Source organism: Leopardus geoffroyi, chromosome B1 (assembly GCF_018350155.1).
Source record: "Leopardus geoffroyi isolate Oge1 chromosome B1, O.geoffroyi_Oge1_pat1.0, whole genome shotgun sequence".
NCBI lineage: Eukaryota > Metazoa > Chordata > Mammalia > Carnivora > Felidae > Leopardus > Leopardus geoffroyi.
In genome coordinates, this window is record NC_059327.1 from 191,397,757 (window position 1) to 191,469,845 (window position 72,089).

Genomic DNA, 72,089 nt, shown 5'->3' on the forward strand with positions numbered 1-72,089 from the left:
CTACTCTAAATATTTAGCTCAGAAACTAATGTCTCATATGAGAACAGGAATAAAAAAACTAATAACAATATAAGTAATAATGATTTTACTTTTCCATCGTGCTTTCATACAAAAAGCTCCAAGTGTCTTATAAATTATATATACAGGGATCACTTAAACCTCATTCTAAAAGGCTGCTACTCTGAAGAGAAAATTCTCAGTAGTGTTGTTCAGCAGGAAAGAAGTCTGCTGTGTCCATGTGCAACTGTGGGAAGAGATTTAGAGAAGCAAAGTGTAATTCTCTACCCAGCGGCACTAAAAGCTTTGAACAATCCCTTTAAAAAATTGTCAAGGGAGCTTTTAATCACCAGAAGCAGTCAACTCTTTGTTTTGGGTCTTATCCAATCAACGTGGAAACCTCTGCCATAAAATAGCATGCCAAATCATCAGGGGTTATGAAGTCAGCTCGACTTCATTAGCAATAGTCTCCTTGCCAATGCCTATGTCAAGTAAGGAAAACAAAAAATCAGAAGGCAGGCAAAAAATGTTGCTCTTGAAGCTGATGACAACTAGACTGTGAAAGATGTACAACTAGCTGCATTTGTCTACTTTTGCTCCCTGCTTTCAGTTCTTCTGTCCAGAACCAAGATCTGAGAACTTACCCTCTACTGTAGCCACCTACCACAGAGGACAACAGCAAAGGATGGTCTTCTTACCCCTCTGTGAAATCTTATCAACTTTTGTAGACCATGACCTAGGTATTGCTGTCATCTCTGTGAAGCCTACTGATTGCACCTACCGCAGGATGATCATTCCTTTCTCTTAGCTGCTTCAGCTCATTTTTCATGCTGTTTATACAGCATGTGTAAGTCCCATAAGAGATGATTTTGAATTTTTCTCCTCTATAAAGGATTTGCTTTTTATGTACAGCAGTACCTTAGCATATTTCAATCTCAAGGAAAAGGCCTGAACAAAGTAGGTGCTGAATGTTTTATAAATGACTGAATAGTCCAGTCCACTATCAACTCCAGCGTAGGCAACTACAAGAACCTCCTAACTGACCTCCCTGTTACCATGCTCACCTTCCACTCCTGTTGTGAATGCAGCAGAAACAGCTTCAAAAACTGAACATTATTCCACCAGCACTTCCCCACATCTCTCTCTCCATCCACCTTCACCATCAGGCAGGACGTTGGTGCAAAGAAGTGTTAGGCATAGACTGTGCAAGTGTTTATATCTCACGCTAAATTGGAATTTATCTAATGAACAGGGAAATAACTAAAAACATGACCAGATCTGTGATTTAGAGAAACTGCTCTGATTAATCTGTGAGCAGAGCATATTCAAGGAAAGGAAAACTGGAATGGAAGGCACGGTTGACAGGCAGCCACAGTGGTCAAAGACAGACATGATGAGGATCTGAGCTAAGTCAAAGGCAAAAGAAGTAAAAAGAGAAGTATGGATTCAGGAATTATAAATAATGTGGGTTCTATAACACCAGGGGACTTTTTTGTAGGAGTCAGCCAGAAAAGCAGTTGTTTAAGAGAAGAATCTGGGTTTGCAGAAAAGATAATAATTTTGGCCTGGGACAAATTGAGTTTGAGGTGTTGGGAGATATCTAGGTTAAAAAAAAAAAACAACAAATAAGTGGATAATTGTGGATTCAGACCTGGAACTCACAAAAGAGAGATAGGCTGGAGATGAAGATGGGGAAGCTGCTGGTTGTTATAGGGTTCACCCAAAGATGACCTTGTTGATGGCCCTACATAAAATGAAGATACCTGGGATAATGATTTGGGAATTGATCAGAACATTCTCCAGAGCAGAGCAACCTAAAATAAATGGCATCCTAACAGTTAAGAAAAATAGTATATGTTCAATAAACAACAGACACTGACTTAATTTCATATGAATTACAAAAACAGAAAACAAAACCATAGTTCATTAAACCCTGCTCATTGTCCACAATTTCTAACACTGGGTCATCACCTGAAGGTGCCCAAAGGAAGGTTCTCTGACCCTAGAGAAACAAATATAAAATGCTGGGATTCACTGAAATATATTACACACTAAGTTGTGACTGTGTTCCAGATAGGTGTTTGGCACCTACCCACACTATAAGGGAGATGAATTAGCTTATATATTATATTCTTTTTGCTTAAATGCATCCTATCACAAGTTTCACAAAGCATGCTAATACATTCTTTGCATCCACCTAAGTCCAATAGTGAGGTTTAGCTGTTTATGATATATGGCAGCAGTGTGACTGAGTTTAACTATCTTACTGAAAGAAAATAGCACTGACGAGGAAACAAAGAGTGCACTACTGTGAAATTATAATAAGAACTTACTATGAATCAAGCACTATTCATTCACTCATTTGTCCCTTAAACAACCACAGGAGATATTAACATTATCCCCATTTTATACTCTCCCCCAAAAAACTAAAGCACAGAGAAGTTAGTAACTGTCAAGGTCACAGAGCCTATAACTGGTAAACTTGAGCTTGAAACACAAGCCATCTGGCTCTAGAACCTGCTCTTTAAATCACTCAGACTCCATACCTTCCACTCTCTAAAATTTCTCAAGGTCTTACTTTTGGGGAGACTGAAAAATTCAATCATTCCTCCCATCAACAGAAAGTAGGAGCTAAAAAATTAAATGCTGACTTCATGCATTAATAAATAATGAATAGATATTCTATTATATCATCTATCACTCCAAAATTCCACTGCACTGACATTTTTCTGCTTTCTACTCAACCAGACCATCAACCTTATTCTGACTTCTTTTTGGAGACCATTCTGTTCTAAACACAATGGTTCATCATTTCAACACTGCCCTTACTAGCACTGTAGAGTGTCATCCCTCAAAATTCAACTGGATTAATAAATCCAGATTTCATAGTCCCTGTGTTCCTGCAGGAGAAACACACACGGGAAGCCTTCATGGGTGGATGACATGTGCAGTTGCATAGGGGCCCATGCTTGTAGGGCCCCATGTTTGGTTTAATGCTCTGCTGTCACTGTCTTGAAATTCTCAATAATTTTTTGAACAAGGTGCCTCCATTTTCATTTTGCACTGGGCCCCACAAATTATACTCTCAGTGCTGAGGTCACATAAATTCATTCTAATTTCAAACCAGCCTTCTCTTGATTTATTTGAAAAATGGTTTATTTATTACAATTGGTAGCATATTATAAGGAAAAAGAGAACAGCTGTGGCAATGTGTAGTCAGAGGAGTTAGGGAAGCCATCTTAAGAAGGTAAGATTCCTGAGGCACCTGGGTGGCTCAGTCTGTTGAGTGTCTGACTTTGGCTTGGGTCATGATCTCACAGTTCATGAGTTCAAGCCCTGCATTGGGCTCCCTGCTGTCAGCACTGAGCCTGCTTCGGATCCTCTCCCCCCATCTCCCTCTGCCCTTCCCCAACTTGCGCTGTCTCAAAAATAAATAAAACATTAAAAAAAAAAAACAAGAAGGTCAAATTCCCTCTGAGTTCTGAAGGATGAGTGGATACTAAGGAGGCCTACCAACTGGGAGAAGCACATCCCAGGCAGAGCCCTAAGCGTGAAGCACCTGGTGGCCTACTGGGAGTAAACAAAGGTCATTTAACACAGTGCAGACCAGAACAAGGTCAGGCTGCAGAGGAAGGCAGGATCATGAAGGAACTGTGCACCATGTTAAGAATTTTGACCTTCATCACACAGAGCAATGGGATTCCACTGTACCATTTAAGTCAGGAGAGGGACAAGATCCGATTTTTATTTAACAAAGTCACAACAAGATCTCATGTCTTTAAACTTGAAGTTACCCCTCACCCTGCACTGATATTTACCAGATCTTCAATTCCTTTCTTCATAGTTCTCCAGCTCCAAATGCTCCCTTTTTACACTTTGCAGATGACTTCATCTACTGTCTCTAAGAAAGCTAAGGTTTCCTAGCTTCATTATATCTTCGTATCCTCTGCTCCTATCACCACACAATCCTCATAACTTTAACATGGCTTTGTGTTTACTCGGGCTTTCTTCCTCCTCCCCTGTCTTAGTACAAGGTATATCCTTCATGCCTTTCCAGGCTAATGCTTCAACTACAGTCTTAATCTCACCCTCTTTTATCCCCAACTGGCCTCACATCCCACCCAGTAGAATAGGGTAATCAGATTCTCTTCTTTTTCCAGCATCTTAGATCTCACACTAACAGCTCTGTCCCCTTAGCCTGTAGCTATAGCTCTATGTTTCCAGGAAAGGTGGGAAAGGCAGAAGAATATCCTTCTCTTCAGCTACCAGTCCCTCTTTTACTCTTCCCTTACTGACCAATTCCTTAAAATACTAAAGTTGCCATCTCTACTATAACTCTATGGATTGGATTTGTATCCTTCTTTTGCATACAGCCTTTAAGACTCTTCTCTCCAAATGTGTACTAATGTGAATGGTTTTTTGGAACCAAGTAAAGGCATCTTAAAATGCTATCATAGTTTGAACTCACTGCCTCAGGCAATCAAGATCTTTTGGGATCCTTAATCTGATGGCCCACGTGTTTTCTTTTCCCTACAGCTGTGAGTGATCTGTGACTTGACAATGCATGCCTTCTATGTGATCATGGCTTTATGAGTGAACAGGAATGGGTAAAGGGTACGTTTTATACTGATTTGGAATACACCTTATCTCATACATAGAAATATAATTGTAATTCTTTGCCTATTTTCAAATTCATTCTTTTGGACCGTTACATTTTGCACTGAATAAGCTACATTCAAATTTCTGCTTAATAAATGGATGGTTAAACTGCTACTATCATTTCTAGTGCCAGAAAAATTAGCAAAAATCTACTTAAATAAATTCTTAAAAAAAGAAATCCATGGATGTACATTTGAACAAGAAATATTTTTATGGCTAAAAATCTAACTAGAAACAAAAGCACAAGTGTCTTATGTCCTATCAGACAGTGCTCATTTTAGGCAACAATGGTTTTCCCAGCATGCCTCAGGGCATTATTACAGGTTCTTATGCTGCCTGGTCTCATCAAAGCTGTGAGTGTGACCAGGGTCGGCCAGTTTGTGTACAAAGGTTGCCCTAAGAGCCAAATGAGAGGGGGACTGAATGGGAGAGTATTGAGATTTCAATGCCTATTCAATCTTTTGCTTTTTGAAAATCCTACAGGCTTAAAACTAGGCGAAGAGAGGATCTAATAACCTTGCCTCATAATTAGGGTAATCTTTAACAGAGCATTGTATCTGATTTCAATAACTACATAGCAATTAGATGATTATTGGTGCCCGGTAAAAATATACTATTAAGCATTAAGGGAAAAAACACAGAGGAACAATAATCACACTGTATTTTACATGGAGCTGTAACCTGAAGCATAATAATTATCATGTGCTATAACCTCCAGAATATAAATAACAGTGTATAGACCATTTGAGAGAGGAAGAAAAATGAAAAAAAAAAAAAAAAAACAACTCAACCGGGACCAACTAAGAAGCATATGTCAGCTTTATGAAAGCATGGTCAACTGGGGAGAAGGAAACAATAAAAATTATAATGACCTACACAATGTGATTCCTACCACCCAAGTCCATGGACACTATGTCTTGGATCCATCCCTACTGCCACTGTCCTAGCTCAAGCCAGAAACATGTTTTGCTTAGACTGGTGCAGTACTCTTGTATTCTCCTAAGTAGTCTCCTTGCTTCCAACCTTCATCTGCTCCTGTGCACTCTCCACTCTGCCACAAGAATTTTCTTTCCAAAATATAACTCTGATCACATCACTTCCCAATGTAGAAATCCTCTATGGTTCCCCACTGTTGACAGAATAAAGACCAGATTCTTTAGCATAGCAATCAAAGCCCCTCAATAATAAACCATCACTAACCTTCCATTTCACCTCTAGGCAATCACCATCCTCACTCTTCTAGCTTCTACCCTCCCATATGCTACATTCCAGCCATGGTAGATGGTCCACCAGGTTCTCACAGCCCTACTTTTGATAGATTCTCTTTGGACACTGGAGCCTAAGTGCATGAATCCAACCTCAGTTGTACCTCTTCTTAGTTGTGTAACCTGAGAGAAATTATTGCTTTGTGCCCAGTCCTCTCATCTGTCAAATGGCAATATAATTAAAGTTCCTAGCACATAGCATTTCTTAAAAGGTATTATACACACAGTGCTTAGAACACTGCCTGGTATACAGTATGAAGCATTTGTTTCTATCGTTTTTACTGACTCTTGCCATCCCCTCATTAGTGACTCTAGTCAAATGGCATTTTCTTAAGGGTCAGCTCTCTTCCTCTATCACTGTTAGGTATCATAGACCCTTCATTTTCTCTTCTCCCATAGCACCACAAAACTTGGATCATATAATCAAATGACATGAACCCTGGTTTTATTAAACGCCTAATATGAGTTATGCAAATACTAACCACAGATAAATTACATAAATATAATTACCACCATTATACAGATAAGGAGACTGAGAATCACAGTTGTAAATGAACTTATTCAACCAGCAGGTAGAAGAATTAGAATTCAAATTCAGCCCAATATGACCCAAACCTATTATCTTTTATCCATACAATATGCCACCCAAATGCAAGACTCAAACTTTGCATGAAGGACAGGTGTTTATACAGCTGTTTCTTGCTCTGGACTATAATCTTCATCTCATTTATTTCTTTTCTATCACAGCAATTTGCCCAGTAGATTGCATGTGCTCAGTAAGTGTGTGTGTGACCTTTCAAAACTACACTCTAAGGGAGAAATGTTCAACAGAAATATAGTGTGAGCCACATGGGCAACTTTTAATTTTCTAGTAGCTATCTAAAAAAAGATAAAAAGAAACAGGCAGGGCACCTGGGTGGCTCAGTTAAGCATCCAACTCTCGGTATCAGATCAGGTCACGATCTCACTGTTTGTGGGATCCAGCCCAGTGTCAGGCTCCACACTGAAAGCATGGAGCCTGCTTAGGATTCTCTTTCCCCCCTCTCTCTCTGTCCTTCTCCATTCCCCAATTCATTCGTTCATTCTCTCTCTCTCTCTCTCAAAAGAGAAACAAGTAAATTTTTTTAATGTTTATTTATTTGTTTTCGAGAGAGAGAGAGAGAGAGAGAGAGGCAGAAAAACAGGGAGACAGAGAATCCTAAGCAGGCTGTGGGCTGTTAGTGCAGGGTCTGATGCAGGGCTTGAACTCACTCACAAACCATGAGATCATGACCTTAGCCGAGATCAAAAGTTGGGTGCCTAACCAACCAAGCCATCCAGGTGCCCCACAAGTAAATTTAATTTTAATGTTTTATTTAACTCAATGTACTTGCAATATAATCATTTTAACATGTTATTAAAAATGTTTAAAATGTTAATGAGATATTCTGACTTCTTTTTCAGACTAAGTCTTTAAAATCCAGTCTATCCTTTACACTTATGAGATACTCTAATTCAAAATGGCCACATTTCGAGTGCTCACTGGCCACCATGACTAGTGGCTACTGTATTGTACAGTGCAGGTTAAAGGAACATGGACTGTAAACAGAAACTAAAAGGTATATCACCCATTCTGCTTTGTGGAAGTCAACTTAAACAGTCCAAATAGACAATACCCACCCTCAATCTCAACCGAGTGCCTCCACTACATTCAGACAATGGCTCCACTCTCCATACTAGGCCATTGGGTCCTTCTGCAATCCTCTGAGATTCACGCTTCTTTTCGTTCTTCACTGCCTTAGACAAAGTCCACATGAGACTACTAAACAAAGCTCCTTTTTTTTGATCCAACGTAATCTTACTGGGTTAGCCTACATTATTAATGAGCTCCCATAGCCTTCCAGACACTTTGTGGATGGGGGAGGATTAAGAACACACCTACATCTGTTTAACCTTTCTTGAGGTATTTTTGAAGTTCTGTCTTTGTTTGAACCAACGACCTATAGAACATCTCTACATACAAGATTTTTAAGTTACAAAATGCCATGTGTTTGACTTGACACATGGCACAATACCCAATGGTATACCTTGACTCATTGCTTGGCACTCAGTAGAGAGTTATGTGATGAAGAGTCTCGTGGAATTACCATGATTTAGAGTACAGTCCACATGTGGGAGATATGACTGAGGGCAGCCTTGGTCATCAAAGTCTTCAAGGTTAAAATAGAAATGAACTATAAATAATCCCTTAACTAGAGAAAAGGATGAAGAAGAGCATTTCCAGCAGAATAACTAGGCCAAAACAAACAAACAAACAAAACCTCACAAGGAGGAAATAATTTAATATATATTTACATAGCACTTAGTATGATCAAGGCACTATTCGACAGACTTATCAAAGGTTAACTCACTTAAGCTTTATGCCAACTGACTAAAGTTGACCATTTTTGCAGATGAAGAAAAGTGGTTAAATGACCTGAAAGCTTACTCTGTTAGAAACCAGTAGCACTGAGATTTGAACACAGAGCCTCCACTTCCAGGGTCCATGTTCTTAACCACTATGTTGTGCTATCTCTTTGTGGCAATTATCTACTCTGATTATATCTTACGAATTATGTTTGATCTTAAATCATTTTGATTCTTGATGGGCTACTGAAGTGTTTGGACTATCCTAAGGTAAAAAAAGATGCAGGTTAATTCTGATGTGATACACTAGGATCACCTCTTGAGTATTCTACAGCCTGAGAAAGCAGCTTACATATTTGAACACTGTGTTTTCATAGTGATCCACTCACTTTACAAGAAATGTATAAGCAAGGTCTATCTATAAGTTCCCATCACAAGGAATATGTAGCTCTAGCTATAGGAACCATATAACAAGGAAATATATTTATTAAAATTTTGGGGACATTCTAGAGACAAACAGTAATACAGGCTTTTTCTTTTTTCTTTCACAAATGTTTTGAGTTGTTATGTGGGTACAACCAAAGTGTTTTGTTTTATTTCCTCTCAGTGACAACTTTGACAAAATCAAAAAACAGTAAGATAAAAATCACTATCCTCAAAAAACTTACATTTTGGTTCATTTCAATTCAATTTGACATATAATTATTTAGCATCTATTTACCAGGTTTTCAACAAATCTATTTTATAATTTTTAAATCCTCGACATTATAGAACTAAACTGAAATTGATTAACATTCCACTCTTATATGTCTTATCAACACACAGAAATAAAACTCATGAACTAAAAAACCCAAAACAAAACTAAAAACAGGGAAAAGCCTATCAAACTAAATATGGATCCCAGCCTTAACAGCTGAACAGAGATTTTTAAATTTTTGGTAAATGATAAAGTTGTATAGAAATCGAATATTTACAAATTATTTAAAACCTGGAATCAATGACCAGAAATTATACAGTTGGATCATGGGCAAACAGCAAGAAAGGGTCATGAGTAAATCTACAAGCAAGATAAATAAAGCACAATCCCTCCTTCAAGGAGCTTAAAATCTTCTAGATATGTAAACAAATGACTATTATATGCTAAGACAAATGCTGGACCAGAATTAGAAACAAATGTTATGCAAACACAAAAGAAGCCACAACTAATTCTAGTAGAGTGGAGGGAATGGGCATCTGTTGCTTTTCAATAATTTTTCAAAGAATTTTTAAGAAAACATTCAGCTAACTACAATAAAAGAAAGAATGAAATAAATGTATGAGTCCAACCGAGATAACTCTAAGGAAAAGGTGACTGATTTTGCCTGAGGAAGTAAGGAAAAGCTTCAATGAGGCATGATGTTTGAGCTGAGATTTAAGGAGTACACACTTTTTGTTTGTTTGTTTTTCTGTTTCTTTTTTTCTTTTTTTTTTAATTTTTTTTTCAACGTTTATTTATTTTTGGGACAGAGAGAGACAGAGCATGAACGGGGGAGGGGCAGAGAGAGAGGGAGACACAGAATCGGAAACAGGCTCCAGGCTCTGAGCCATCAGCCCACAGCCTGACGCGGGGCTCAAACTCACAGACTGCAAGATCGTGACCTGGCTGAAGTCAGATGCTTAACCGACTGCGCCACCCAGGCGCCCCTCTTTTTTTCTTCTTAAGTGACAGCATGGAGGGTCACTTAGAGTAGAGGAAGCATGCTCAAAAGATCAGAGATATAAAATATCAGAAAGGAATAACTGAGCTCTGCATCTAGAGAGCTCTTATTAAGTCTTTGCTGGCAATAGAATTTGAGGGCCAATCAATGTATTTAATTCCAAAACAATTTACTGAGAACTTCTTAGGCACCACTACCTTGCAAAGTAATTGCGTTACAATGATCTATAAGACAGGATTTCTCTTCCTGAAGAGTTCAAAGCTGGTAGGAGAAACAAACACATGAATAAATAGCTGTCCATCAGCAGAATGTCTGCTATAATAAAGGTCTAGTATAAGGTACAGGTGACACCATTCAATTCTACCTAGACATTAGGGAAGACTGGTTTAAAAGTATTATATTAGAACTGGGTCTTGAAGATGAATAAGGAAAAATGACAAAAAAAAAAAAAAAAGAAAAGTTTCTTTCAGGCAAAGGGAGCATGTGCAAAGGTATTAACTATATGAAACATGATTGCATATTTATGGAAAAGCAGGAATTAAGCATTGCTTCAAAGAAGGCAATGGGTGAACATAACACTGGAGAGGTGTGTAGGAGTCACACAGTGGAGAGTTTTATATGAAATGTATAAAGTGACTTCATTCAGTAGGCATTGGGGGCCACTCAGGCTTTTAAGTAGAAATGCAACATCATTAAATTTGGTCTCCAATCAAAACTGGATTGGAGGATGAATTAGAGAAGTTAGGATCGGAGGACCTGTTAGGAGGTAATGGCAATGATAAGATGAAGCCTGAAATACTTAAGTGGATTAGGAGGTAGCAAAAGGGACAGGATTGAGAATATTTCAGAGGTAGAACCAATGTGATTTAATGACTTGCTAAAGTAGGGAGGGTAAGGAAGTTGATAAAGATAATTTCTAGCTTCTGGATTGAGCCATAGATGAATAGTGAGGACATAACCAAGATAGAGCAGGTGCTGTCTTCAAGAGAACAATGATGACATGGAGAAGTGGAGGCTGATGTTGTAAAGCAAGAATACTACAAGGAGGAACAATCCATTCAGGCTTTTGAGGACACCAATCTATCAGACAAATCTGCCATCTGCACACATCTTCTATTTACTTTGTGTTTCTTCTAAAATAAAAGAGCAATCAATCTTCAAATTCATTCCACTTCCAGGGCTTGGCTATCCCTCCTACCTGGGATGTTCATTGCAAAAATGGGTCAGATTAAAACAAATCAATCAAGTTGTGTCTGCCAAGTTAACATCTCTGTAGGAAGTTAATTGACCCTGCTTCTGACACAAGCCTGTATGACAGATGAGAAGTGAGGGAAGATGGGACATAGCTGGCAGTTCATGATACAAACAATAAGGAGATGCCCTCCTCTATAAATGGATTATCTGAACAGTAGGATCCATGGAGCAAATGTGTGGGAAAAGTCAGAGAGTTAAAAGGGTGTCTGAGGTTGAGGGAAGCAGGTTTACAGCTATAGCTGTCATGGCAACTCTGGGGAAGCAATCAGACTCAGACAATGACAGGAAAAATGGGAGGGGACACCTTCTCTCTGCCTTAATGAGAAAGGGGTGCAGAGCAAGAAGGATGTGATTGCACTGGATTTGCAATCATAAGGTCTGGGTTTGTGTTTGACTTTGTGGAGACATCGCATAACTCATCTGAAATTAGTTAACTCATAATTAAAAAGAAGTTCATAATACCTAGCTTACCTCTTAGCAACTGGACAATTTGAGAAAGCATCTGTTTTCTCATCAGAAAAATGAGCTGACACCTGCCTTATTTTATTTTATAAGACTGTTTTAAAGAATAAAGGTAGTAACTTAAGAGAAGGTACTTGATAGAGTGAAAATTGTTGACCAAGTTTTGAGGTCAAGGAGATCTTGGATCAGTAATCAAAAGATAAAAATTCTCATCTTTACTGTGTCCTAAATTTGAGATCTATCACTTTATTTCTCTGGACCTCAAAATGGAGTTGAGACTAGATGGTCTTACATTCCCTTGTATCAAATATTTTATGCTCCAAGGATATTGGTTAGTCCACTTGGAGTTTGGGGTCACTAGAGAAGTTTCTGACAACTTAGAAAGAATGTAGGATTCTGTCATAAGATCTGAATTCAATTTCCTTTCCAGCTTCTTAGTAGGCATGTGACCTTGGGAAATTTACATAACTTCTCAGAGCCTCAGCTTTCTCTTCTGTAAAGTGGATCTTAAATATCCCACAAAAAAGGGGGTGCTTTACTAAGCATAAAGAAGTATATAAATTACTTACTGCCATCTGGCCTGAGTTGCAACTCAAATCAATCACCACAACCTAACAACCTTCCTGATGCTCTTCAAATCCAAATTAATAATAAACCAACTTCTGACAAAGCATAAACCAGATACATCTGCAGGGTGTTCCAACAAATCAAAAATACTGAATACACCCATGTTGTGAACTAAATGTTTGTGTCTCCTCAAAATTCATATGGTGAAACCCTAATACCCATGTGATACTATTTGAAGGTGAAGCCTTGGGAGGTAATTAGGATAAGACGGTAGGGACCCCATGATGAGGATACTGCCCTTATAAGAAAGGAAAAGACACCAGAGTGTCCTTTGTCCACTTTGTAAGGACACAGGGAGAAGGTGGTCATCTGCAAGCAAGAAAGCAGGACACCACCAAGAACTGACTCTGCCCGTACCTTAACCTTGGACTTCCCAGCCCCCAGAACTGTGGGGATCTAAATTTCTGTTGTTTAAGCCATCCAGTCTATTGTATTTTGTTACAGCAGCTGGAGCTAAGACATACGTTGTGACTCTTAGGTAAGGAGATTAATTTTCCTGTGGCTTTTGGAAATGTGTCTTTCGGAAATGTGTCTTTCACAAAATATGCTTATTACAAGGTACAGTATGACCTTAGCTAAGACAGCCACTGTGGCCACAGTCTGTCAGCTACAGAAATACTTTGTTTATAAGGAATTACAACTAATCTCTTATTTTTAAGCATCGATCTCCTCTTAATTCACCTTTATTTGGTAAAACTCATGCTTCCCTCTTAAAATCTTGCCCCCTCCAAATCCCTCATAAACTCCATCCTTTCTCAAAGCTTAATGGTGACCAGAAGGCTCACAATCCCTCTCTACCTTCTGTGGCTCTCTATTGCCTAATAGAGGGCATAAGAGATCCTTAACAACCTAGCTCCCTTCACACCCCCAGCATGGGAGAGCCACCATAAAGCAGCAATTGACAGCACAGGCTTCTAGATCAGAAGAACTATTATTTGACTTCTTGTCATTAGAGTTTGCTCATTTACAGAAGGTTATTCATATCTACTATGTAGTTGTTCTGACTAAATGGAATAGAGTATATAAAGTGTGGCATGTTAATATGTCCTGTTCATATTAAATGTTCAATATTAATGTTCAATGTTCAATAAATGTTCATAACATATTAAATGTTCAATAATTGGTAGTTAGTAATATTATCAAAGCATCTTATGCTCCAGCTAAGTTGAAAAGTTTGGCATTTCTCAGGCCTACACTGTCCTTTTAGTTCACAATTCCCACAACTCATGATGACCATCCTTCTTCGGCAATGCTGGGAAAGTATATCCATGCCTCTCCACTTATCACGTCTTACTTTACCTGAGAGCTGTGTGAGCATATGGCTTACTTCTTGGCTAAACTCTCAGCTCTGTGAAAATGAGGCACATGTCCAATTCATTTCTGTGTCACACTTGGTGTCTAACATAGTGCCTGGACCAAAGCTAGTGATCAAACTTTGTTCACATGCTTGAATGAATGGAGGAACGGATAAACATAAATGACATCTGCTGAAGGCTGGTGTCAATTTCAGCAACTGTCCTTTTTTCACAATTGAAACCATTCCTCTGTGTTTATTGTCTTAATTGTGGTGATGGTTTCATGGTTGCCTGCATATGTTCAAAGTACATACTTTATGTAATATTTTGTATATCAATACCTCAGTAAAGCTGTTTACAAAAAAAATAATAATAAATAAACCATACTTGTCAATAGTATGAAGGGGAATCAAAGGTCTCCTGGCCTCTGCTTAGTACATTTACCTTGGTCTATTCCTTGGTGTCTTGATCACAAGAGCACACTTCGTCTGTGACCTTTGACCAAGAAAAGACAAAGTTGGCTTTTCTCTGTTAGTACTTGATTCTGAAGGACTGTCCATAATCTTTTAGATACCCTCCCCAGTGACATCACAGAAAGGGATGGAAAGCTTATGATGAACACATTTTCTCCTTTGAGTGTAGCTGTCTACAATAAAGAAATCATTAGTGATGACCACAAACCTTTCATCCTATTCATTACCTTAGGACTTAATAATTGTTTTAATATTTATTTGTTTTTGAGAGAGAGCCAGAGTGCAACCAGGGGAGAGGCAGAGAGAGAGGAAGACACAGAATCTGAAGCAGGCTCCAGGCCCTGAGCTGTCAGCACAGAACCCGACGTGGCACTCAAACTCACCAACCGTTAAGTTCTCACTGAGCCAAGGCTGGATGCTTAACTGGCTGAGTCACCAAGGTGCCCCTAGGGCTTAATAATTCTTAATAATAATTCCCATTCCAGGACAATGCTGGATAAATCGAGTTCCTCTGTTCCTTAGTGTTCCCCGTCTATAAAATGGGTATAGCATAAAGATGTGAAGAAATGGATAAAAGATCATCACCCTGAAGTTAAACTACTTTTAACTTTACCTAGCTATTCCCTAAGGCTACAGGCTCCCCTCAGCTCAACCCTCCTACTGCTACGCCTCTGGGTGCTGGTGATAATAACATGTGTAGACATTTATTCATTTCCAGAGGAAGAAAGGAACTAATATTTACTGAACACCAAAATGGTATTAACAGATTACATCTCATTTGAGGTAGATACATACAAAATTTTCTGAGGGTAACACTTGTGTGCCCTACAAGACAAAGCCAGGATCCCAAAGTCTAGGTCTTTCTATCATCCGGAGACAAGAAAGCCTAGGGAATAAAACCAAGCATACTGGAGTCACATAGACCTAGGTTCGACACTGACTTCATTATTTCATCACAGTGAGGCTAGTTTCACCACTAGGACATCTGTTCAAAGACTGCAGAAACTGTTTCTGTCTTGCTTATCGCCCCATCCCAGCACCTGGAAGGATGCCTGGTACATAGGAAGGGATGATTAGTGCTTTTTAAATGAATATCTTGAAATCACTTGACAGTGTAATAAGTACACAATAAATGGGATTTAGGATTTATTCAGAATTCAGAATTTAGAAGTTGCATATAGTTGAAGTTTTCCAATGGTAGTGGTAGAAAGACTTTGGAGGCTGTGTCTCATTAAGCTAAAGAAACTGTAGCCCAGTGAATTACTTGCCTTGAGTCACCCAGCTAGGAATTGAACCTTCAATTCCTGATATATTTTTGGTTATCCCTTAGTTATTTTGTATATTAGCCCACAGAATCTTAGGCATCATTGTTTAATAATAAAACAATAAAAGCCAGCACAAAGTCTTTCACATGACATAAACATTATCTCTTGTGTGTTCAGTTGCTAGAGAGAACTAAAACCAAAATTCTGAGGATCCCTAAGTTGTTGAGAACTCCCTAGAAATAATACTGGAGTTGGACCCACAGGCCAGAGGCAAAAGGTCACCAGACACTACTGGATAATAATGAACTGCACACAGGCCCTTGGGTACTTCTTAGTGAGCTTAGAAACAAGCAACTCCAGCACTCACTGGGGGCTATGCTGTCCTCATGGTCTGACTTGTAAGGAGATAGAAACCCTAGGACTCTAAACAGAGAACATGTACATGGCATCTGTGTTTAACGCAAATTCAAAGAAAATGAAATGTCAGGTTAGAAATCAAAGTATTCTTTGCACAAAGAGAAGAATAAAAAGAAAAACACGGGCAGCTGAAAACCTAGGCCATGTGGTTCAAATTCCATTTCATTAGTATTTCTTTGGTGCCTTTGTTCTCAGGGTAAGGTGTAAGCTGTGGTTTAGTTAATGCAAATTGTGGCCATAGTTGTAAACCTTTGAGAGTGCTCATTAGGGTTCATTTGCATTACCTGCCCACAACTGAAACCCCAACCTAGGGAGGTTGTTAAGCTCATCACACCTAGCATATTTCCCAGAATAAATGGGTATCTGCTTTTCTTTTTCATAATACTTGTTAAGCATTAATAAACACACAAAGTCCTCACTCACAGATCTGTAAGAAACATTTCTTATTTAAACCATGTTTTTAAGTGACCCAGTAAATATGGTAGCTTTGCTTATTCTACTCTTGAAAGGGTTCCACCCTCACAAGGTCAGCACGAAGTAGAAGCTGATGGACTCAGAGCTTCAAGATCAGTTCCTGCCCGGCTAACTGATTACTGGGAGCAATGTCAAAGCTCAGCCTCCTGGAATGAGCCTGCCTCCTCTACTTAAGTTCCTGTACTCACCAAAGAACAACCCAAGTTAGCACTGTTCCCAGCCAGCTTGTTTGTTAATTAACTGGAAAGCTAAATCCTTTGCCTTTCCCCATCATCCAAATAACCCCCAAATCACTAAGTTTCTCTGCTTCCTTATTTGGGCTTCTTACTTCCAAGCAGCTCCATTGCAAAGTATACATGATTTCAAAAGAACACCTGAGCTCTGCTCCACAAAGTCTTTCAAATTGTACCAGGCCCTTGAATTCTCAGGAGGTTAACCCAGGCTTGTTCTCATGATAATAGCAGAAAGGCAAGAGAGAACAGAATTGTGGAAGGCCTCTTGAGATGTAGGCATAGACATAGAATGGCCACATTGTAACTTCTACCATATTGTTGTAGAAATAAATGAAGACCCCAAATGACAGCAAGAAAGGTTTTTTCAGAGATTGATATAGCAAGGCAGTCACTATCACTTGCATTTGGTAGAGACTGAAAGACAGGCAGAAGAGGAAGAAAGCATTATAGTGGGAAAAAATAGAAGATTTCAAGTATGTTCTGATTGGAGGCTGTTGGCATAGGAAAGATATAGGTGGGATAACTAGAAGGGGGCATCCCATGTGATTCGTTAGGGGTACCTATTTAGATTTCTCTGGTTGGTCCTAATTTGGAAATGGAAGCAAAAATTAGAAAATCTGTCAGTTATTAAGTCTTGTCATTTGGGGCCAATTGTTGTAGAGGTTATTGTTTGGGCTTCCAGGACTCTTTGTTCCAAAAAGAAGTTTGAATTTCTGATTACTATTTATAGTAGGTTGGCTTCTTGGGCTGGTTGCTGCCAGTTGTGGGTCAGAGTTCTGTTTTTATACGTAATCTGGCCATTGTCCATTTGTGTATTTGGTCGCTCATTTCTGTTGATAAAACAAGTCACAAAATTAGCCCATAGTCAAGGATGGGGAAATAGATTATATTTTCATGGGAGAAGCTGCAAGTCTATATTATAAAGGATGTGGATACAGGATCATCATTAACTGAGTTCAGTAAGGCAGTCAACTGATAACAAGCTTCCAGAATGTGTTAAGGCACTGAATGTAAAATATGAGAAAAGAGTCAAGAATGACTGCAAGTGCTTTTCCTCTAAGAAACTTTAAGAACAACATCATAAAATGTAGAGGACAAGAGGTAAAATTAACAATTCCATGTTGGATTTGATACCTTGCAAGCCTATTAGATATTAAACTAAAGCTAGCAATTGGATGTACAAATCAGTGGGGGGAGTTAGATTGGAAATAGTAATTTGAAAGTATGCGACTAAAAGGAGATGTCTTAGTCACCTCAGGCTGCTATAACAATGCACCATAGATTGGGTGGCCTATGAACAGAAATTTATCTCTCACAGTCCTGGAGACCAGTCCTGAGACCAAGGTGTCAAAACGGTTAGGTTCAGGTAAAAGCCCTTTTCCTGGTTTGTAGACTTCTCATTATATCCTCAAATGGTGGAAAGAAGATGAGAGAGTGCTCCAGGATCCCTTTTATTAGATCATTAATCCCATTCATGTGGGCTCCACCCTCATGACCTAATCACCTCCCAAAGGCTCCACCTCCTAATACCATCCCATTGGGAGTTAGGACTTCAATACATGAACTTGGAGGGTGGGACATAAACATTAAGTCCACTGCAGAAGAGAACATAATTTATAAGCCTTGAAGATTAGAAAGATGTAACAAAACAGATTAAGAAGTGACCAGTATATGACGGGGATCCAAGAGAGAATGGCATCCCAGAAACAAAGAGAAGAGGTGATTTAAGAAGGGCATGATCAGTATGATCAAATTGTATCAAATGTAGAGCAAAATGAGGACAGAAAATAGCCCACTGAATTTGGCAACATGGAAATCATTAGTGACCTTGACACGGTGACCTCCTAAGGTTGTTTCTAGACTGTCTTTTTCTTCATCTCTACTCCCACCGCTGGGAGGCTAACCCCACTTCTACCCTGGGAGATTGTAGTATACTTACAACTGGCCTCCTCACACCCACTTCCCACAGTGAAACATGTCTTATCCTTGCCACCAACATCACCACCCCACTTAAATCCCTACAATACCCTCACATTGTTCTCGGAACAAAGTCCAAACCCTTAATATGATCTATACACACATGGCCTGTGTCTCTCTTCAACAGCCCCCAACTCAACTCCCACCATGCTGACCTTCTCCCTGGAGTGCTACTCTCCCTCCCACCAAAAAGTCTTTTCATATGTAATCGCCTCTCTCTGAAACATTCTGCTTCCTGAAACCCACCACTTGAGCTGTGTGTGTGCATGCATGTACACATGCCTGTGCCTTGCTATGTCACAAGCATTCTTCCTCATTCTGCTTAAAAGGGAAACAGGGGACCTGGTTGGCTCAGTTGGTTAAGCGTCTGACTTCGGCTCAGGTCATGATCTCATGGTTCATGAGTTTAAGCCCCATGTCAGGCTCTGTGCTGACAGCTTAGAGCCTGGAGCCTGCTTTGGGTTCTATGTCTCCGTCTCTCTGCCCCTCACCTGCTCACACTCTGTCTCTCTCTCTCTCAAAAATAAATAAAAACATTAAAATTTAAAAAAATGTTTTTAATAAAATAAAAAAGGAAAGCAGTCCACGATGTCCAGCCTGAGTTAAGTCCCCTAAATACCCCACACTCTATACCCTACTCCTCCATTACCCCATATCTCACATATCCTGAATTTGATTTTGGTATAACTTTTCAAAGTTATTGCACAGTTTAATATCTGCCTCCCCTCTATGTCTGTTGGCTCCTTGAAGACCATCACATTCCAACTCCAAAAGAAGGCTTAATTAATATTTTTTAAATGTCATTAAATTTTTTTATGTTTTGTTTATTTTTGAGAGAGAGAGAGACAGAGACAGAGAGACAGAGAGAACAAGCGGGGGAAGGGAAGAGAGAGAGAGAGATACACAGAATCCAAAGCAGACTCCAGGCTCTGAGCTGTGCACCCACAGCCGATGCAGGGCTTGAACTCATGAACCGTGAGATCATGACCTGAACTGAGGTCAGATGCTTAACTGACTGAGCCACCCAGGTGCCCCTACTTAACTAATATTTTTTAAATAAATCAATGGATATAGATTGAACTCTACAAAATATTTATTATTGTCCCCATTTTACAGATAAGGAAACGAAGACTCAGCAAGATCAAAACCTTTTTCAGGGCTCTACCCAGCTTTGCCTAACTCCCAAACCCTAGCTGCTACCTGCTAATGTTTTGTTCGTGTGTGTGTGTTCACCACTAGCTGGAATTTTTTAAGGGCAAAGTCTGTATTTTATTCATCTCTGAGTTAGAGCTTATCTCTGGATTGTTGGTACTACAGTGTCCAGAAATATTGATTGAATTGAGTTGCAGAGAATCGAATTTCCTAGATTTGAGCTGAACTGAGCAAACATGCAAACCTTATAAAAATATGTTTAGATTTATCTTAGGAATTTTATATTTGGTTTATAATAGCAACTTCTGCCTCCCCCTCCTCCCTTCATTGCTATGGTTTCCTTCTTCAGGGAAATCTTATTTTGCATCCATACTTACAGCTAGTTGATTCTGGCAGAGGTTACCTCCTGCCCTTTCTTGCTTCAAGCACTATTTGTGTTTGTCTGATGGAGAGAGAATTCAGCCCATTATGAAGCAATAGAAATTGTGTGAATGCTTTCAGCACAAGAAACAGTGCACTTATGGGAAGTAGGGCTCTCAAGCTCCGCAGACTGCAGACCACTTTGGTGAAACAGAGGATGCCCACAAACCACCAACCATCCTCAGTCCCACTTGGGGCTGCCCCAAATGAAAACCACTCCCCAGGAAGTGAAAGGCTGTACTGCCTCTGATGAGCTGCAGACCAGACAGTGCCTGCTTTTATTAAATATCATAAACAAATGACTTAATAATACCAGAAACCAAGCCATGGATACAATAATAAAATAAATAAGCACTGATGCCACAGCCCACAGACCACCTGGTTCTCCAAATGTGGAATGTCAGGTGGTCCCCCAAAAGACTTAAAATATTCTAATTAAGGTGGTAATAATATTGATAAAAATAATAAATAACAATATTAACAATTAACTTTGAATACTGCAGTAAAGTTTATAAAGAAGTTCACATTTGCTCTCTCAGATCTATATAAGTCTAAAAGGAATATGGGACTGAGAATATAATGACAATTCCAGCACAGGTGAGGGCTCAAAGAGTTGAGTGACAGGCCAAATGCTTCATGGTCAGGGAGTGACAAAGCCAGGACTTCAACCTCTAACCACCACTAAAGGATAGACCACTTATACACACCTGCTTGGCCATCTTGCTGATTTGGGGATGTGGTAGACTGAATTGTTGTTCCAAATTTTTCACCTGCCCTCCATTATAGAATTATACATCTGAACACTCTGCCATATAACTTTATATAGTTCTTCCCACTATGAGAGGGTATAATTCCCTGCCTCCTTGATGTCTGGCTGACCATGTAACTTACTTTGGCCAATGAAAGTTAATGAAGATAATGTAAGCAATAGCTTTAAAATGTTTGCATGGCTTGAATGACTCTCTTGCGATCATTTACCATGTGAAGATGCCCAGGGCTCAGGAGTTTGAGAAGACATTTAGGGTAGACCTGCATCCAACCTGCATGCGGGAGCCAAATACAGATGAATCCATCCAAATCCAGTTGAGATCAAAGTCCAGGCAACTTGCAGATCCATGAGTGAAAAAACTAAATACTTGCTGCTATAAGCCAATGAGTTTTGAGGTCTTGAGGTTGTTTGTTATGCAGCAATATTCTGACAACAGCTGAATAGTACAGGGACTATGTCTGATTTGGGGAGAGGGACTGTAGCTGAAGGGTGATGGGACTGTCACAATGTGCAGATATGAGCACAGGTTTTGAAGTCACAACTCGAAGAACTAGGATTCAAATACCACTTCTGTTGTGCCTTAGCTGTAGGACTTTGAGAAAATTACCTGACAGTCTGAGCTTTATTTTATCTAAAAATAGGAATAAGAATACCTAGTTTATAGAACAGCTGTATAGATTAAGTGAGATCTTTCATGCCAACAACTAAGTAAAACCTCTACTTTTTTTTTCACAAAATATTTAGATTGTGGGCAACTTGAGGTTAGCAAAGTGTCTTTAGTTCTATGTGCCACTTTTTGAACACCAGGACTTAATCAGTATTTATTCAAGGGCAAAAACAGAAAAGAAGGAAAAGAATAAGGAAGGAAGGAGGAGAAGGAGGGAGGGAGGGAGAGAGGAAGGAAGGAAGGAAGGAAGGAAGGAAGGAAGGAAGGAAGGAAGGAAGGAAGGAGGAAGGAAGGAAGGAAGGAAGGAAGGAAGGAAGGAAGGAAGGAAGGAAGGAAGAAGGAAGGAAGGAAGGAAGGAGGAAGGAAGGAAGGAAGGAAGGAAGGAAGGAAGGAAGGAAGGAGAAAGGAAGGAAGGAAGGAAGAGGAATGACAGTTAAAATGCAACTAACTTCTAGAACTCACATGAGGAAAAGTGCTCCCACATGCCATTCTTCCCAATACATTCCTCGCAGCTCAGCTGCTAGGATATACAGACATCCTAGATGTGCATGCAGAAGGTTATAAAGTATGAGAAATAAAAATATGGAAATTAATGTGTTCCTTGTGATTAGGATCATGTTAATCACGGACTGACCAGAGCTGGAAGCACCTGGCCCCTGCTTGCTTGCACCTTCTGTGTGCACAGGAGTATGGCTAGAGCTCAGTAACTATGTGCTGACTGAGCAGAGGATGAGTGAGTGACTTAGTGAATGGGGGTTCAGACAAGCCACTTGAGAACCTTCTACAAAAGAAGAATATGTGGGGCTGTGCCAAGGGAGTAAATCAAGAAGTACCCACACCATGCCATAGGCCTTCTGGACCAGAGGGTCTCAGTTTCCCTACAGTTCTAGAATTCTACAATTATGGCAAGGAAGAAAAGCACAGCCATAAACACCACAAACAGGCAGTTAGTGAGCTGGTTGCCTGAAAAACACTTTTATTACATGATAACAGTAATGTTTTTGTTTCTGGCACAAATTACTACTTTTTTAATAATTAATATTATATAGGCACCACATTATAAGGTACTGACACATCTAAAGCCAGCAGAATTTGGTCACTGTCTTTTAACGTTTATTTATTTTTGAGACAGAGAGAGACAGAGCATGAACAGGGGAGGGGCAGAGAGAAAGGGAGACACAGAATCTGAAACAGGCTCCAGGCTCTGAGCTGTCAGCACAAAGCCCGACGCGGGGCTCGAACTCACGTACCGTGAGATCATGACATGAGCTGAAGTCGGACGCTTAACCGACCAAGCCACCCAGGCGCCCCGCCAATGTCTTTTTATTATTTATTTTTATTTTTTGGGGGGGGGTATTTTTTTTCAATATATGAAATTTATTGTCAAATTGGTTTCCATACAACACTCAGTGCTCATCCCAAAAGGTGCCCTCCTCAATACCCATCACCCACCCTCCCCTTCCTCCCACCCCTCATCAACCCTCAGTTTGTTCTCAGTTTTTAAGAGTCTCTTATGCTTTGGCTCTCTCCCACTCTAACCTCTTTTTTTTTTTTCCATCCCCTCCTCCATGGGTTTCTGTTAAGTTTCTCAGGATCCACATAAGAGTGAAAACATATGGTATCTGTCTTTCTCTGTATGGCTTATTTCACTTAGCATCACACTCTCCAGCTCCATCCACGTTGCTACAAAGGGCCATATTTCGTTCTTTCTCATTGCCATGTAGTACTCCATGGTGTATATAAACCACAATTGCTTTATCCATTCATCAGTTGATGGACATTTAGGCTCCTTCCATAATTTGGCTATTGTTGACAGTGCTGCTATAAACATTGGGGTACAAGTGCCCCTATGCATCAGTACTCCTGTATCCCTTGGATAAATTCCTAGCAGTGCTATTGCTGAGTCATAGGGTAGGTCTAGTTTTAATTTTCTGAGGAACCTCCACACTGCTTTCCAGAGTGGCTGCACCAATTTGCATTCCCACCAACAGTGCAAAAGGATTCCCGTTTCTCCACATCCTCTCCAGCATCTATAGTCTCCTGATTTGTTCATTTTGGCCACTCTGACTGGCGTGAGGTGATATCTGAGTGTGGTTTTGATTTGTATTTCCCTGATGAGGAGCGACGTTGAGCATCTTTTCATGTGCCTGTTGGCCATCCGGATGTCTTCTTTTTTTTTTTTTTCAACGTTTATTTATTTTTGGGACAGAGAGAGACAGAGCATGAACGGGGGAGGGGCAGAGAGAGAGGGAGACACAGAATCGGAAATAGGCTCCAGGCCATCAGCCCAGAGCCCGACGCGGGGCTCGAACTCACGGACCGCGAGATCGTGACCTGGCTGAAGTCGGACGCTTAACCGACTGTGCCACCCAGGCGCCCCCCGGATGTCTTCTTTAGAGAAGTGTCTATTCATGTTTTCTGCTCATTTCTTCACTGGGTTATTTGTTTTTCGGGTGTGGAGTTTGGTGAGCTCTTTATAGATTTTGGATACCAGCTCTTTGTCCGATATGTCATTTGCAAATATCTTTTCCCATTCCGTTGGTTGCCTTTTAGTTTTGTTGGTTGTTTCCTTTGCTGTGCAGAAGCTTTTTATCTTCATAAGGTCCCAGTAGTTCATTTTTGCTTTTAATTCCCTTGCCTTTGGGGATGTGTCGAGTAAGAGATTGCTACGGCTGAGGTCAGAGAGGTCTTTTCCCGCTTTCTCCTCTAGGGTTTTGATGGTTTCCTGTCTCACATTCAGGTCCTTTATCCATTTTGAGTTTGTTTTTGTGAATGGTGTGAGAAAGTGGTCTAGTTTCAACCTTCTGCATGTTGCTGTCCAGTTCTCCCAGCACCATTTGTTAAAGAGACTGTCTTTTTTCCATTGGATGTTCTTTCCTGCTTTGTCAAAGATTAGTTACCACCACTGTCTTTTTAATATCAACAGCTGATATTTTACTCTGGAAAATTCTTTTGATACCCAATCTCTCTCTAAAAAAATGTTGGTTTTCCTGGGCACCATCATTTGTTAGGCACTGAGGATACAGAGACGAAAACCAAGTCCATTTTATGTTGCCCACTCAATCAAGTTCTCCATGGGTTTGATTACTTTTTGACTTGTTATGAACAAGCAATTTCCCTAATGCTGACTCACAGCTACTATCAGTGGGAGTCCAAAAGCCCTTCCTTTCAGGAGTTTGATGAAACTCAAAATGTTTACAAATATTCCAAGAGTTTTTGACTCTCCATTTTTATCCCAATCCCTCCCCCAAGCTATCCATACATAATTTATATTACCAATTGTGGTGTTTTTACAGCTCACCATTTTTCTCCTTTCAACCATACCACCTGCCCCGTGGTCACAGCTAAGTGACTCCAAGAACCAAGCTGAATCAAATAGGTCCTCTTATTCAAGAAATTAAAACTTGAAAAAAAAAGAAATTAAAACTTGAGCCAAGACACATTGTTGTGTATTAATTAGCTACTGCTGTGTAATAAATACCCACAAAATTTTAAATGATGAACAACAACCTATCATTTCTCATTAGTCTATGGGTCAGGTAGACAGTTCTGCTGATCTATGCTAGATTTATTTATGCATCTCAGCTGCAAGTAGGATAGGCAGTTCTCAAATGAGCTTTTCTCATAGCTGGGGGCTCAGCTCAGATGGCTGGGATCACTCAGCTCTTCTCCATGTGCCATACTATCCAGTAGGCTAGCCCAGGCACATTCTCATGGCAAAGACAAACAAACAAAGAAGTGGAAATCTGCCTATTCAGGTTTCTGATTACATCACATTTGCTACTCTTTCAGGGCTAATTTTCAGAACCAGAATGAGAGAGGCCCATACAGTTACAGAGCAAATGGCATGGATGCAACAAGGTCTTTAATTAGGACTATTAATGCCACTAACCACAGGTTGGAAGTCAATAACACTATGGTAACACCCCAGAAAGAAGATATATGGAGGCTCAGTGCTGATGTCCCCAGAGATTCGCTGACTTATGTCTTCCCAAGATTTGACCAATTATATGTATATGTGCTAGCTTTCTACAATTATGTAAATTACCCCAGAATCCTGCCAATAAATCACCATTTCAGCTCAAGTCCACCAGCCAGTTTCCATTATCTGCCATCAAAAATCATCATCAACAACAACAACAACAACAAAAACAACAACTATAATGAGCTCTAAATAGTACAACACATTTTGTCATTTCTAGGTACAAACATTTCTCATATTCATCCCTTCCTTGCCACAGTTGGAGTTACTGTCTCAACTTGGACTTCCATCCTTCCCAGCCTGAACCACTACAAGAGGACTTCTGAACCAGAGTATTGAGTCACCAGACTGGGCCTCATGTCAAAATGTTTTTGAGTCTTTAGTATTCTTCAGTTAATATTATTTGGTTTACTTACTGTTTTTGGTAATTTCCAAGTATTAGGTGTCCCACAACTCTTAACAGAACAAGTTGGTGATTTTCTATGGAATTCAGTGAGAGTTGAGAAGCTGTTCTTTTCACCTTTTTCAAATATTTATGTTGCTGTTTGAAGAGAAATATCTTTTTATCATTTTTTACTTAGTATCCTGTTTTGGGGCCTCCCAGTCTATATTTAACATGCAAAAATTAATACGCAAATGATAAAGATTTTTTAAAGAAATGTGCTATTCATTCTATTTCAGTAGAGAAAATAACATTATAGTTTTACCTTAAATTTTACCTGGCCAGCTTTATGATATTAGAATTGTTCCAACAACATGATGATCTGTTTGTTTATAGAAATCTAAGAATTACATTAAAATTTAGTCAATGACAAGAGAAGAAACCAGTAACCAAATTGAGGTAGAGGGACTGTAACAGTTCATGGGTATTGCTCTGACCCAGTCTTTTGTGATTAACTGAGATGTTATACATAAAACACTAGTCACATATCTCTTTAAAGAAGAATTTCGTTGCCTTCCAGGACTGACATAGTTATGTAGCTGATACAGTTGTGAAGTGTATATGAAATGGCCTTTGCTCTCACTATATGAGGAAAACTGTATGTAAATTTTATGATGTCCCTTACAAAATGGTGTCATTGTCCAAATTCTACCTTCATTTAACTGTTTTCTCTTCTTTTCATTTAAAGATTTGTTGCCTTGGTTTTCATTCTAAGGCTTTCAAGGTTTGGCAAACGAGACTTGCAGATCAAATCTCACCCTCTCTCTTTTTGCAAATTAAGCTTTATTGTAACACAGCAGTGCTCATTTATGTTTACATACTCTCCATGGCTGACTTTGTACCACCTGAGCACAGTGAGTAGCAGCAACAGAGACCTTAGAGCCCACAAAACCTATTTACCAAAGTTGTTTTCCAAAAATGCATGCTGATCTTGGTCTAATGAAAGGGGAATTGCCTTGGAGTCAGCAGATATGGGTTAGAACCCAAACTCTACCAGTAGGAACAAATCATCTTCTCTGAACATGACTTTTCTCATTCTTAACTGGAAATAATAACCACAGCCTCATGGATATATTATGAGGATTAAATGAATGTGCAAAGAATTCAGAACAGAGTATACCTCACAGATATTAATGTTTCCATTCTTCCTCCCTTGCCCACTACACACAACTCATTCACTTTCTCTTGAGCAGTACAATTTCAATCTACAAAATACTTATTTCAAATAAATTCACTGGCATGTAAAGGATAAAACCAAGGCTTCTTATGATCCTCATATATGTGTAATTTATCATTCCCCCCCCCCTTCCTTTCTCCTGATGCACTTTCAAAGGAATGGAGCAATCTGCTCATCTACAAGTTTGGATAAGACATTGCTCTATAAGGTGAAAGCAAATCAGCATGTTAAAAATGTGGGTGTGGCACCAAGTTATTCAAAACCAATACAGTTTAAGGTCCAAAAAATGCCTTCCCTTCAGGTAACAACAGAATCTCATTACAGCTATGGCTCAGTATTCACAAATTTATATTAATGCTTGACAATCCAATTCTAAATTGTGCCACAGAAATTCTCTACAGAAGTGCAAATTTTTCTAGTCACATAGTTGTCCTAATCCTTTAACTCTCTTTGTCACCACTTTCAGAGACCTTTTTATGCTTCTGTGACAGTGAAACATATGTTTATGAAGATCACCACAATTTTCAAATTCAAGTTCTAACAGTCTGAAGCCACTACCCTCACCCACAAAAGCATGTTCTCTGTATCATAAACCCAGTTCCTATTTTTCTGTCCATGGTCTCTGATTCCACTTCCCAGGCAAACAGAAAAGCTAAGCTCTAGGTCCAGGATGGGGAAAAGAATCCCAAGATTCCAGGTTATCATTTGTCTACAGTCTGCTGTACAAAATGGAAGTGGGTTATTGAAGAAGAAATGTCCAGCTGGAGTGAAAAGAAGCTGAAGTCAGGTAGGTTGCTTAACCAAACCAATAGTCCAAAAAGAAGAAGTCAAGAGTGAGCATCAGATTTGAAAATTCCACAGGAGGAGTAATAAGAATGATAATTGCCTTTTTAAAAATACTCTCTTTGCACTGGGCAGTATGCTAAGTCCTTCAGTAGGGTGACTATGGTCATAAAGGTTGTTAGCCACACAGTACTGACCACATTTGAATGGTACTCCCTAGAGTCATGCAGTACCCGGTCTACATAGTCATTCATGGCAGGCCTGTATAAATATATCATAATTGCATTGTTGCACTGAGTATTTTCTATGCAATACACGTTCTATGTCATTTAATTCCAGCAACAAGCCTCTGAGGTAGATTTTGTTACCTTCTTCTATCCAGATCTGGAAGCTGACTAACAGTGAGGTTAAATAACTTATCCATGTCTACACAGTTACTAAGCAAAGGAGCCAAGATTCAAACACAGTTTTGCCTTGCTCCATGCTTTTTCCACCATTCCACTGTGCCTCTTCTTAGTTTATTGCTTGTTAGTGAATACCTTGTAGAGTAGAGGAAGTTGAGAAGCTTTTACAGTTTGTAGTATTCTACCAGAACTTATGCAATTTCCCTACAATGAGATAGGAACTCATAGAAGAAGACAGAGCTCTTGGAGGCCATGAGGGCACCATTTAATAAACTACTGGATGAACCTTTGAAATGAAAAAAGACAATTATAAATTCTGAGATGAAATCAAAGTGAACAGATCTTACATCCTCCCAGAGGGTTAGCTTCCTCACAAGAGAGGCATTCATACTGGGACAACCTGGTCAATTGTTAACTTAGTTGCTAATAAGAATTTATTTCCCACCTGCGTCAGAAATCATTACTTCCAGCTTTAATGATCAACTCACACTGGTTCAGGTTCTTCCTCTTATCATAAAGCTTTACTTGGATTTGAACAAAGAACCTAAATCAAAACCACCCAGTTATTTACTATGAGAAGCAAGTTTCCTCGTGAAGTGATTTAAAAGAGAAATTGTTAAGGTAGTGCTATAAGACAGAAAGAGAATGAACAGAGTCAAAGACCAGCCCAATTTAGTCAACTCTGGATGATATCACCACCTCATTCCTGAAAGCAGCTTGACCTAGAAAGGAAAACAGCCTTTGGAATCTAAAAGACCTAAGTTTCAATCTTGCTTCTCTTTAAATTGGAATGATGACATTGATCTCTATGGTGTAATGTAAGGATTTACAAGAAATTATTCACAGAGGGCCCAGCGCATGGTGCATGGTACACAGTGGATATTCTATAGAAGTCAGCTCACATCTTTCCATCCACAAGTGCCTGTGGTCTGTTAGCCTTGGAAACCTGACCTTAAAATCCTAATTCACATGAACCTGTCAATACTTGATTGCATGCAATTTGAGGGCAGTTCCTTTTGGTTACACCCAACACAAAGCACACATTCTACCTAATAGGCACTTAATAATCATTTGTTTAACTAATTAGTTAACTAGTTGACGGAATATATGGAATGGTTAGGGTCTCCCTAATGTTAAATGTAACTGAGATTTAAATCTTAATATTTAAGAGGTAAAATTATAATGTAGGATTTCAGAAGTCATCAGAAAAGAGAAGACATTCAGAAAAGACAACACAAAAGAACACTGGGGTTTTCATGATGTTCCACACTATTTGGAAAGATGATGTCTAATCCCTTTTCTGAGGAACTGTATTATTGGTCATTTAAACTAATAATAGAAAAGGCTAAAGTGATAAAGATTCCAATCAATTCCTCTTCTGTTCTCCCTAGAGACAGGACTACTTACTACTATCTAACATCATCTTTGCCCTGCCAATAATAGTTATTAATTGAACCATGGAAGGATACCAACCCAAGAAGAGAGAATCTGGGTTAGTAAGCTGTAGGCCCTGAAATTATAAGGTCAAATCGACTTAAGAATTAAGCCTCCCATTCTGAGATGGTCAATTTTAGGGTCGCATGTGCTAAAAAATAAACAGGGAAGGCTAGTTTGCAGGAAAAAAGAGAGAGAGAATGGATCCAATGTGCAAGGAAAGAGAGATGAGAGGTCATTTGTTTCTAAAGACAAAGAGAGCAATGGAATTGCTGCCTAGTTTTTGGAAGCCTTCCAGTTCTCAAAATCTATAGCTTATGATAGCTATGAAGATCCATATTTATGTACTTCATACTTTATGAAGTACAGTTACTGTACTTCAACTCTTGGATTCCATTAAAATCCTTTGATTCCTTATAATAAATTTCTATTTTAAATTCCCAATGAGCTGTACTGAGTAGGTTTCTATTTAATATAACCTAATTATCCCTAAGACAAATCTTAGTCTTACAAACTAAGTTATCAAATATAAACCAAATGTTTCTTAGTTCCCCAATGTATGCTCATATGTCAGAAATGTCCTCTCTGGCCCCCTTATGATTGGGTGGGTTATATGACTAGTGTCACTTCCAGGCTAAGCACTCAATTGTTGATAAGAGACAATAGGACTCATCTTTTTTTTTTTTTTTAATGTCACAACAACAGGTCATGTTCAAGATAGTAGCTGCTCTATTAGCTTGAGTCTCTGAGGAACTGTGACCAACAGTCTGCATATTAACTTACTAAGGACATTAAGCATGAATTAAAAATAAGCCTTTTCTATGAAAGTCACTAATATTTTGGTGTTGTTTGTTACAGCAGCGTAATGTAACTAAATTGACACAGAGATTATTTTAGGATGTTCCCCAGTGGTACAAAAGGTAGATGTTGCAGGCATGAAAGAAAAAGAGTAAGGGAGAATCAATGTCAGTACAAGATCAGTGTTAGATATTATAGAAGGGAGAAAGTAAGTATAGGGCTAAAGACGCTTGAATGAAGCCAGAGATCAAGTACTGAGAAACACCGGAAGAGATGGCAAAATGGAGTAAAAATGTCGTAGGGCTAAAAATGCTTGTCATTGCCATTATCAAAGTTCAGGGTACTAGATTCATCATACAGAAATGGATATCTAGTTAAATATGCAGCCCTATATGGTGGCCATCAGGTGAATGCAGAAAGGGATGAAAGATTGCCAACGTGAATGAAATATGAACAAAAGCATCTTATAGCACTATTCACAAGAGTATGAAGGTCAAAAAGTAAGGGAACAGCAACCCAGTGTGTTAATTTCTACAAAGTCCTTCACATTTGTTAAATATAATATCTATATTAGTCCCCTCAGCATAACCAGAATCTGGGTTACAAAAATTATGGTTCCTGGTTTCAAATCCAGGTTCTGCCACTTACTGATTCCCTGCTTTTGGGTAATTCTTTAAACTCTTTCAGCCTCAATATTCTCATCTGTAAAATGGGGATAATAATACAACTCATTGAGGATCATGTTGCCAATTAAATTAGATAATGTTGATAAAGTGTGCATATAAAAGATTGAGTATTTCAATTAAAAATGCATAGGAATTACAATCATTATTTTCAAATACACAAAACACTGACAAATAGTGGATAAATTAAGGTTGTTTTGTAAAATCCCAAGGGGCTTGACATAAAATCAATAGATAAGAGTTATGAGATGACACATTCTAGTTTAATGGAAATGGAAACATGAAAATTTTATAACTGTTAAAAAGATGAAATTGACAGCATCAAGAAGAATGAGCTCCCATTTGGGGGAAGCATTCAAGCAGAAGCAATCAGTACCTGGAGACCAGGAGAGTTGCTGTAGAAGCCGTAAGATGGGAACTTTTACAGTCTATTACAGTTCGGAGTATCTCTGTCTCTGCAAACTTGCCTCGTACATTCATTCATTCAACAAATGGGAACTCACAACCTTCTCTGTGCCAAACACCATAGGCCAGGGGCTGGGGAAACAAGGTGTACTAACTCTCAAGGAACTAAGAGGCCAGAAAGGAAAACACCCACAAAACAAAACAAAATAAAACCATGCAATGATTCATTCAGTCACTAGAAATGTGAAAAGTTCTAGGAAGGAAGATGGAGAGTTCTAGCACAGGGTGACAGATTGGGTAATCATAACTGTGAGGTCAGGACAGCTTCTCAAATAAATTAGGATTTAACTTGGTCCCAATGCACACACAGGAATTTAGGTAGGTGAAAGACAGCTGGTTGGGGAAAGAACATTCCAGCAGATGGAATGGGTGGTACAAAGAACTGAGGCATGGAGTAGCTTGATATTTAAGAAAGGAAGAAGAGGCTTGTTTGGTAAGAATGTTGGTGGAAAGAAGGAAAAAGAATGCAAAATGCAAAGAATGAAAAGCCCAGATTCCACATGGTTTTGGAGGCCAGGTTAATATTGATTTAAATGGCATGTTATAACTCCTCCCAAGAACAAGGTCAAAAAGTTTCAGATTCCTACCCTGGATGGGTGAATTTTGCAGAATAAAAATAAGAGTTTTATTCATACAGCCCATCAGGGTCATGTGTGAACACCCATTCTGTGCAATAATCAGGATTCATGTCCAAATACAGGAGTTGATTTCAATTTCACAGCCCCTCCATTACTCAGTCAGTATTATTTCTTGCTTAAAATTCTGCCATTAGCAAACAAAAGGTATTATGTCTTACAAGGTTCAGTAAAATACCATAATACCAGGAAAAGTGTTACAGGAATACAATACCAGTTAAAATACAAGAATACCAGATTATACTGTGAATGTACACACTCATATTGTCCCTACTTATTGAAGGAAATAAAGACTTTTTAAGGAAAAAAACCTGTTACTTCACAAATGTGCCCTACTTAATGATTCAAGTTTGAAGATACTCCAGAGCTTACAATTTCACAGGGGAGAGGAAGCAGAGTAAGAAACTGCAAAAAGCAACACTCAGAGTCAACCACCTCCAAGAAGATAACAGATTCCCATGGTTGTCAGGATTCAGAAGGGAGCTAACCCTTCCTTAAGTCAGAGTAAGAGAAACCAACAAGTAACAGTAGATTGTAAAATGATTGCTTGGTTGACACATCTCTGTGATAAATTGCATCAATAGTCCTAATTCCCTGTCTCTCCCTAATTCTATATCCTTTGCCATATATTTTTGTAGTGTCATCCACTGTTGATGAGGGTACCCCTACTTCCTAATTTGGGGCTCAAACATGTGATTTTCTTTGGCCCACAGAATAAGATGGCTTTGAAAAGTCTTGTATGCTTCCACTTGCTCTTTTGAACCTCTGCCATTGCCACTGTCAAGAACAAACTGGGGCTGGCTTGACGATCCTAGCAGGAGGATGGAGCACAGCCACCTGCAAGCCAAGCCCAGCCAAGATCAGTCAACCCTCTGTCAACTCACAGACTTTGAGAAATAATAAATAGGTGTTTGGGGATGAATTGCTACACACAATATCCAACTGATACAGGAGTATGGCCCTCTCCTCTCCCTATGATGGACTGTGCTCCTCCATTGATATCTGTATACTCCAAGAAGGAGGAGTCATCTGGAAATTAATGTTACTTTGTCTGCAGTGTTCAAGGCTCCCATTCGACCCAATACCATGAACTTTGTTCACACCAACTTGCATGAAAACAGCAAACAGCCATCTGGTGTCAGTGAATTAGCAGGTCATCAAACCAGTGCTTAGTCTTAGAGAGACTGGCAGAGCCATAACTCAAATTTCCAGAGTTCGAAGTGGTGGAACTCACCATTCTGTCCAGGGTGCTTTTGGAAATATGTGTCATAGGGGCCACATGTTTGCACCAACCAAAACCTGGTGCCTTTGGCACCACAGAATGAACACAACACAGAAGCAATATGCCATCACTCTGCCCTGGCTGCCTCAGCCTTACTAGTGCTGGTCATGTCTAAAAGTCTTCGTATTGAGGAAGTTCCTGAACTTTCTCTGGTGGTTGAAGGCTATAAAAAGACCAAGGAAGAATGATATCAAAAAGGTCTATGCCTCTCAGAGAATGAAAGCTGGCAAGGGCAAAATGAGCAACTGTCATTGTATCCAGCACAGGGGCCCCTGCATCATCTATAATGAAGAAACATTAAGGCCTTCAGAAACATCCATAGAATTACTTTACTTAATATAAGCACATAGAACATTTTGAAACTTACTCCTGGTGGGCATGTGGGGCCTTTCTGCATTTGGATTGAAATGCTTGCTTTCTGCAAGCTAGACACTCTGTATGGCACTAGGGGTAAGCATGCCTCCCTCAGGAGTGACTACAGTCTTCCCATGCACAAGATGCTTAATACAGACCTTAGCAGAATCTTAAAGAGCCCAGAGATCCCAAGAGCCCTCCAAGTACCACATAAGAAGATTCAGTGCAGAGTTCTGAAGAAGTATTCACTGAAAAACCTGAGAATCATATTGAAGCTACACCCATGTGAAAAGACCATGCACCAGAACACCATTCTTCACTGGGCCAAGAATCACAAATTCCAGATGGATAAGGCAGGAGCAGTATTAGAAGCCAAATCAGATAAAAGGGTTCCAGGCCAGAAGCTTGTGGTAGGGAAGAAAGGAAAGAAGGCTGTCAGTGTTAAGAAGCAGAAGAGGAGGAGTAGTTACAATGGCAGTGTAGTAGGGGGACCCTGGGCTTGCCTCATCCCTCAAACATAGCTAGATCAACATCAAATCATTTGGAACACCTAACAAATCGATCTGAGGATGAAGAGAACGATCCTCACAATTAGAGAAGAGAAGGTAGCAGGTGCAGAGATGTAAAATGGGGGAGAGAAAAGCTGTGGTGTTGCAGTGGAGAGGGAGCCCTTTTCACAGAGAGAAGACAGAGAAAAAGAGAGGGGGAGAGAGCAGTGCATGGGGTTCATGCAAGAAATACACTCCCCCCCAAACCACTGACTGGGGAATCAACAGGAACTGACTATTGCAAGTTTTTACAAACAATGGAACTCAAATTCTGACGTTTTAGAAGTCAGCACCATTTGCTGGAGTCAAGCCAGGTGGGCAGCAGTGCTCCTAGGGAAAAGGCAAACACTGGACAGAGTGGACAGAGGACAGTGTGGTGTAGAGATCCCCTGGGTCGCACTAGGAGAGAATGTTCCCTTTCCTGGAGTACATTTGGAAGAGGGTATACTGCCTCTCCAAGGACAAAGGACTGAGTGGGCACCAGTGAGCAGCCATTCATCTGCAAGGGACAGAAATGCACACGGAGGACAGATAACCTAATCACAGCTTTTTGCTGTGCTTCACCATAAACTCCAAGTGCCTACGCAGCTGTGCAACTGCTTCACTGGGAAAGAGCCAGCACCAGACACCAGACACAGCACAGACACTCCTCCTCTGCAGAAGGGAATCTGGTCTGTGCCTTGCTGATCCTTTACGATTTAGAGTGTTGAATCCCAGCCACAGGCCAGAGATAAAACACAGGAGAACTGTGGCACTGGGTATTCATTGGCCCCAGGCACAGACAGGTTGAGGGCAGGGATCTGATGGAAGCCTAGGACACAAAAAGGGAGGTTGTTCCCTTTTCTGTGAGGGCTTCCTGAACAGCAGTGGGCATGAGCTCCCCTAAACAGGGATAAGAGAGTGGGGTGACACCATCTTCCCCTGACAGCCAGCATGTTTGGAACACCTACATTCAATGAACAACATAGCACCCTTAGTGGAGGGTGGAGCTGCTTACACCAAACCTCGCCATGCTGGGCCCTGTAGGGACATCTTTTCTAAAGCAGGTCTGACTGTGAGCCAGCATGGCAGGTCTCTCCCCCAGAGAACGAGCACAGGCCCCCTGTATGCACCAAGTCTACTGATCATAGAGTGCTCCAAAGTGTCAGCTTTAGTTCTGGTGGAAATAGGACTAGGCTTTCTTTGTTTCTTTGTTGTTGTTTGTTGTTGTTGTTGTTGTTGTTGTTGTTGTTTTCTTTCTTTCTTTTTCTTTGGAATGAGGCTTATACTTTTTTGTTTATTTGCTTATCTGGGGATTTTTTTTTCCTTTTCCTTTTCTCTCTCTTTGGATCAGCACTTTTTTATATTTAATCAGGCTTATTTAAACAAATTAAAGCACACCTAGTTAAAGGTCCAAACACTCTCCACTACAAGCAAGGAGGTACTCTGCACATGACTTACCTGGGGCAAAGAGCAGCCAAATCATAACAATAGAGTGTACACAGCATACACCTTAACCATTTCCTGAAGCACCAGGCTTTGTAAAGTGTATAACCCTTTCTCACTATAGCATTACTCTCAGGACCAGGAAACATAAGAAGACTTCATAACACACAAAACACAGAAACCTAGACAAAATGACAAGATGAAATAATTCTCCCCAAAAGAAAGATCAAGAAGAAATCACAGCCAGGGATTTACTCAAAAAAGATATCAGGAATATATCTGAACAGGAATTTAGAGCAACAGTTATAAGAATACTAGCTGGGCTTGAAAGAAGCATAGGAGACACCAGAGAAACCCTTGCTGCAGAGATAAAAGACCTAAAAAATAGGTTGAAGTTAAAAAAAAAAATGCTATACCTGAGATACAAAACTGACTGATTGTAATCACAATGAGGATGGAAGAAGCTGAGGAATGAATAAGTGATATAAAAGATAAAGTCATGGAAAATATTGAAGCTGGAAAGAAGAGGGAAAGAAAACTATTAGATCAAGACTATAGACCCACGGAATTAAGTGATTCCATAAAGCACAATACTATCTGTATCATAGGAGTCCCAGAAGAAGAGTAGGGGAAGGTGCAGAGGGTTTATTTGAAAAATCATAGCTGAGAACTTCTATAATCTGAGAAAGGAAACAGGCATTCAAGTCCAAGAGGCACAGAGACCCCCCCCCCTCAAAATCAACCAAAACAGGTCAACACCAAGGCATATCATAGTAAAACTTGCAAAAAATCAAAGAAAAAGAGAATTTTGAAAGCAGCTAGGAACAAAAGGTCCTTAACCTTGTAAGGATAGACATATTAGGTTAGCAGCAGACCTGTCCAGGGAGTTGGCAGGTCAGAAGTGAGTGGCATGTTACATTCAATGAGATAAATGGAGAAAATACTCAGCTAAGAATAATTTTAATTTTTTTAATGTTTTTCTTTACTTTTTTTTTTTTTTTAATTTTTTTTTTCAATGTTTATTTATTTTTGGGACAGAGAGAGACATAGCATGAACGGGGGAGGGGCAGAGAGAGAGGGAGACACAGAATCGGAAACAGGCTCCAGGCTCTGAGCCATCAGCCCAGAGCCTGATGCGGGGCTCGAACTCACGGACCACGAGATCGTGACCTGGCGGAAGTCGGACGCTTAACCGACTGCGCCACCGAGGCGCCCCTTTTTTTTTTAATTTTTTTTTTCTGTTTTTCTTTACTTTTAAGAGAGAGAAAGAGAAAGTGTGAGCAGAGGAGGGGCAGAGAGAGGGAGACACAGAATCCTACACAGGCTCCAGGCTCTGAGCTGTCAGCACAGAGCCTGATGTGGGGCTCCAACTGAAGAACTGTGAGATCATGACCTGAGCCAAAGTCTGACACTTAACCAGTTGAACCACCCAGGTGCCCCACAGCCAAGAATAGTTTATCCAGCAAGGCTATCATTCAGAATAGAAGGAGAGATAGAGTTTCCAAGACAATCAAAAACTAAAGGAGTTTGTAAACACTAGATGAGCTCTGCAATAAATATTAAAGTGGACACTTTGATCAGGAAAGAGAGACCAAAACCAACAAAGACTAGAAAGGAATGGAGACAATCTACAAGCACAGCAACTTTATAGGTAATACGATGGCACCAAATTCATACTGATCAATAATTACTCTGAATGTAAATAGACCAAATACTCCAATCAAAAGACATAAGGTATCATAATGCATACAAAAACAAGATCCATTGATATGCTGCTTATAAAAGATTCACATGAGACCCAAAGACACTTCCAGATTGAATGTGAGGAGATGGAGAACAATTTGTCATGTCAATGGACATCACAAAAAACACAAAAAACAAAAAAAAACTGAGTAACCAACTTATATCAGACAAACTAAATTTTAAACCAAAGATTGTAATAAGAGATGAAGGGCACTATAACATAATAAAGGAGTCTATCCAGCAAGAAGATATAATAATTGTAAATATTTACGTGCCAAACTTGGAAGCACCCAAATATACAAACAAATTAACAAAGAAACTCATTGATAGTAATAGAATAATACTAGGGGACTTTAACACCCACTTACAACAATGGACAGATCATCTAAGCAGAAGATAAACAAGGAAACAATGGCTTTGAGTGATACACTGGACCAGATGGAGTTAACATATATTCAGAGCATTTAATCCTAAAGCAGCAGACTACACATTCTTTTAAAGTACACGTGGAACCTTCTCCAGAATAGATCATACACTGGGTCACAAATCAGGCCTTAACCAGGACAAAAAGATTGAGATAATATCATGCACATTTTCAGACTACAATGCTATGAAACTTAAAGTCAAACACAAAAACAAACAAACAAACAAACAAAACTGGACAGACCACAAATACATGGAGATTAAAGAACATCCTACTAACTGTGATGGGCTAACCAGTAAATTAAATAAGAAATTAAAATAATAAATGTAAGCAAATGAAAATGAAAACATGACAATCCAAAACCTTTGGGATGGAGCAAAGGAGGGCAAAAGAAGGAAGTATACAGTAAAAAGGCCTATATCAAGAAGGAAGAAAGGTCTCAAATACACACCCTAACCTTAAACCTAAAGGAGCTGGAAAAAGAACAGTAAATAAACCTAAAACCAGAAGAAAATGGGAAATAAAAATGAGAGCAGATACAAATGATATAGAAATTTTTAAAAATAGTAGATCAACAAAACTAGGAGCTTGTTCTTTATAAGAATTGACAAAATTGATAAGCCCCTAGTCAGAGTTATTAAAGAGAAAGGACTCAAATAAGTAAGATCATGAATGAAAGAGAAGAGATTATAACAAACACCATGGAAATACAATTATAGTAGAATATTATCAGCAATTATATACCAATAAATTGGGCAATCTAGAAGTGGATAAATTCCAAGAAAGATTAGAAACTACCAAAACTGAAAGAGGAAGAAACAGAAAATTTGAACAGACCCATAACCAGTAAAGAAATTGAATCAGTAATCAAAAATCTCCCAACAAATAACAGTCTAGGGCCAGATGGCTTCCCAGGGGAATTCTATCAGACATTTAAAGCAGAATTAATACCCATTCTTCTGAAATTGTTCCAACAAATAGAAATGGAAGGAAAGCTGCCAAATTCATCCTGTGAGGCCAGCCTTGATTCCAAAACCAAAGACTCCACTAAGAAGGAGAGGTATAGATGAATATCCCTGATGAATCTGGATGCAAAAAAATCTGCACAAGATACTAGCAAATCAAATCCAACAGTACTTAAAACAATTATTAACCATGATCAACTGGAATTTATTCCTGGGCTACAGGGTTGGTTCAATATTCACAAATCAATCACCATAATACACCACCTTAATAAAAGAAAGGATAAGAATCATATGATTCTTTCAATTGATACAGAAAAGGCATTTGACAAGATACAGCATCCACTCTTGATAAAAACCTTCAACAAAGTAGGAATAGATGGAACCATACCTCAGTATCATAAAGGCCACAAATAAAAGACCCACAGCTAATATCATCCTCAATAAGGAAATATTGAGAACCTTTCCCCCTAAGATCAGGAATATGACAATGGTGTCCACTCTCACCATTACTATTTAACATATTAATGGAAGTCGTAGCCTCAGCAATCAGACAACAAAAAGAAATAAAAAGCATCCAAATTGGCAAGAAGTAATTCAAACTTTCACTCTTTGTAGATAACATGATAATCTATGTGGAAAACCCAAAAGACTACACCAAAAAATTGCTAGAACTAACATACGAATTTATCAAGGTTCAGGATATGAAATCAATGTATGGAAACCTGTTGCATTTCTATACACCAATAATGAAACAGCAGAAAAGAAATCAGGGAATTGACCCCATTTACAATTGCACCAAAAACCATAAGATACCTAGGAATAAACACAACGAAAGAGGTAAAAGATCCGTGCTCTGAAAACTGCAGAACACTTATGAAAGAAATTAAAGAAGACACAAAGAAATGGAAAAATATTCCACGCTCATGGATTAGAAGAGCAAATATTGTTAAAATGTCTATACTACCCAAAGCAATCTACACATTCAATGCAATCTCTATCAAAATAACACCAGCATTCTTCACAGAGCCAGAACAAACAATCCCAAAATTTGTATGAAATTAGAAAAGACCCTAAAAGTGATTTTGAAAAAGATAAACAAAGAGGGAGGCATCACAATTCCAGACTTGAAACTGTATTGCAAACCTTTAATCACAGGACAGTATGGTACTGACACAAAAATAGACACTTAGATCAATGGAACAAAATAGAGACCCCAGAAATGAACCCACAACTATATGGTCAATTAATATTTGACAAAGCAGGAAAGAATATCCAATGGAAAAAAGATAGTATCTTCAACAAATGGTGCTGGGGAAACTGGACGGTGGCATGCAAAACAATGAAACTGGACAACTTTCTTACCTATACACAACAATAAATTCAAAATAGATGAAAGACCTAAATGTGAGACAGGAAACCATTACAATCCCCAAGGGAGAACACAGGCAGCAACCTCTCTGACCTCGGCTGCAGCATCTTCTTATTAGACATGTCACTGGAGGCAAGGGAAACAAAAGCAAAAATGAACTATTGGGACTTCATCAAGACAAAAACCTTCTGAACAGTGAAGGAAACAATCAACAAAACTAGAAGGCAGCCTACAGAATGGAATAAAATATTTGCAAATGATATACCAGATAAAGGGCTAGTACCCAAAATCTATAAATAACTTATCAAACTCAACACCCAAAAAATAAATAATCCAGTTAAGAAATGGGCACAAGACATGAACAGACATTTCTCCAAAGATGACATACAAAAGGCTACATGAAAAATGGCTAAATGAAAAACATACATGAAAAAAATTCTCAATGGCACTCATGATCTGGGAAACACAAATCAAAATCACAGTGAGGGGTCACCTGAGTGGCTCAGTCACTTGAATGTCCAACTATTGATTTTGGCTCAGGGCATGATCCCATGGCCACGGGATTCTCTCTCCCCTCTACCCTGCCTCTCCCCTCTGCTTGATCACTTGCTCTTGATCTCTCTCTCTCTCTAAAAAATAAAACAAACAAACAAAACAAAACAAAACCACAATGAGATACCATGTCATACCTGTCAGAATGGCTAAAATTAACAACTCAGGAAATAAGAGATGTTACCAACGATGCAGAGAAAAAGGAACCCTCTCATACTGTTGGTAGGAATGCAAACTGGTGCAGCCATTCTGGAAAACAATATGGAGGCTCTATAAAAGTTAAAAAGAGAACTACCATATGACCTAGGAATTGCACTACTAAGTATTAATTGAAAGGATACAAAAATACTGATTTCAATGGACACATGCACCCCAATGTTAATAGCAGCACTATCAACAATAGCCAAGTTATGGAAAGAACCCAAATGTTCTTTGACTGGTTAATGGATAAAGAAGATATGGCATGCACACACACACACACACACACACACACACACACACAAACACATGCACACACACACAATGGAATATTACTTGGTGATCAAAAAGAATGAAATCTTGTCATTTGCAAGAATGTGGATGGAACTAAAGTGTATTATGCTAAGTGAAATAAGTCAATCAGAGAAAGACAAATATCGTGATTTCACTCATATGTGGAATTTAAGAAACAAAACAGATGAATATAGGGGAAGGGAAGGAAAAATAAAAACAGAGAGGGAGACAAATAATAAGAAACTCTTAACTAGAGAGAACAAACTAAGGATTGCTGTAGGGAGGTGGGTACGGAATGGGCTAAATGGGTGATAGGCATTAAAAAGGGCACTTGTGGGATAAGCACTGGGTGTTATATGTGATTAATCACTAAATTCTACTCTTAAAACCAATACTACACTATAGGTTATAACTTGAATAAATTTTTGGAAAAAATTTAAAAAAAAAAGGAAAAAGAAACATTTGGCAGGAAAAAAGCCTGCAGCTACCAAGAAACCAGAAGCATAGAGGAAGCCTGCAGAAAAGAAACCCACCATGGGAGAGGGGCCAAGATTGCAGAATAGCATGGAAGTTTGTTTTGCATCTCTCATCCATGAAATACAGCCAGATCAACACTAAACCATCCTGCACACCTAGAAAACTGTTTGAGGATTAATACAACAATCTGCACAATCCGACCACAGAACTCAGCAGGTACATGGCATGGAGAGGTGAACTGGGGGAGACAGAAGCTGCGGAGGGAGGGCAGGGAGCTGTTTTTGCTTGTGGAGAGAGAACAGAGATGAGGGGAGAGTATGGGAAAAGCACCCAAAAGCAGCTGGAGAGAAAGTGGAAACAGCCACAAGGACTGAACAAAACAGGGAGAAAGGAGAAAGGAGAGGGTTTAAATTCCATTAAGACTCTATAAACAGGGGAGTGCAAAGTCTAAAACTCCACAGCTTGACACATGGTGGAGCTCTGGTGGGAAGGGTGAATCCCCAGAAGCAGAGAGTGAAGTCCTTGGGGTCCTTGGGCCACACAGGCAGAGGTGGTTCCCCTGCTGGAAGGACATTTGGTAGAGGCTGTGCGGCCATCCCACAGGCAAAGGTCACAGCAGACCCCAGAGAACAACCACATTTGCTGGTTCTGGAACAAAGACATTAAGGGTGAAGCCTGGCACCAGATGTATGTTGTGGTTTTCCATAATCCCTGAAAGGCTGCTGCTACACAATCGCATCACCTTTTTCTGGGGCAGGCTGGCACCCAGCCACAGTCTCTGAGAATTAGCAGCAGCACAGTCCTGCAAATGTTCCTGGGTGAGGCTGGCACCTGGCTATTGCTTGGTGAGACCCTCCCCCAAAGGTCTGAGTGGGTCAAAGTCGCAGTTTCTCAGAAGTGAGGGGTTGGGAAACACGTCTGCATCCAAGATAAAATTCAGGAGGGAGGTGCTGCCTGGCAATCTGATGGCTTGGTCATGGACAGGGTACAAGTAGGGAGTGGATGGAAGCCAGAAACAAAGGATGGGTGTATGATTGCTGATAGGGAAGAACAGAGTTCCCATACTAGAGACTGGGTAGCTGGGTGGTGCCATTTTCACCCCTCCCACACATGCGCATACGCACTTACAAGTACCACAACAATCCACCCCAGTAAATTAAGCAGCGCCATCTAGTGGATAATGGAGCCATTACACTAAGCCCCACCCAACTGGAACAACCTCGCTCTTTAGGGACACAAGTCTCTCTGCCTGCTTAGTTTATGGACTATAAAGTGCTTCATACTTTGACTGCTAGGGGAAAACAAGGTAATTTCAGTTGTATCTCAGTCTGTTCACTGGTCTATTTATTCAATTTTTTTCTTTTTTGTTTCTTTTCTTTTTCTTGAATACAGAAAGAGAAAAAAATATTTTTATTTTCAATTATTATTAGAAATATTTTTCTTTAATTTTTTCTAATATATTTTTAGTTCCTTGTAAATTTTTCAAATTATATTTTGCTTCCATCATTTAATTTTATTCTATTTCATTGCATACATTTTTTCAAATTTTCAAATGTTTTCCTTTTTTTTCCTTTTCTTCTTTTTTTCTTTTTCTTTTTTTTTGTCTCTTCTTATCTTCCTTTTTATTCTCTAACCTAGTAAGCCTCTTTCAACAACCAGACCAAAACACACCTAGGATCTAGCATCATTTGATTTTTATGTGTGTGTTGTTTTAAATTTTTTAATTTTAATTTTTTTACCTTATTAATTTCTTTCTTCCTTCAAAATGATGAAAGGAAGGAATTCACCCCAAAAGAAAGAGCAAGAAGAAATGACAGCCAGGGACTTCATCAACACAGATACAAGCAAGATGTCTGAACCAGAATTTAGAATCACAATAATAAGAATACTAACTAGCCTTGAAAACAGATTAGAATCCCTTTCTGTGGAGATAAAAGAAGTAAAAGTTAGTCAGGATGAAATTAAAAAAGTGCTATAACAGACCTGCAATCTTGAATGTTGCCATGGCGGGAAGGATGGATGAGGCAGAGCAGCAAAGCAGCGCTATAGAGGACAAACTTATGGAGAATAATGAAGCAGAAAAAAAGGGGGGCTAAGACAAAAGAGCCCAATTTAAGAATTGGAGAACCAAGTGACTCATTAAAAAGGAACAATATCAGAATCATAGGGATCCCAGAAGATGAAGAGAGAGAAAAAGGGGTACAAGGTTTATGAGAACAAATCATAGCAGAAAACTTTCTTAACCTGGGGAAACACATAGACATCAAAATCCAGGAAGCACAGAGGACTCCTATTAGATTCAACAAAAACCAACAAAATAATCAGGCAAGAAAAGAATCATGAAAGCAGCAAGGGAAGATAACGTCCTTAACATACAGGGGGGGACAGATCAGGTTTGCAGCAGACCTATACACAGAAATTTGGCAAGCCAAAATGGAGTGGCAGGATATATTCAATGTGCTGAATCAGAAAAATATGTACCCAAGAATTCCTTATCTAGCAAAGCTGGAGAGAGAAAAAGTTTCCCAGACAAACAAAAATTAAAGGAGTTCATGACTACTAAACCAGCCCTGCAAGAAATTGTAAGGGGGCTCTCTGGGGGGAGAAAAGGCAGAGAGAGAGAGAGAGAGAGAGAGAGAGAGAGAGGCAGACCAAAAGCAACAAAGACTAGAAAAGACCAGAGAACACCACCAGAAACTCCAACTCTACAGGCAACATAATGACAATAAATTTGTATCTTTCAGTACTCATTCTAAACGTCAATGAACTAAGGGCTCCAATAAAAAGACATAGGATAACAGAATGGATAAGAAAATAAGATCCATCTATATGCTGTTTACAAGAGATCCACTTTAGACCTAAACGACACCTTCAGACTGAAAGTAAAGGGATGGAGAACCATCTATCATGTCAATGGTCGACAAAAGAAAGCTGGAGTAGCCATACTTAAATCAGACAATCTAGACTTTAAAATAAAGACTGTAATAAGAGATGAAGAAGGGTATTATATCATAATTAAGGGGCTATCCACCAAGACCTAACAATTGTAAACATTTATGCACCAAATGTGAAAGAACCCAAATATATGAATCATTTAATCACAAACATAAAGAAACTCATTGATAATAATACCATAATAGTAGGGGATTTCAACACCCCACTTACAACAATAGATTATCTAAACAGAAAATCAACAGGGAAACAATGGCTTTGAATGACACACTGGACCAGATAGACTTAACAGATATATTCAGAACATTTCATCCTAAAGCAGCAGAACATACATTCTTCTCCAGTACATATGGAACATTCTTCACTATAGACGATATACTGGGACATAAATTAGCCCTAAGTAAATACAAAAAGATTGAGATCATACTGTGCATAATTTCAGACCACAACGCTATGAAACTCGAAATCAACCACTAGAAAAAATTTGGAAAGGTAACACATACTTGGAGACTGAAGAACATCCTACTAAAGAATGAATGGGCTAACCAAGAAGTTAAAGAGGAAATTAAAGTATATGGAAGTCAATGAAAATGATAATACCATAGCCCAAAACCTCTGGGGCACAGCAAAGGCAGTCATAAGAGGAAAGTATATAGCAATCCAGGCCTTCCTAAAGAAGGAAGAAAGATCTCAGATACACAACCTAACCTTATGCCTTATGGAGCTGGAAAAAGAACAGCAAATAAAACCCAAAACCAGCAGAAGACAGGAAATAACAAAGATTAGAGCAGAAATTAATGCTATAGAAACCAAAAAAAAAAAAAAAAAAAGTAGAACAGATCAATGAAACCAGGAGCTGGTTCTTTGAAAGATTTAACAAAATTGATAAACCACTAGCCAGTTTGATAAAAAAGAAAAAGGAAAGGCCCCAAATAAATAAAATCAAGAATGAAAGAGGAGAGATCACAACCAACAGCAGAAATGAAAATAATAATAAGAGAATATTATGAGCAATTATATGCCAATAAAATGGGCAATCTGGAAGAAATGGACAAATTCCTAGAAACATATACACTACCAAAACTGAAAAAGGAAGAAAGAGAAAATTTGAACAGACCCATAACAAGGAAGGAAATCAAATTAGCAATCAAAAATCTGCCAAAAACAAGAGTCCAGGGCCAGATGGCTTTCCAGGGGAATTCTACCAAATGTTTAAGGAAGAGTAAGCACCTATTCTCTTGAAGGTGTTCCAAAAACTAGAAATGGAAGGAAAACTTCCAAAATCTTTCTATGAAGCCAGCATTACCTTGATTCCAAAAACAGAGACCCCACAAAAAAGGAGAACTATAGACCAATTTCCCTGATGAACATGGATGCAAAAATCCTTAACAAGATATTAGCCAACCAGCTCCGACAATATATTAAAAAAGTTATTCACCATGAACAAGTGGGATTTACACTTCGAATGCAGGGCTGGTTCAATATCTGTGATTCATCACATCAATAAAAGAAAGGACAAAAACCATATGATCCTCTTAATAGGTGCAGAGAAAGCATTTTTTTTTCAATATATGAAATTTATTGTCAAATTGGTTTCCATACAACACTCAGTGCTCATCCCAAAAGGTGCCCTCCTCAATACCCATCAACTACCCTCCCCTTCCTCCCACCCCCCATCAACCCTCAGTTTGTTCTCAGTTTTTAAGAGTCTCTTATGCTTTGGCTCTCTCCCACTCTAACCTCTTTTTTTTCCTTCCCCTCCCCCATGGGATTCTGTTAAGTTTCTCAGGATCCACATAAGAGTGAAACCATATGGTATCTGTCTTTCTCTGTATGGCTTATTTCACTTAGCATCACACTCTCCAGCTCCATCCACGTTGCTACAAAGGGCCATATTTCGTTCTTTCTCATTGCCATGTAGTACTCCATGGTGTATATAAACCACAATTGCTTTATCCATTCATCAGTTGATGGACATTTAGGCTCCTTCCATAATTTGGCTATTGTTGACAGTGCTGCTATAAACATTGGGGTACAAGTGCCCCTATGCATCAGTACTCCTGTATCCCTTGGGTAAATTCCTAGCAGTGCTATTGCTGGGTCATAGGGTAGGTCTAGTTTTAATTTTCTGAGGAACCTCCACACTGCTTTCCAGAGTGGCTGCACCAATTTGCATTCCCACCAACAGTACAAAAGGGTTCCCGTTTCTCCACATCCTCTCCAGCATCTATAGTCTCCTGATTTGTTCATTTTGGCCACTCTGACTGGCGTGAGGTGATATCTGAGTGTGGTTTTGATTTGTATTTCCCTGATAAGGAGCGACGTTGAGCATCTTTTCATGTGCCTGTTGGCCATCCGGATGTCTTCTTTAGAGAAGTGTCTATTCATGTTTTCTGAGTAATTGTTTTATATACTTGCGGGCTCCGGTATTCGGTGCATAGACATTTATAATTGTTAGCTCTTCCTGGTGGATAGACCCTGTAATTATAATATAATGCCCTTCTTCGTCTCTTGTTACAGCCTTTAATTTAAAGTCTAGTTTGTGTGATATAAGTATGGCTACTCCAGCTTTCTTTTGGCTTCCAGTAGCATGATAAATACTTCTCCATCCCCTCACTCTCAATCTAAAGGTGTCCTCAGATCTAAAATGAGTCTCTTGTAGACAGCAAATAGATGGATCTTGTTTTTCTATCCATTCTGATACCTATGCCTTTTGGTTGGTGCATTTAATCCATTTACATTCAGTGTTATTATAGAAAGATACGGGTTTAGAGTCATTGTGATGTCTGTATGATTTATGCTTGTAGTGACGTCTCTGGTACTTTGTCTCACGGGATCCCCCTTAGGATCTCTTGTAGGGCTGGTTTAGTGGTGACAAATTCCTTCAGTTTTTGTTTGTTTGGGAAGACCTTTATCTCTCCTTCTATTCTAAATGACAGACTTGCTGGATAAAGGATTCTCGGCTGCATATTTTTTCTGTTCAGCACATTGAAGATCTCGTGCCAACCCTCTGGCCTGCCAAGTTTCAAAAGAGAGATCAGTCACGAGTCTTATAGATCTCCCTTTATATGTTAGGGCACGTTTATCCCTTGCTGCTTTCAGAATTTTCTCTTTATCCTTGTATTTTGCCAGTTTCACTATGATATGTGGTGCAGAAGTTCAATTCAAGTTACGTCTGAAGGGAGTTTGTGCCTCTTGGATTTCAATGCCTTTTTCCTTCCCCAGTTCAGGGAAGTTCTCAGCTATGATTTCTTCAAGTACACCTTCAGCACCTTTCCCTCTCTCTTCCTCCTCTGGGATACCAATTATGCGTATATTATTTCTTTTTAGTGTATCACTTAGTTCTCTAATTTTCCCCTCATACTCCTGGATTTTTTAATCTCTCTTTTTCTCAGCTTCCTCTTTTACAATAACTTTATCTTCTAGTTCAACTATTCTCTCCTCTGCCTCTTCAATCTGAGCTGCCGTCGTTTCCATTTTGTTTTGCATTTTGTTTAAAGCGTTTTTCAGCTCCTCCTGACTGTTCCTTAGTCCCTTGATCTCTGTAGCAAGAGATTCTCTGCTGTCCTCTATACTGTTTTCAAGCCCAGCGATTAATTTTATGACTATCATTCTAAATTCACTTTCTGTTACATTATTTAAATCCTTTTTGATCAGTTCATTAGCTGTTGTTATTTCCTGGATATTCTTCTGAGGGGAATTCTTCCGCTTGGTCATTTTGGATAGTCCCTGGAGTGGTGAGGACCTGCAGGGCACTTCCCCTGTGCTGTGGTGTATAACTGGAGTTGGTGGGTGGAGCCGCAGTCAGACCTGATGTCTGCCCCCAGCCCACTGCTGGGGCCACAGTCAGACTGGTGTGTGCCTTCTCTTCCCCTCTCCTAGGGGCGGGATTCACTGTGGGGTGGTGTGGCCCATCTGGGCTACTTGCACACTGCCAGGCTTGTGGTGCTGGGGATCTGGCGTATTAGCTGGGGTGGGTAGGCAAGGTGCATGGGGGCAGGAGGGGCAGGCTTAGCTCGCTTCTCCTTAGGTGATCCAGTTCAGGAGGGGCCCTGTGGCAGTGGGAGGGAGTCATACCCGCTGCCGGAGGTGTGGCTCCGCAGAAGCACAGCGTTGGGTGTTTGTGCAGAGTAAGCAAGTTCCCTGGCAGGAACTGGTTCCCTTTGGGATTTTGGCTGGGGGATGGGCGAGGGAGATGGCGCTGGCGAGCGCCTTTATTCCCTGCCAAACTGAGCTCTGTTGTCCTGGGGCTCAGCAACTCTCCCTCCCTTTGTCCTCCAGCCTTCCCGCTTTCCGAGCAGAGCTGTTAACTTATGACCTCCCAGATGCTAAGTCGCGCTTGCTGTCGGAACACACTCCGTCCCGCCCCTCCACTTTTGCCAGCCAGGCTCAGGGGCTCTGCTTGGCTGGCGGGCCTCCCCTCAGCCCTGGCTCCCTCTTGCCAGTCTGTGGAGCGCGCACTGCCTAGCCGCCCTTCCTACCCTTTTCCGTGGGCCTCTCCTCTGTGCTTGGCTCCAGAGACTACATTCTGCTAGTCTTCTGGTGGTTTTCTGGTTTAGTTAGGCAGGTGTAGGTGGAATCTAAGTGATCAGCAGGACGCACGGTGAACCCAGTGTCCTCCTATGCCGCCATCTTTCTATTCCCTCACAGAGAAAGCATTTGACAAAATACAACATCCTTTCTTGATAAAAACCCTCAAGAAAGTAGGGGTAGAAGGAGCATACCTCAAGATCACGAAAGCCATGTATGAAAAACCCAATGCTAATGGCATCCTCAATGGGGAAATACTGAGAGGTTTCCCTCTAAGGTCAGGAACAAGACAAGGATGTCCACTCTTGCCACTGTTATTCAACATAGTACTGGAAGTCAGTCTCAGCAATCAGACAAAACAAAGAAATAAATGTCATCCAAATTAGCCAGGAAGAGGTCAAACTTTCAGTCTTCGCAGATGACATGATACTCTATATGGAACACCAAAAAACTACTAGAACTGATCCATTAATTCAGCAAAGTCACAGGATATAAAGTCAATGCACAGAATATGGTTGCATTCCTATACACCAATAATGAAGCAACAGAAAGAGAAATCAAGGAATCAGTCCCATTTACAATTGTCCCCAAAACCATAAAATAGCTAGGAATAAATCTAACCAAAGAGGAAAAAAATCTATACACTGAAAACTATAGAAATCTCATGAAAGAATTTGAAGAAGACACACACACCAAAAAAATGGAAAAATATTCCATGCTCCTGGATAGGAAGAATAAATATTGTTAAAATGTCAATACTACCCAAAGCAATCTACATATTCAATACAATATCTATCAAAATAACACCAGCATTCTTCACAGAGCTAGAACAAATAATCCTAAAATTCGTATGGAACCAGTAAAGACCTCGAATAGCCTCAGCAATATTGAGAAAAACAAAAACAAAACAAAGCTGGAGATATCACAATCCCAGACTTCAAGCTGTACTACAAAGCTGTAATCATCAAGACAGTGTGGTACTGGCACAAAAACAGACACTCAGATCAATGGAATAGAATAGAGAACCCAGAAATGGACCCACAAACATATGGTCAACTAATCTTTGACAAAGCAGGAAAGAATATCCAATGGAATAAAGACTATCTCTTCAGCAAGTGGTTCTGGGAAAACCAGACAGCGACATGCAGAAGAATGAACCCAGACCACTTTCTTACACCATACACAAAAAGTCAAAACGGATGAAAGACCTAAATGTAAGACAGGAAACCATCAAAATCCTCAAGGAGAAAGCAGGCAAAAACCTCTTTGACCTCTGCCACAGCAACTTCTTATTCAACACATCTCCAGAGGCAAGGGAAACAAAAGCAAAAATGAACTACTGGGACCTCATCAGTATAAAAAGCTTCTGCACAGTGAAGGAACTACTGGGACCTCATCAGTATAAAAAGCTTCTGCGCAGTGAAGGAAACAATCAGCAAAACTAAAAGGCAACCAACGGAATGCGAGAAGATATTCACAAATGACATATCCAATAAAGGGTTAATATCCAAAATCTATAAAGAACTTATCAAACTCAACACCCAAAAAACAAATAATCCAGTGAAGAAATGGGCAAAAGACATGAATAGACACTTCTTCAACCGACACATGAAAAAATGTTCAACATCACTCATCATCAGGGAAATACAAATCAAAACCACAATGAGATACCACCTCACACCTGTCAGAATGGCTAACATTAACAACTCAGGCAACAACAGGTGATGGCGAGGATGCAGAGAAAGAGGATCTCTTTTGCCTTGTTGGTGGGAATGTAAACTGGTGCAGCCACTCTGGAAAACAATATGGAGGTTCCTCAAAAAATTAAAAATAGAACTACCCTAAGACCCAGCAATTGCACTACTAGGTATTTATCCAAGGGACACAGGTATGCTGTTTCGAAGGGGCATATGCACCCCCATGTTTATACCACCACTATCGACAATAGCCAAAGACATTTGGAAAGAGCCCAAATGTCCATCGATGGATGACTGGATAAAGAAGATGTGGTGTATATATATATGTATACACACACACACACACACACACACACACACACACACACACTGGAGTATTACTCGGCAATCAAAAAGTATGAAATCTTGCCATTTGCAACTATGTGGATAGAACTAGAGGGTATTATGCTAAGCGAAATTAGAGAAAGACAAATTATCATATGACTTCACTCATATGAGGACTTTAAGATACAAAACAGATGAAGATAAGGGAAGGGAAACAAAAATAATATAAAAACAGGGAGGGGGAAAAACATAAGAAACTCTTAAATATGGAGAACAAACAGAGGGTTGCTGGTGGGTTTGTGGGAGGGGGGCGCTAAATGGGTAAAGAGTATTAATGAATCTACTCCTGAAATCACTGTTGCACTATATGCTAACTAACTTGGATGTAAATTAAAAAAAAAAAGCTTCCAATATCAGTCAAGAAAAATGCTCTAACTTTACATGTCTCATTACAATCAGTGATACTTTATTATCTATTATTTCATTTGTAGGTGGAGACATTAAGGCTCAGATGAGTTGTGACATGGTCAAAGTTGCCTGGAAAAGAAACAGATTTAGCCATGAAAAAGAAAAGAAAAGAATAGAAGCCCACCACGGAACTAAAGAAGCCTGCTGCATAAAAACTTAAATTTGTGTATTCCATAAAAGTCCAATCATTTTGGACTGCTAATTTTGAATAAAGACCTGATCAAAGGTAATGGGGGGGAAAAGACAATGTCTGACTGAAATAGTCCCCCCTTCAAAGTATTTTGCTCATAATAAAATCAGAGGTACAATAAGACCCACCAATAGCACAAAATAAAACAGGAGCCAGGAAATTAAAGAGATGAGAGGAGAAAGATAGGGGGGAGGAGCAGACTTCTGAAGCTTTCTCAGGGGCCAAAAATCCTAGTCATTAAGATATAGAAAAGAAAAATGTAGAAAAGAGATCAGAACCCACAGATATTTACAATGGCCTGAAGAGCATTCACCTGAAGTGTGGGTGCAATGGAAAAACTACAGACCTTGAAATGAGAACTTGGGTTCTCAATTGCTATGTAAATGTTCTGAGCCCTTTATTCTCACTAGTCCAAATAAGAAAATAATGCTCTCTTTTTCAGAGAGTAGATATGAGCATTATACAATACTATAGTATTGTATGTAATAGTACAATAGAAGAGTAGCACTTGGCAGATAATCAGTAAATGATGGATACCAGTATTGGTAATATACTAATTTAAGTGTTAGCTTAAGTTTCTGGTCTCCATACTCTATCTTTTTCTCAAGACCTGGTTGCTTTCTGTCTTAGTACACATCACTGGTTCCCAGATCCTTTGATTTGCTCCTTATCTGGTGAACCAATACCCCAATCTGCCCCTTATCATCCTGCCTCTGACAACAATAGAAAGGATGACAACATAAATATAACTGCAAAATGAATTAACAGTTAAAATTTATGGAGATACTGGGCATGATACTAATAAGCCTTTTATTTATATTATATCCTTTTATCCATGTATTGGCCCCACTGTTTTCTCATCATCTCCATTTTACAGATGGGAACACTCAGAAACAGAGACACCAATTACATTACCTTTTCCAAGACGATTTCCATTAAGCGGTGGTGAAAGGATTTAAATTCAGGGCTTTATGATGCCAAATATCACCCTTTCCTCAGCTATACCACTGCACCTCCCAGACTCTAAGAACTCGTCCGTGCCTTGACAGATTCATGACTAGATAACCCATGCTTCTGGGTCAACAATTTCTGTGTTCAGGTGTGACAGATGGGTAGGGGCGAGTGCTCTTGACTCCTAAACAGAGAGTCCAGTGACAATTTCCACCCTGCGAACAGGGACTGGCAGGAAGACCCTATACTCTTTCTCAGAAAGGACAGTGTAGAACAATTTCCAACCTTCCATTGGACTCTTCAACCCCCCTGGAGCCAGGCTTGCACAGGGGACCCTGCAGAAATTATCTATTTTCCATGGACATCTATTTCCTGCTCTCGGACACTTCTACCCTCTCTTCAATTACTCAGATGGCAGTGTAGCAACTCAATCAGTGTGTTCCAGGAGGTCACACTTTGGGAAGAATCTTACAATGAATTACAATATCATTTTAGATCCCTAATCGCCCAATCAATAATTTAGGGAACAAAGGAAACATTTTCTGGGAAAGCATTAGCTTGAAACTGAAGAGCAGCTTCTCATTCCTTGGAAATGACACAATTTTAACAAGGGTGGAGTAGAGAGAGCCTGACCACTGCCTTTCATACAGTCTTACTTGGTCTCCTTTCCTTCTCGCTCTTTCTCTCACTCCTTTTTCTCTCCTTACTCCTCTCCTCTCTCCTGTCTCCTCTCTCCTGTCCTCTCTTGTTCTGTCTCCCTGGCTACTGCTATTGCTGTTCCACATTTTTTCCTCATCCTTCTGAATACTGTCCTTGCTGGTGCAGGAACTAATTAGTACTGTAACAAATCTGCAGCTATGAAGTATTCATTTTTCTCGGAAACAGATCAAAACCATTACCCACAATGTTGTTTAAATTCATTTTGAAGTATTAGTCGCACTTAAATTTAAAGATTCACCTTAAAGAAATGGCTATAATTCAAATGAAAATTTTATTTTTTCCAGTGTGCTTAGCTGACTAAAAATATTTCATTAAAAAATGTCAAAATAGGGGCGCTTGGGTGGCTCAGTCGGTTAAGCATCCGACTTCGGCTCAGGTCATGATCTCGTGGTCCGTGAGTTTGAGCCCCGTGTCAGGCTCTGTGCTGACTGCTCAGAGCTTGGAGCCTGTTTCAGATTCTGTGTCTCCCTCTTTCTCTGACCCTCCCCATTCATGCTCTGTCTCTGTCTCAAAAATAAATAAACGTTAAAAAAAATTTTTAAAAATGTCAAAATAGGGGCGCCTGACTGGTTCAGTTGGTTAAGCGTCCAGCTTCAGCTCAGGTCATGATCTCACAGTCCATGAGTTTGAGCCTTGCATCGGGCTCTGTGCCGACAGCTCAGAGCCTGGAGCCTGCTTCGGATTCTGTGTCTCCCTCTCGCTCTGCCCCTCCCCTGCTCACACTCTCTCTGTCTCTCTCTCAAAAATAAATAAACATTAAAAATAATAATAAAAAAATTTAAATGTCAAAATAGATAAGATTCTAAGAGTTCAAAAGCTGTTTTTGAGAACTCACATGGCGGTAAATAATATATCCAACTTGTTGAAACCTTTGAATGATTTCCAAGAAACTACTTCAAATGCATTTTTCTCTCTCTTTCTCTAGTTGCTACTGATTGCAGGAGCACTAAAAAAAAATCCATTTGGTTTGCGAACAAGCAATACTTCAAAGAAAAGTAAACTGACAAAGACTTTTGCCCCAGAAATCCTCAATCTGGGCTGAATCTGAGTACAAAGTCACAGCCTAAGAACCCAAGTGCCCCACACTTCTCCAGCCACCTCAGTGATGATTCACCAAAGCAATGCAAAATTGTAACAGAAAGTAAGCTTGTAAAAGACAGCCAGCATTGGCATGATCCCTGAAGAAAAGAGAGAACAGAGAACTAGCAATTACTAAAGGATAGATAATTGCCTTCTTTTTTCCTGAAGAAAAATAAGAAATTTGGATAGATCGGTGATACCAGCTGTAAAAGTATCCCCACATCCCAGCTGTCAACCTGGCAGACACCTATAAATCCCTCTAAAGCCTGGGGATCAGGAGATTAGACTTGTCACATAAGAAAATCCCTATTTGGAATCCTAGGTCTAGGTGATCTTCAAAATCTTTTTCAGATGTAAAAAAGTCATTAAAACTAGATTATTTTCTCAGGTTTCCATGGCAAAGGTAATGGTGGAAACCCAGTATCCTGATTTCTAGATCAATTCACATTAATTGATATTGCCTCTTCAGGTCCTACTCCCATCCACTCTACCCAAATTCTCTGGTCAGTTCTCAGTCCATTCCCCAGGCAGTGATCTCCAACTCCAGTTGCATCAAAATCACCTAGATGCCTGTTAAAACACAAATTGTTCAGCTCCACCCCGAGAGTTTCAGATTCAGTAGGTCTACATTCACCCAAGAATTTGTATTTCTAGCGTGTTATGAGATAATTCTCCACAAGTCTAGCGTTTCCTCACATCTTGCAAGCAGAGTCACTGGCTTCCTTTTTTCTGGACTACCTTTCAAGGATTTTGTATAGTGAACAGCCTTAGGAGATAGACAGTGAAAGGCAGGTTTATTTATATCCTGTTTAATAAAGATAACAATGTTGTTCTCCAGGGCAAAGTTCAGGAAAACTTACTGTCCATTATAAATGATCAGGATTCCTTAAGCTCATGATTCTTCTCCTTTAATGCCAACCACTTTTTGTGCAGGCATTATCTGGCCCTCCTGCCATTGCCCTGTGAGAATTAAGGCTCTGGGACTGACATAAGACTTTATATATGACATATTTTAATTTATTTATAAGGCTTTTGTCTACATCTCCTTCTCAGTATATTTCTTGAGTTCCAGGATTCTTACTGTGTCCACTCCTCTATTGTTCCCAGGACTTAAAACACAGTCAAGTACATAAAAGGTACTCAGTAAACATTTGCTTAATGAATGAATAAATACATAAAAAGGAAATGAATAATAACCCAATAAGTTTGGCACAACTCAACTCTATTTTATAGCTGAAAAAACAAGAAGTTGAGTGGGTTTGGATAACTTAGCCATAATCACAGAGCTAGGAAATTATAAAGCTGGTATTTGGACCTAAGTGTCTGATTCTCCCACCTAAACTACCATATGTCTGTGAAGAGAATTAGAACAGAGAGTGGATACCAGTAGGTCCGTCATGGCTACTTGGTAATCCCAATGATTGTTTTCTCCTTTCTACAGAGCTACTTTCTAAATTTGCTACCAAAAAATATAGATATAAGTATTTTACATATGTCTATATATGAATGTATATATATACATATATATGTACATACATATATATGTATATCTATGTGCATATATATGTATATATATTTTTTATAATGAGAAAAATTTTATTTTTAAAAAATCTAAGGAATGGACTTATTTCAATGATGCCTCTACCACCAAAAATACTTAAGAATGTCTCCTCTGGAATTGCACTCAGAGATAGTGAAAGAGGCAGACAAGAAAATGATTCTCCATACTTTGTCACACTTCATTTTGACCCCACATGGCTTTGCCCCCACTCATCCCTTCATTTAATTGTCTAGACCTGCTCTGATTCCAAAAAGTATTACTTTTTTTCCAAAATCAAATTGTCTTTTGTGGACAAAGATTTGCAACTCCTGAAGAAGTTAAAGGAAGTCAATATAAACTCTAAGTAGACAAACCACACCATAGGTTCCAAAAATACTCCTGAGCATCTTTGGTATAGGTGGCCTAGTCTCTGGAGCCTATTCATTTAAACATGATCTACACTTATTTCCAATATATGAGTTTCAAAAGCCAATATCCTGAAATCAAGGTCATAGCTCAGGTTTTCCTCTATTATAATTCTTTGAAAAGTGATTGCCCTCTTGTCTGCAACTCTATCATGATGGCAGCTAAGCAAGAACCCTGCCCATCCCCACATTCCCTTGCCATGACAGCCCAGAGCTTATTGGAAACACAAAGGAGGAGCTCTGCCTCCCACAGCAGTATTTGGACCCATGTAATTTAGATTCACTAAGATAATCAGTGTGTGATCATTAAAAGAACACTGTACTGTTTACAGTTCTCAAGCATTGGGGACAGTCTCCTTTGTTCATTATACTCAATTAGAAATTTGAATTAAGGTTTCCATTAAGCAAACACTGATCTCTTTTCCCATGTTTATTGTGGAACAGAAGCCAACAAGCCTCTTTAATTCCTTTCCAAGTTCTGTATATGAGTTGCATTGCTGAGAACAAGGTTGGTAATATAATTGCTCTCCCTCTGTGTGTTTGGGCCACTTGGTAGGAGAGAATACAACTCAATCAAAATTCTATCTTCTGAAAATCATTATAATTTTTCAATCTTATTTACTTAAAATTTGAGATACATTTGTAGAATTTTGAGAAAATCAAAATATGCTTTCTGAACATTGACTTTATAAATAATCTTATGGTATGGTGAAAAGAACCTCACTTTGGAAATCAAAAGCCTGGATTCATGTCTCAGTTCCACTTACTAGCTGGGGGACCTAGGGGAAGCTATTTAATTCCTCTGAGTTGAGGTTTTCCGACTGGTAAAAAATGGATTTATAATACCAGTGCAGAATACCTCATAAAATTATTATCAGTATCAAGTGAGATTATATATATATATATATGTATGTATATATATATATATATACACATACATATATATATATGAAGATGCTGATAATGTTTATTATTTAGAATTAACAATCACATAATCATTGAAGGTAATCTTCAAAGACATACCTAATTTTTAATTTGATGCTCCTGAAATGTTTCATTATAATACAGTCTAATGTCTCATTGGAACATTTAATCTATCAACAAAGAGCATAATAGGAGGACAGTTTCTATTTAATCATGCAAGAATAATTGTAATGGGAAGGTTACACTTGAAACATCCAGTCCTGTGGGTGGGGGAAGGGGATGTATTATGCTTCAGCTTTCAAATTCACAAAAATGGATCCTTCCTTTCTTGTGTGGCATTTCACAATGTTTTTGTCCTGGGAAAGGGGTGGGGCAGGAGCTGTAGAAAGAGGGACAAATTGGAAAGGTCTCATTTCTTTTCAATTACTATAGCCAGACTCCAAGGACATCATTCACAATGGGTAGTACAAGGAGACTCTCCCTCCAGAAAACACTTTAATTATCAGCTGCTGGCATGTGTCCAGGAGGGAGCTGGCTATCAGAGGCTGGGAGACTGGAGCAAGGCTTTCAACCGGCCAGATTCAGAAAAGGGAATACCCAGGGAGGGACACAAAGTAATTACCATCATCAAGAACAATTGCAACAATACTGGAGTTGGGCTCGGGTTGTTCACAAACAGGCAATTCCTTTTGTGCAGACATTTGTGTTGACCCCCTCGTACAGACGCTCCAGAAGGAAAAAAGCAGGCTATAACCTTTTCCTTCTTAATCATCAACATTTAGCAGGGTAAATGTCATCTGCTGTCTGACTTTTCATTAACCATATAAAATCCTGGGAAACGGTCTCTGCATTTACAGATATGCTTCTTTTTTTTTTTTTTAATGATTTCCTCTACTTCTTTCCGTTTTGTTTTAAAAACCAACTATTTCATCTGCACGCCCCCGTCCCCACCCCCACCCTCCCCACAGAGATTGTTGGAGGTGGCACTTCTGCAACCTCCTCATCAGAAGTTTCTGAAGGCAGAATTATTGAAAGCAAATTGGGTAACTACGCTAACGAGACTCAATTTAACTGTCATCAGGAAATTATAAAATAGCTTATCAGAGATTGAATGTGAAGGAAAGACCCCGAGGATTGTCATTTAAGAAGCAGTAGGTTAAACTGTGTGGGGAAGATTTCCTTTAGCTCGTTAGTACTTGAAGTCACAAGCATTTAAAGATCTAAGACACACCAAGGGAACAAGCCGGCCTTCGGTTCTCCTACTGGAGAGGGTGATTAGCTGGAATTAACAAGAGCACCACTAGGGATTTCTTCCCAGATCAATTCAAACAACAGAGTTACCCTGACACAGAAATCTTAGGAAACAGTTAACCTGGGTTTGCAATGCTGTGTGCATGCCATGGGAGGAGTGTGTACGTCTGGCATTTTCTCTCTGCAGAGCAGAATGTCACTGGGAAATTATTGAGATAAAAACACATCCACCCTGCACCTGTCAGAGTCATGTCGTGATGAGAAAAATTACCCCATGGTGCCTGGTTCTGTGGATGTCTCCATTCTATTCCCCAGCCTGCCAGTCACTTACTTGTAGCTCCATGAGCAAACTCCCCTAGGCAGGGTTAATGGTTGGGGGAGGAGGGTGGAAAGCCATCAGTCAACTATTAGCTTTAGCAAGCATTTCACCAGTCAGATTCATTTTGTTTAAGCTGACAGTCACACAGTGTAGGACAAGAGCCACTTCCAAACTGCAATCTTAGATGGTCCCCATCTAGGCCTGGGCCCGATCTCTATAGTGTATTAGATGCACTTCTCAGTAGATGGCATTAAAAAAAAAAAAAACCCATACACAAGGCCCACCACAAACCAGCTCCCTGAGGGGAAGAGACAGTCCTGATTAAATAAAATTTTAGGCTTATGATTTCAATTTGGCGGAGTCCTAGATTTGCCATTAAATATATTCCTAGATGAGATGGGGCTTGCTATCAGGAAACCTGAGTTTGAATCCCAGTTACACCACAAACTGAATGACTCTGGGCCAGTCACCCAAGCAATGGAACCTTATCTCCAAACATAGAGATAATGAGGAGAGGACCTACCTCACAGGAGTAGAACAGGCATCAGCCTAAGCAGTGTATTTCAAACACACTGGAAGGCATGAAGCAAACTGATACTTTACTGAATGGATGCTCAAACCAAGATTACCCTGATGGTAGCCCATTAAAAAATAATAACAACGATTATGTAAAATCAGGAAATGGGATTTTTGTATCATAAATTAATCCTGTCTTCAAAATAAGCCAGACTACAGACTAGATAAAATACATTTTAATTCACTAAATATCCCCAGTTCACTCCAGATAATACTATTAGAGAGTACAGCATACCTATCTGTGTTTTTGGCAGAAAGAAACTGGCTATTCTTAAAACAAAAAGATGTACTAGAAGTTTATCAAGGAAACACAAAATTTAAAATTGTCAAAATCAGACTTTAGATGTGACAGGTAACAGACTCTCCTGGACCAAACTTTAATAAGGCTCCTCTCAGTCCTGCTGTCAAGTAGTCCTCAACCTTGGTCCCTGTCCCGTCTTTGGCCTGCCTATACCAGGAATCCTGGTAGGTCAGTTTAGCAAGAAAAACTCCTGATCCTTGATGTCTCGTCTTTGTAATTTTCCATCCACTGACCCCATCTGATCCTGCTCCTTGGCTACAAATCCCCAGCTGTCTTTGTTGTATTCAGAGTCCAGCCCCATCTCTCCCTTCTATTTCAACAGCCATGACCTCTATTGCAATAATCTTGAATAGAGCCTTCCTTAACCTTTTAACAAGTGTCAGACAATAACTTTAATACATGAAAGAAGGAGGCAGCATGAGATCAAGAATACGAACACCTGTGAACAGGAATTGTTTTCTCTCCCACTGTGAGTATCACGATGACACCTCCCAACTTCTCCTGGCCTTAGGAGCACTTGCAAAGTCCTGTATGCAAAGTCCTGTATGGAAGTCAGGTATGTATGTATGTATTGGCTCAGACTAGGTTCCCTGCCCAAGCCCTGGCTTCACCAGGTGACGGAAAGAGAGACCACTTTCTCTCTAGATTCTGTGGACAGAGATGAAGCAGGTAAGGTGTTTTCAAAATAGAAAAGATTAGATGCTGAGCAGCCAGAAATGTTAATTCTGTTGCTGCTAGCCACTGGGTGTGGCCCATATGCCAGAGAAGAAGGTGAAGAGTTGTTATGCCCAGTGTTACAGATCAGGAAACTGAGACTCAGATAAATTCAGTGCCTTTTTCAAAGATTATACATCTAAGTACTATGACCCAGGTCTGTCTGGCTTGATCTTTCCACACCATTCAGCTGGCTCCCATATAAACTGATTTAACCACTGAGCCCAGGGCTGAATGAAATAGCAAATAAGAAAAGAACTTGTAAGGGCTCCTGGGTGGCTCAGTCCTTGAGCGTCTGACTCTTAATTTCGGCTCAGGTCATGATCCCAGGGACATGAGATCAAGCTCCGAGTTGGGCTCCATGCTGGAGCCATGAGCGTGGTGCCTGCTTAAGATTCTCTCTCCCTCTGCTCCCCTCCCCAACTTGTGCTATCTCTCTAAAAAAAAAAACAAACCGAAACAACTTGTAAACCAACGTAAGAGGAAGACACTGATGAGAAATAAAATCAGGGTCTCCTTTTTCTTCTGTGAAAACAATGCAAGGTGTCTCCTCCTGTGCCTCACACAGAGGAAAAGTGGGAAACAGCATTGTCTCACATGGGCATGCATGCACACTGCCCACTGCTGCAGAAGCTGTACCCCACCCTTGAAGGAGGAGGCTGTGCATTATTGTCTCTGTGCTGTGTGAACCTCACTGCCCCAAGATGCTGAAGCTCCCTGTGCCATGAATGTTTATGATTCCTATCTGCCAAGCACCAAGGGAGACCAGCTTGACTGGAGGAGGATGCTGATCAGAAAAGGCTTTGTGCCCTCCTTGCAGATTTTTCATACCTGCGAGCCAATGACATTCAAAACAATAACAGAAATTACTCATTGTGCGTTTTATTTCTTAGTATTTCAATGATTTTTATCCATATGGAGCTGGACAATGGAGTAAATAATAATAATAATTTGAATTTCACGTCTAAAAACCTTTCATACAAAATTATAAATATTTTTTCTTTCCAACCCTCCACGCAGGGTAGAATAATAAAGTATAAAGATTAAAAATAAAAGCCAGGCTATGGGGCACCTGGGTGGCTCAGTCAGCATCCAACTTTGGCTCAGGTCATGATCTTGCAGTTCATGGGTTCAAGCCCCACATCGGGCTCTGTGCTGATAGCTCAGAGCCTGAAGCCTGCTTCAGATTCTGTCTCTCCCTCTCTCTCTCTCTCTTTCTCTCTCTCTCTCTCTCTCTCTCTCTCTGCCCCTCCCCTGCTCATGCTCTGTCTTTCTCTCTCTCTCATAAACGTTAAAAATAGAAAAGAAAAAAAAAGCCAGGCTAGAATCTTTGCTCAGCAACCTATTAACAGAATATCTTGGAGAAAGTTATTTAACCTCTCTAAGCCTCATCTTCTCCATCTGTAAAATGGGGATAATAATGGTGTCTACTTCATAGGCTATTATGGGAACTCAGCACAGTACCTGCCATGTAGTAAACGTTAAATAAAGAATAATTATTATTATCTTCATTTTACAAAGGACAACCTGAAGAAATAAAGTAACTGCCAAGATCATAGGCAGCAACAAAGACTTAAATCGTCTTTTGATTCCAAATACGAATCATTTTCCATTGCACCTTGTATTTTCTGCCCAACTTCCTGCTGGCTTTTACACACACACATTCTTGCTGTTTGATATTTATTCTTGAATCTACTATAATCAGTAAAGAAGGTAAGAGATTCTGCTCTGGGCCCAACCGGTTTGCAGTGGGAACACAGGTCATAGGTCTTATCCTCCAATGAGAGCCACCCTTAGCTGGGCACATCTCTAGCATCGTCCTCTTCCTTAGTGTTCTGTTAGGGATGTGTTTCCAATGTCTGTATTTAAGAACTTCTCAAATTTCTATCTCTGTGTGACCTTGTTCATGAATTTTTCACATTTACTCCTCGCTGGGTGAGGAAGGACTTCTTTGCCTAAGGGCTACTGTCACCCAACATGAGATTCTTCATCTAAGTACAAAACATAATCATGACCCATAGATTCATGAAAGTAACAGGAAAAGAAGCTTAGCCAAGAGACACAAATGCCACACCTAAGAAATCGAGGACGCTTATGTCTTCATGTGGGAAAACAATCCAACTACTGAATGAGCCCACAAGATGGGCAAAATGCAGGCAGAATTAGGGGTTTGAAATAAAGGAGAATAAAATATACTCCCTTTTTACACTGCACCAGAATCCAGCCACACCTGGTGTAAGCCCTGAGAAAACTAGAAGGTGACTTGATTATAAATTGTCAAAAATTATTAGATCATTAATTCTAATATATATATATATACATACATATAAATATAAATATATATGTATATGTGTATACATATATATATAAATGTGGGAAATACATGTTTACTGAGGGGAATGTACATCCCCTGCAGAATGTCTCAGGGATGCCAGCCCACCCATGCAGGGCCGGTTCTCTGATGCACAGGTGACCACTCCCCCCAGCTGCTGTTTCATATTATGAGGCTGAATTGTGTCTTGCAAAGTGCAGGGACCTTGAGGTCAGACGGACTTACACTTAAATTCTGACTCAGCCGTTTAGTAGCTGCCAGGGGTTGCTTTGTCTGCATGAGCCTCAGTTTTGCCATGGGTAAAAGGGAGAGAGTTACACTTATCTCCCAGGATTGTGTAGAGATTAAATTAGCATAAACCAACTCTGAATCAATAAATGTTACTTTTATTCCAAATATTAGAACTTAAAGTGGATGTATTTTGCATCTATGACGTGCATTACCTTTTCCCAAACCCCTTCATTATTATTATGTTACTTTATCATCACAATCCTGTGAAGTAGATAGATAAAATTAAGCCTATTTAACATGGGAAAACTAGGCAGAGAGGTTATTTAGAGTCGCCCGAGGGCACAAGCCAGCTGGTGACAAAGCTGAGCTAGATTCTCGTCCTTTGATATCCTGTCTATTCTCCTTTCAGCCTCCTCTAGGTCTTTCTGACTTTATACTTGAACACGTTTCCACCTGGACAAATCTCCTAGGTACTCAGGTCCCATGTGTTTTCTCTTCCATTTTCTTTTATTCATTCACAACTTGATTCTTCTTTGTACATATATTTCATCCCCTCCATAATTTATTTAGAGGGAAATGATTAATACAAGTGCTAATATAAATTTCTACTTCCCTTCAAAATATCCCCCATCTCACAATTCCTTCCAAGGAATGTTTCTAGTATTAAAAAAAAAAAATATGTACAATTAGACAACCATATGTTAAAAGGTATTTATCATTATCTTGGCATGGGTCTGATCTCAGAGATTTATTTCAAGCTGAAAAATTTTAGGTGTTAAAAAAAAACTTTGATGAAACCAATTAGTAAACACATGTATCTAGTATCTTTAATATGCTTTGATTTAATCAAAATAGAAATCAAATTAAATTCCTGTACTCAAACTAAATTTTTTATGGTTTAAGTAATAATAAAAAGGTAAAATCAAAATATTACAATTTAATGTAATTTTCTAATCATGTTTCTAGGCTCCCAGAAGGACATTTGGCAAAATTATATGTTATACATGAACTGTTTACAAGTTGAACAAGATGTCCCATTGGTCAGGCTAAAAGTTATAGGGAGATGAAATAACCTAACATTACTTGCCATATAGGTAACATTCACTAAAGGTTTATTATTTGCCAATATAGTACTAAGCCCTTTACAGTACACTGGTCCTTCTTAAATGCACAATTGCATTAAATAAAGGAAACTGAGTCGCAGAGAGATTAAGGTAGTGGCTAAGGGTAAGAATCTCACTTCAAGTAAGTGGTAAAATAGAGAACTTAAGCCCATTATCTCTCTGAAAGTTTTCAAAACTACATACTCCTGACTGTATTTATTCAGTAATTTCATCCACAACTATTTATTGAGACCTCTGAAGTGCTGTGTGGAGTTCAAGATTCTGGTGATAGAGGACTAAGCAAGAAAGGCGAAATCTCTGCCCTCCTCAAACACATTCTTTTGGGAGCAGATGGAAAATCAATACATGAACTAATGAACAAGATCACTGCAGATGGTGATAAGTGCTATAAGGAACAGGATGATGAGCCAAGGAGTAAGAGATAAAGGCAGCTGACAATTCCCATGCACAGTTCTTGAAAATCCACACTGGAGAGGTGACATTGAAACCAGGTCCTGAACAAGAAAGTCACCTGACAAGAGAGGCCTGGAGGCGCAGTCTTCTGAAAAGCCATGCCCAGGAGACCTGCTGGGAGGTCCGAAGAACAGAAGCAAGGCCAGGGCAGCTGGAGCACAGCATGGGAAGGGGAGCGTGGTGGGAGTTGAGGTTGGAGACAGACAGGACCCAGTCCCATGACAACATGCTGTCATGTAAAAAGTAAAACATATGGTCATAAAGAACCCACTACCCTCATGCAAACATTGCCAAGAGTTACAGATTAAAAGATATTTATGTCAAACACCTTATAAGGGATTTAGCCTGCATATCAGTATAATATGATTATTATATTTTTATATTCAGGTCAGAAAAAAAATTTCATTTTCAGCACTGTAAATCAGTTTTGGCTTGAGCTATTAGTTATGTTATATGGGGACTATTAAAAAGTTAAAGTAAGCCTCTGCCTGCTGCCCCACCCCCAACTTTATTGAGATAAAGTTGGCATGTAACATCTTATAACTGTAAGGTGTACAACATGTTGACTTGATACTCTTATACAGTGAGATATGATTACCACCATATGTCAGCTAACTCCTCCAATCACTGGGCTTTAATTTACAAATTCACGGAAGACTTTTTGATATTATTAATGTATTTAAAATAAATTTAAAATAAATGCTGATGCATCACTATTTATTCAAGTCCTTGGATTTTATTCCAACGGTAATGAGAAGTCACTGGAGGATCTTAAACAGAATTTGTTCATGTTTTTTATAATAATCTCCCGGACATACTCTCCTTCCCCTTACTTACTCCACCACTTACTAGCTGAGTGAGCCAACCAATGACCAGGTCACTTAATTTTCCAATTCACCTGGCTAGCACTTCTCTCCCACACTCTGTCTCCATCACAAAGATGACACCAGCTCTTAGATATATGGTGGCCCTTCTCACCTCTGGGCCTTTCTTTGTACATGCTGTTCACTCTACATGAAGCACTCACTCTACTTCCTACTTCTCTTTGTCCTGTTGGGCAAGTCCTATCATCTAAGATTGTGACCAGGATCACCTCTGCCCTCATACTCCAAGGCACAGTTACTCCATTCTGAGCTTTGGAGATTTCTTTTTAATTGTGTACATTTTTATTATAAAAGTTTTATAATCTCCTGAAAAAATACTGAGAAAAATGAAAAAATATATAAATATAATCCTCCTACTGCTCTTATGCAAATACAGCTTTAAGTTAAAATGAAGCTAACATTTGCAGAGTACTATTTATCCACATTACAAAGCATGGCTATCAGATGGACTGTCAGGAGAGGAAAATGCTGTGTGGACAAGTAAACACCAATGGTTTCCCAAAGTGCAAGTTGCTTCACACTACAGTCTGCAGTGTATAAGCGACTCTGCTCTTGCCTCTTTTCTTCCTTCCTTCCTTCCTTCCTTCCTTCCTTCCTTTCCTTTCCTTTCCTTTTCTTTCCTTTCCTTTCCTTTCCTTTCTTCCTGAGGCATAATTCACATGTAAAAATTCACATTTTTAAAGCGTAAAACTTAGTGGTTTTTAGTATTTCACAAATTCTGCAACTGTTTGCAAACTGGTCCCTGTACTTGAAAAGCAAGGAGAGACCAAACAAAGAGGCTACTCCAGATTCGTAGGTAGCAGTTTTAATAGGCATGGGAACTTACTCGGCTTGCTTTGGACAGCCGCAATGGCTAGAATCTTTAAATTTGATAGAGACCTTAATGAGGCTTAGTCAGGTATATCATCCAGATGGTCTCAACAACACCTTACTTTCTTAAGGCTGCATCCTTGAAAAGGACCCCACTGTGGGAATGGTGCACAGAACATATATTCTAAGCACAAGGTGGGGGTCAAAAGCTTCTGATTTGCCTGGGTCCAGCTCCAGGGTCAACCGGTGGTCACGTCCTCTCAATGACCTCCTCAAACAGCAACTACCACCACTATCTAATTCCAAAACCTTTCATCAGCCCAGAAAGAACCTTATACCTGTCAGCAATCCCTCCCTATTCCTACCTTACCCCACCTCCTGGCAATCACTAATCTAGTTTCTGTTTCTATGGATTTGTCTTTTCTGGATATTTCATACCAAAGGGACCACACAGTATGTGACTTTTTGTGTCTGACTTCTTTCACTTAGCATACAGTTTTCAAGGTTCACCCCATACTGTAGATTATGTCAGCACTTCATCTCTTCTTATGTACATTCCATCGTACAGATATGCCACATTTTGCTCTTCTATTTATCAGCTGGTAGACATGTGGCTTGTTTCCATTTTGGGGCTACAATGAATAATGCTGCTGCGAACGCTCATGTACAAGTTTGTGCGTGAATGTATGTTTTTATTTCTCTCGGATATATACCTAAGAGTGGAATTCCTGGATCATATGGTAACTCTTTGTTTACCCTTTTGAGAAACTGTCAAACTGTTTGCTAAGTTGGCTGCACCATCTCTGCCAGCAGTAACGACAGCTCTAATTTCGCGATATTCCCACGACCATAGTATTGTCCATTGTTTTTATTGCAGCCATGCTAGTGGGTATGCAGTGGTATCTCGCTGTGACTCTGATTGACATTTTCCTAATGGCTAATGATGTGGACCATTTTGGATGCGTTCATGCTTACTTCTTACTTTTCCAGGTTGTAAATTGATTTGCGTTTATGTATGTCTCTCCCCTACATTATGAGTTCCTCAAGAGTAAGTACAGTGTCGTTTGTCTTTGAATCCCCAGAAACTGAAATAAACACATGAGTGAACAAACTAACAAAAGGACATAAGACTTGAGGAATTCCAAAAGGCCATGCTGCTAAAATAACTAATACATACATAAATACATAAATAAGTTAATTCATGAGTTAATTAAAAGGAAAGATATAGAAAGAAAACAAATATACTAACACAGTGGCAAAAATTCAGACAAAGGAAAGAAACCTCTGTTAAGATTGATCTAAAGATGAACATTTTGACTGATATTTTAAGGAGCAGTAAGAGACAGTCAAGCAAACAACCAAGGAGAAGGGCACCGAAGCAGAGGAAAGAGCTGTGCAAATGCCTCAACACATAGCAAGAAGATAGATGATAAATGGAGGTGCTATCCAAGAAGTGAAGAGCATCAAATCAAATGAAACCCTATCAATACCAATAAAGGTTTCTATCTGTGGTGGTCATTGGGACTGCTTGAAATGTTTGGTTCTCTCATTCAGTGACATGTTATACAACAGCTGTTCTCCACCCAGTTGAATGCAAGAAAGGCCATTACTTGCTCTGACCCATAAAAGCTGAGAGGCCAAAGATATGGGTCACTTCCCCACGGAAATTTGAAGAACCAGCATAGGATTCAATGCATCTGTTTGCCTTGCCTCAGTGATTATGGAAGCCTAGGATAAAATAGAGCCTCAATTGGCCTCTGATATCCAGAGCCCCTAAGCAGACTATATTAATCTGCTTGGTCTGCCATAACAAAATACCAGACTAGTGAATACACTGAGTGACTTAAACACCAGATATTTATTTCTCAGCATTCTGAAGGCTGCAAAGTCTAAGATCAAGTTTTCCACTGACAGCCCTCCCTCTTCCTGGCCTGTAGATGGCCACTTTCTCACTGTGTCTCAAAGGGTGTGGGTGGGGAGAGAAAAAGGAAGCAAGCCCTCTGGTGTCTCTTCCTATAGTGCTATTAATTTTATCGTAGAGTCTCATTTTCATGACCTTCATCTAAACCTAATTACCTCTCAAAGGCCCCATCTTTAGGGCTTCAACATCTGAATTTTGAGGGACACAGTTCAGTCCACAGTACAGACTCACAGTGGATATGCAACATGAATGAAAAATAAACACTATTTTTGTTACCACACAAGAGATTAACCCATATTGAATGATGAAATATTTTATTCTAAGGTATTTGAAAAGACATCGTGGGGATTTAACCTGGGGCATGACCTGATATAATGTGTGTTTTTTAATGTTTATTTATTTTGAGAGAGAGAGAGAGAGAGAGAGCGCACGTCCGAGCAGGGAAACAGCAGAGACAGAGGGAGGGAGAGAGAATCCCAAGCAGGACCACACTCAGCACAGAGTCTGACATGGGGCTTGACTTCACAAACTGTGAGATCATAAACTGAGCCAAAATAAGGAGTCACTCAACTGACTGAGCCACCCAGGCACCCCAACATATGGTTTTAAAAATGTGTAAATGTTTTCAAAGAGCAAAGAAGAGCAGCAGAGGGAGAGAGAACTGTTGGAAGAGTAGTTACAGATATCCAGAAAAGAGTTAATGTTGGCTTGGACCAGCACACTGAAAGTAGAAATGGACAGAAATCATTTAAACTTGCAATGGACAAGGGGCACCTGGGTGGCTCGGGTGGTTGAGTGTATTGCTCTTGATTTCGGCTCAGGTTGTGATTTCACACTTTGTGAGATCAAGCCTCTCATCAGGCTCTGCGCTGATAGCACAGAGCCTGCTTGGGATTCTCTCTCACTCTCTCTCTCTCTGCTCCTCCCCCACTCTCTCTCATGCACTCTCTCAAAACAAATAAATAAACTTCAAAAAATGTGCAATGGATGAGCGTGGGGAGTATGAAAAAGAGAGTCAGTTACTATCTCTGTGTCTATAATGGTACTATCAGCCCACAGAGTTGTAGGGGAAGATAAAGCTTTTCTGTGAAAGAATCTAGCACATCACCCTCTCAGGGTTCAAAGTTAGCTCCCATTTTCCTTTCCCCTCTATCTTCAACATCATCACTGCCACACTGTCCTAGGGCTGAAATCAACAATTACATTTTCCTCAAATTATACCATTGTCTCATCATTGTGGGGGACCAGAGTAGGAGAGCCTGAGTCACTAATCACAAAACTTGGCTCACCACATATTTTACCCAGGGCTACTTACAAATTTGATTTCTGTTTACCTCTCCTCAACAATGAGCTCTGCCTATGGCTAACAATAAATGATGCACTATTCACTGTGAGGCAGCTTGATGGGGAAGAAAAAATCAAATGAAAGTGGCTCACAGTGCTATTGAGGCAACTCTTTCACTTGTAATTATTCTTGACAACCAGAAATTTGTGGAAAGAGAAGATGTTTGGATCATGTTGTTTCCAGTATGCCTGTGACCACTTGACTTCAGTGAAGGGAATTGGCTGTCCCTTCTCTTTATAATAACCACAAATATTTCTTTAGGAGAGCAATCAGTTTTTCCTGTAAATACTGTTCAGTTTGGAATTCTATTTGCCTAATTGTCTACTGCAGCAACAAGGTGGAAAATCTTATCATTGTTTTTAGTCATGACATATCTAGTGATTTAGAGCAGGCTTAGGACAAGACCATAATTTTGGACTGTAGACATCAAACTCCATCTGGATGGGAGTGGGCAAGGGAAATATTTCTTGCACAAAATATTTCTGGGTCTAATGTCTTGTTGCTAAGAGCATATTATTTTTGGAAGCATTTTTTAGAAGCTGATGCTCAACAATATAAAGTAGTTTTTACACACCATATGCATTAGAAGAGAAAATGCTTCTCAGTTGTAATAAGGCCAGGCAGTCTCAGCAGAGTAAAGATAGTAGTGTTGGCTATACACAGATAGGGTGAGAGAGAGTGCTCCCCAGCTTGCTTCAGTGCTGTCGCTCAAATGCCCACACCATCATCATGAAGTCACCTAAGCTTTTAAACGCCCAGAGACCAACTTGAGAGGGAGACAGGAAATGAATGAATCTTTGAGGGGAGACAAACAGCCCTGGATAGGAATTAAACTGAATATTTATCAAAAAGAGGCTGGGGCGGGGGGGGGGGGGGGGGGGGCGGGGCGCCTGGGAGTCTCTGTCGGCTAAGCGTCCAACTTCGGCTCAGGTCATGATCTCACGGTTCGTGGGCTCAAGCCCCGCATCAGGCTCTGTGCTGACAGCTTGGAGACTGGAGCCTGCTTCAGATTCTGTGACTCCCTCTCTCTCTGCCCCTCCCCCACTCACACTCTGTCTCTGTCTCTCTCAAAAAAAAAAATAAAAAGAGGCTGGGAAAACCTAAAACAGATAGTTAGAATTGCTTCCTTTTGCTAACAGTGGAAAAGGAATTCAGGAACAAAATATAGACATTTTTGTACCACAGGATTACTGAATAATGTCCCCCTCTCCAAGATGTCTACACATCTTTGGATCAGCCAGAGCATGTGAATATGTTACACAGCAAAGAGAAATTAAGGGTAGAGATGGAATTAAGGTTGATAATCAACTGTCCTTAAAATATGAAATTATCCTGGATTATCCAGAAGGACCGGTGTAATCACAAAAGTCCTTACAAGTGGAAGAGACATGAAATGAAGAAACTAAGGTTTACATTGTTTAATTTGCCCAAGGACACATAGCTAGTGAGGGGCAAAGTCAGAACTTGTTGAATCAACCTGGGACCTCTCCTATGTGACTCCACTCCAGCTCTGAAATACAACCTGGGAGTTTCTTATATTCTCTCTCTTTTGATTATTTCTTGTTTTTAGTCCTATACCCAAAGCTCTGTAAAATTTTCCTAGCAGATGCTCTGTGGTGTTTCACAATATATGCAGTAGAGATTCTTATTTCCACATAAATATCAAGAGAGGAGTAGTCTATTTAGATTTAATGAAGCAGAGAAAGGTAAAAATGGTGCATGCAGAGGTTAGTACCTATCCTGAAAGCACAATGAAGGGCACAGGGCATTCTGTTTTCCTTCTGAGTATTTAGATCCTTCTCTGCTAAAGCAAACCCAAGATATTCCTCTGCGAAGAGATCCAAGCTGATTATGAATACAATGCATGGCAACATCTGTGGTTTGCACATTGTTGAACTAAAAAGGCTCTAATGTGTTAGAGCAGAGGCCAAGCAACCAGTATCCATGGCAACTCCATGTTTAGTTCCAAACGACAGTTGTGGAGAGTATTCAATCAGATTCTTATATTTGTCTAAATGGCACCCAATAAATATTTCCCATAGCCAACATTTTTGTCTTGGCTTGGAAACAAAGGAAAGGGAGACCTGGGTTGGGGAAGAGGATAA

At 39.6% G+C, this 72,089-nt stretch overlaps 1 pseudogene; it reads left to right on the plus strand.

Moving 5' to 3' along the window:
• The first annotated feature begins 33,246 nt into the window (after positions 1-33,246).
• LOC123596481 lies at positions 33,247-54,796 on the plus strand (annotated as a pseudogene).
• Positions 54,797-72,089: the final 17,293 nt, after the last annotated feature.